This window comes from Rissa tridactyla, chromosome 3 (assembly GCF_028500815.1).
Source record: "Rissa tridactyla isolate bRisTri1 chromosome 3, bRisTri1.patW.cur.20221130, whole genome shotgun sequence".
Classification (NCBI taxonomy): domain Eukaryota; kingdom Metazoa; phylum Chordata; class Aves; order Charadriiformes; family Laridae; genus Rissa; species Rissa tridactyla.
The window spans coordinates 8,689,973-8,759,239 of NC_071468.1; the positions used below are offsets into that span (position 1 = coordinate 8,689,973).

Below are 69,267 nucleotides of genomic sequence, written 5' to 3' on the forward strand. Positions count from 1 at the left end.
GCCCTAGGAGGCTTCCCAGGACAAATGCCTGCTCATGTCCTGTTCCCGTAAGCATCTGAGGAGCCTTTTCTTTTGCGCAGACTTGCGTGTAAACAAATCTGTGCCGATAAGGAGCTCTGCCAGGCTGGGCAGCTTTATTATGGCTTTCAGAGTAGTAGCTTTTTAGTTTTCTTAACGGTCCCGCTGCTGCTCCCAGGTCGTTTCTGAGATCCTAATATTCCGGCTGTGGTCCAGCCCTTCCACTTGCAGAAAACAAGAGCTTGGGAAGAGTGTCCCATATATGACCTAAACCAATGTAAAATCCCTGCACACTCATAAATTATTGGTATTCAGCGCGGTTTGACACGCTCAGCTGACAGCCCTGGAACACCTCCCATAGACCGGCAGACATGGGCAAAGCCTGCGCGGAGCAGAGCTCAGACCCCGAGGGCCGGCAGCCCTGGGTGCATCCCCAGGCTCAGCCTGCTCCCCACGGGATGCCACTGGCTTCCCCAGCTATCGCAGCCGGGCGGCCGGCAGCCCCTCGGGGACAGCAACCAGAGCCCTCTGGTTACTCCGTTCCTTCCTGAGTCTGCAGCACAGGTTGCTTTTGGAGACTGGAAACTCTTTAAGAGTTACCCTTTTTTTTATTTTTTTTCTTAAGCTATTGTTGTCTTTGTAGCAAGATGTGATTTATTAGTCAGCCAAAGATAATCAGTGGGCATATTAAAATGGAACAGGAGAGAGAGAGACAACATTTGAAACGTCTGGGTTTAAACACACAGGGGCCAAGCACAAGGGGTGGAGGTGGACTGTTGCTGCTGGGCCGTGACCATCGCCGCTTTCTCCAGACAGCTTTGTCCCCTCCAGACAGAGGGGACAAAACCCAGAGCAATCCCACTGCAAGCTGGGGGCTGTCCTGCGGGAGAGGGTGGACATCGCTGGGGAGCGTACATCAGCATGCAAGCAGGTGCGTTTTGCAGCCCGGTTGGCCGCAGTGCTGAGCGCATCACTGCACGCAGGGTTAGACAGCCACCCGCTAAGGCACAGCATGAAAACGGCTCAGCAAGCCCAAAGAGCCCAGCACCAGTAACGTAGCTCAGTCTTCCCCTGCAGGGTGTATCCTGTCCCCGAACACCCCAGCTGGAGAGGACTTCAGCCCAAAAGCAGGGACGTGTGTCCTTATTTGACCTCCAGCAGCATATGTTACCCATTATCGTTAGAGCTGCTAATAACACACTGCACCAGCTCCCTCCCACCCAGCAGAGACCTCACATAGCACCTGCAAATGTCCCACCCAAGCCAGGCAGCACAGGGAGGAATGGCCAAGACACAGGGATCCCACCAGAGAAGTCTAGGGACAGCAAAGGAACCTCAGCCAATGCCACCAGCAGCTCACAGCACGGAGCCACTGTGTCAGCACCAATGGCTGTTGCTGTTTTGCCCAGAAATGTCCTGCTAATGGAGGTGGTGCAGACCCTTTTACTTGTCACCATCTCCTGGTCTTCCCCTTGCATGCTGCAAGCTGAGCACCTCATGCTCCCGCAAAACCCGGCAGCCCCCCTGCACCCTCTTGCTGGAGGAGGCTCAAAGGATTTTGGGTGCAGAGGATTTTGGGTGCAGAGGAGCAGGAGCAGGACACAGCCAGGAGAAGCACCCACCTGCACTGCCCAAGCGAGCAAAGGTCCACAAACAAGATAAACGTGAGAGCAGCTTGGGTTTTATCTGCAAGAGATATGAAACTGCTTGATTTGGTAATGAGGTTGTTTTGAACATTGAGTATCTATGCAGCTGAGCAGCTCTGTTTGTAACTGCTGGGAAATAGGTGGAAAAATCTGCTTTTGGCTGTTGATACTGAAAAGCAGGAGGCATTCCAAGTCCACCTGGCTGGGAGCCCATACTGATCACCTCGATGGACCCCCAGGAGAGTGGCAAACCGCACTTCCAGCCAGGGAACAGAGCATCATGTGGGGAATAACCCCCTGCGTGGGCACAACCAGCGGGCAGGGCTGGGCACTGCCTCAAGCTCAGTGTCCTGAATGCATTTACTGTCCGGAAGGTTAAAATCCCACCCAAACACACCCCTCAGGTTTAGCCTGGAAGTTGCTTCAATGCTGTAGAAACGTGACAACAGCAAGAAACTGCAAAAGCTGATAAAGCTGCAGGGAGGATCCTTAAAATACACACTGCCAGGATTTAAAAGAAAAAAAAAAAAAAGCCCATAAATCAGGACTGCCGTACAAATAGCAAATCTCCCCACCTCCTCCAAAAAAAAGAAAGGGAGGAATGAAGAGAGATACACACGCTGTGCTGATGCTCCAAAGGGAGGGGATATTTGGGTGGGAACTGCTTCTTCCTCTCCTCATTCACCGTTTCCTTCCATCCAGGCGGGCATTCGCTTACTTCATCGAAAACATCACCTCCACTGGACAATTGCACTGGGATTTAGCAAGGATTTTCCTAAAACAGGGTAAAAGGGCCAAAGGATAAACCTCTCGGTACAAGCTGGTTTTGAATGGTACGGCAACTGGGGGGCAAAACATGCCTGAAACAGAGACGGGAGCCTCCCTCCTCGATGCTTCGAGTCACCAAGTAACAGTCCTTCCACTCATTAATCACACGGCATCTGTTGGGCCAGTCGTACTTAATTAATGAATAACAAGGTTCTCAAGACCATTAAAGGGCATGACAAGCTTTGGCTGTCATGTTCACAGCTGTGCTTGTTTCACCACAATTAAACAGAAACAGCATATTGAGAAAAAAACCCAGAAGTTAAGCACCACATTGCCACATAGCTACTAGAAGCCTCTGCATCGCATGTGAAGCCTGCCAGTTTGTTCCAGTTTTGCCTTGGTTTATTTTACTTCTGCTGACGGGTTTTGTTAGAAGAAATGTTATTCCAAGTGTGTTTTTTTTTTCTTTAAAATTTATTATTTTTTTATGCTTTCGCAAGATGGCTTTGTTATTTTCTGCAGTAGAAAACCATACAAGTTCCTTGCCATATCCAGAAATCAAATTGAAGAGTCAGGAACCACCATCAAGGTCTTGTGTGCTCTTATTTACCACGCTGTCCTTTCCGCAACGGCATTAATGCTGTTTCTGGGAAGAGGGAGTTGTCCCATCTCTTTACAGTTAAATAAAAGGCAAATGTTGCATGAACATTTTGACCTGCGCTTTGCCAACTCGTTGCATAAACATGCTGAAGCGGGATGCAAACATGACATTGATTTTTGCTGTACAGCTGGGAGCCCATAAAAGTACACGTCTGGGGCCCCGTTTCCCCTGCGCTTTCCCAAACAACGCGTTCTCCAAGAGAACAACCTAAAATACCAACCGCGAGGATTTAACCAGCAATGGGCAACGCTTTTTCCCGCGGCCCCCAATACAGAAACAGCTCTGCCCATCACCCTGGCCAAAGGCAAACACACCAGGGAAAGGGCCAGATCACTTTGTCTCCCTTCTCCTTGGAAGAGGCTGGTGCCATTTGCTGCAGAGGGTGGCTCTGGGTGCGGGCTCTCCCAAGACAAACCCACTGCAGCCCTCAGTAGGTCAACGTGCCCCTTGCCTGTTGCCTTAAGGCAGCAATCAGTCTCATAACCAAGACTAAGAGTCCGGCATCTCAACGCCTCCAACACCACAGTGGCTGGGCACAGCGGTCCAGGCTGCACCATAATTTGGTCCCGCAGCAACCTCCACCAAAGCAGCTTCTTCAGAATTATCAACCAGGGGCTACAGCAGGGACAAAGACACCCCCAAGAAGCTTCACCGGACCATTTAGCAACATGCAGCTCAACCATTTCATCTCCTACCTGCTGTAGCAAAGCCTGCAGGTGCTCACCTGGAGTGTGTAGGACCAACACGTGTTGAATTTGGATCAATATTTGTTGCACAGAGAAGGCCCTTACAGCCCAAGCTCTCAGAAGCAGCGTGCTGGGCGAGCAGCCAGGCGTAATAGCTGCAGCTGGATGAGCCTGGTGCCCATCAAGCCCTAACAAGCACAGCCCCAGGGAGCTGCCTGGTCCCCATCACGTGGGGAAGGGGCCTCCACCTAGGTGCAGCAACCCAAGAAAACGCAAGGAGCTGCTGCCCGTTGCGCCTGTGTTGTGTCAGCGCGATGGGTGGTTTGGGTAGCACAGGTGAGCAGCCCTGGGACACTTCCTCAGGGTTTGAAGTGACCTCTGCCCAAGAGGGGTGACTTGAAGGCTTCCCTGATGATGCCTGGGCTCAGAGATGCTACCAGCAAAGGGCTCCGTGCAAACACAGCCCGTGCAGACGTGTGAGTGCGGGAGGCACCTATCTCAGTCCTTCGCAAACCTTCAGCCAGCAGGGCTGGCTCCTCAGCTGAACCCTGCAAAATCATGCCCTGCAGAGTTTATCCCGGCTTACAGAATTATTTGATCTGTTTGAGCAGATGCAGGTAGGTGTCGCCCAGCCACGCCGGGTGGAAAGGACGCTCCTTTGGCATGAAGACAGTGGGTTGATCCGAAGGGGCAGAGTGCAACAGGCGAGTAGCAAAGCAAGCCTTACTGAACTGTTACAGGCATGCCAAAACCAAAGTAGCAGCCCCCCGAACCTCTAGGGATAGCACCGGGCAGGGTTTGAAGTGCTGTGTTCGTGCTGGTGCTGCCACGTTCTGCTTGCTGACCCCCATCCCATGTGCTTCGCATCTCCACTTCTACCAGCTCGTTAAAGCAGGGGCCATCCCAAAGGCTCAGCCGCAGGCTAATGCTGCGGGTGAGAGGAGGAGGAGGAGGGAGGAGGAGAATGCTCAATAACAGCAATTGTTCTCGGTCCCCTTGGGGAGTTGTGGTGTAGAAGGCAAACAGCGATACGTCAGGGAAGGGGAAGACGGAGATTGTAGGCCACGATAGTTCCGTTCACTAAATGGGAAGTGAAAGAAAATCTTTATCTGTGGAGTGCAGAGCCTGGGGAGATGGAGATAACGCAGCTCCATTGCGCCGCAGCGTGTGACACCAACCGAGCCACTGGGCTTTCATGCCTTGCTTCTAATCGCCCCCTTACTGCTAAATTTAATTGGAAAATAAACAAGTGGGAACATTTAGAAGGCGAATCAGAAGCAGAGGACATCTGCCCAAAGAAATTAATTACATCGACCCGCCCTAACCGTGTCCATTTCTTCCAGGGGGTGATATGGCCCCAGGTTTCACAGGTGACTGTGACCACATCCCTGACATCTCAGTTCCGTCTTTAAATATTGAGTAATAAGCCCTTCAGCTAACGCTCAGGGAACCACACAGAAGAGAAACGCAAGGCTGCGAGGCAAGGTAGAAACTCCTTTACAATAAAAATGGAAAAAGTGCACAATTCCACGGTAAATTATTGCCTACGGTATGCACAACGTAGGATCACACATGTGCGCTTATAGAAATCCTGGCAGGTAACAGAGTGCAGCGAGACCTCAAAACCAATAGTGTGCGCACGGGGAAATATAACTTGACACCACGGATCTTCCAATTTCAGGGCTGTGGTTCAGCGTCAGGTCAGATGGTCCACACTTTTGGACCTATCCCTACTGGATTTTACCCAGCATTTGTCAATCAAACTATCAAATTTTTAATCTTGTTTTCCAGGCTCCGGGGGAGCTACATCAGAGCTGCTGGAATGCAGAAAACATTATTTTTGAAAAGGTTTTCAGAACAGCCCCCAGAAGACAGTTTACATCCAAAAGCAGCTTTTTGCTCCTTTTTAAAAGACAATGCTTTGTGGCCATGACTTTGAGCTGGGGGTTGAACACCCCTTCCCCTCTGCCCGCCAGCCATGAGCACACTGAGCTGCAGCTGAGGCTTAGGATGAAGCTGTCGCTGAGTCTTTTGGAGGGACGCATCCAGGCTCTGGTCCTGCAGATGCTCAGACACGTGGTTGAACTTTGAACGCAGGCGCAAGTCCCAGTGCAGCAGGTCCGCAGAAGTGCACGGAGAGAGGATGCCTGAGGAGGGGCCCAGCAAGACACCTCATCTGCCTCCTGGCCAGGAATGTTTAGTTAAAAAATTCCCCAAATGTTTAACTTAAATCTCCCTTGCTGCAATTTAAATCTTGACCCAGGACAGAAGGAGCGGGTTATCACCCACCCAGGGAAGCGCGAGTGCCGTCGCAAGCAGGACGGGGACCATGGGGCCAGGTCTGCCGCCGAAAAGCGAGTCCTGCAGGGTGGCTTAGGCGGGCAGGGTTTCTCTGCTGTGCTTTCCAAAACCCGCCGTGCTGAGCCCGTGGCACGTGCACGTGCAGGCTGCCATCCCCCAGCTCAGCATCCTTACAGCCCCAGCAGGGAGAGAGCGATGGAGAAGGTGCTGTTGTAGAAACAGCATCCTTATAGCTGGTGTGTGTATATATATACGTGGCTGATATATCTTTATAGTGACAGTGACAGAGCAGATGCTTTCCGTGACCATGCTGAAGGAGGGTTGCATGGCTCCCGCGTGTCCAGGAGGGCACAGGAGCCGAGGAGGGCTCCTCTGGTGGCACAGGGGTGAGGAACTTCACCTCATGTTGCTTCACCTCCTGACTGCAAGTGGGAAGCCTCCCACTGGATTTAACCCTTCCGTTCCGATAGAATTTGTGTAGACCACAAATACTTCCGAGCAAGGGCTTTTTTCATTGCTCTGGGTACGTACAAAACCAGCCACAGCAGAGCTCAAGTCCAGCTCAGGACCGCTTGGTTCAGCTGCGCTTGCGCACAGATAACAGCAGCAAAGCCTTTTATAAACGGAAAAGCAAGTACAGATCCTAAGGCTTGATAGTTAGCATATGATTGATAGCATAAGCAGCTCCCCAGAAAAAATGTAGAGCTCTACCATGGCCTTTGGGATCGCAGGAGAAAGGACAGGGCAATGAGAAACCCAGCCCCGGTGACCATCCGCCCTTTAAACCACCCATTTAATTGGGGAACAAACTTCATAAAAATAATATTTCGGAGCCTTTCCCCAGTCGCTGATAAAGACAGACACACAGTTTACATGGGAAACTCATACCCGGGGAAATAAATGAAAGCCATAAAAACGAGTGGAAAGGCGACAATCTATGAGTTTGGATGCGTGCTGCCTCTCCCTCTCATCTTGTCCTCACCAAATGTGTTTTAATTTTTCTCCCACTCCCACCCTTATTGTACTCCTCTTCCCAGGGAGAAAAACCACGGTGCTCTCCTCACTAAAACTGCCAACAGCAGGAGGAGGACAAATCCATTCGACTCAACCCCGCTTTGGCTTCGGTTGTGTCCCTGGGGTGATCCCTGTGCCCTCCCGTATGCAAGACCTGTGCCCTGCCATGATCCTTGTCCTGGGCAGATGTGCTACCCAGGCTAGGGCTGCTTGCCGAAGGACCCGGCCGCTCTTTGCAGGCATCACCTGTACGAAACAAGCCAAGGGAAAACCAACAAACCCCATTCCTTTGGAAAGGAAAAAATAAAATTAGTCGTTTTAGCTGTAGCTCATGGAACGCACACCTTGCCTAAGCAATCATTCTAATCGATCGATCGATTGATCAGTTCCTAAAAAGCAGGGGAGCCCCGGGAAAAGGAAACCATCAAGAAACACATGAGAGCACCCAGGCAATCGCATTGCAGCAGGGGAGATATAAGGTCTTGGTGTTCTCCCACCCAGCCCACCAGCACACTCCTAGCTAGGACCACACCTCAATAAAATCAGACTATTTATTAGTCTCAGGAGGTCCAAGCGTGGTTTGGGCGTGGGATTTATGTTTCTGTGCAGTTTTCCAGAAGAAGGCAGGACACACAGCAACGTGAGGATGGAGAGCTGGGTGCTGTGCAGGCAGGGATGCCTTTTCTCTTGCGTCTGCGTGGCAATGCTCATTTGTGAAAGAGGCTCCCTGGTGTCGCCTTCATACCCATAAGCAAACGATTACCTCCATTATCATGAACTAGAGCCAGCTTGCCAAATTACAGTAACTTTTCAAGGTAAATGTAATTTTAAGCAATATTTCATTAGCTCTGGAAAAGGTAGCTGCTTTCTGCAGGGATTTTTGCAGAAGGGGATGAAAATCAGAGCATACTTGCTGCTGGCTCTCCGTACACCCTACCTCAGGAGGAGGGGGAAGAGGTGTTTCTGAAGGTGCAAAACCATCTCAGGGAAGCGCAGTTTTTCCCAGAAGAGCAGCACCACAGGCTGGCACATGAGATGCCTTTTCCTTGGCCACAGCCACTGGCCCACAGCCGTCAAATAACCCTTCCCAACTCCAGTTATCACCATGCGTTTGCTCACGAAAGGCTCCATTCAAAACGAGCAGAGCCCGTGAAAAAAATCACCAGCTTTGCAGGACATGAGATCCGGTCCCACGTCCTCCTTCGCTGAGACCCTGCCCAACCGCTTTCTTGCTGAAATGCCCGTTTGGGTTTTCGAGCGTCCTCACCTCCGCACCTCGAACAGGCAGCACCATCCGCAGCACAGAGGCAAAGGCAGGACAAATAAACAGAGGCACACAGCACGATGCTCAGCCCCAGCCTTGGGGGATAAAAGGCACCGTTTCTTCTCCGCTGGGTGGGCGGGCAAAGACGGAGAGACTTGTGGGAGAGGGAAGTGCTCTCTTCGTTGGGCTGCCTTTCATGTGAGCCGCTGATAAGGTCTTATTTTAAAAAACCCTTGCCGTTCAAAAGCATCCAGATCCTGGTGACGGTGGGATTTGCGTAGCCTGATGCAGAAATGGCTTTGTGGACCTGATGCCCAAAACTGATGTTCTTCGGCACTGGGGGTAACCGCCTCTCTGGGGCTCTGCGGTCCGTCTGCTCCAGAATAAACCAGAATAACACTGGCTGTGGTCCCATCCACTGCCTGGTCCTGGCTGGCTCCTCAGCCTCCTCCTTCTGCCGTCGTTTTTGCAGTGCCTCTGCTACCCCAATGGGGAACATAAGCTGTGTTAGCGCTTCGTGAGGCTTCTCAGCTGTTTTAACAACTGACAGCAAGGTGGAAACACATCCTTCCCTTCCACGCCGAGGCCCTTTCTTTGTTACAGCCACTCAGAAAAACTAACAGCACTAAGGGGTCTTACAAAAATGATTCCGAGCGATTACCACTAAAGAATGTGAAATATTTTCATTTGCTTTTCTTATAAAGTTGACTTTGTTGCATTTGTTCACAGGGGGTATTTTTCTTTCTCGATGTAAAGGCCCATGCAAAAACCCTGGGAGGATTTTAGGAGTGTGACATTCCTCAGTCTGACTTAGGACAACTTACTGGAACCCAAAGGGAATTCTAATATACTTGTTGATAAAAATCTGTAGAATAAGGTTTATAAATCTGTATGTAAAGTAAGCATATGGCTGTGTAATATCATAAAGCGTGTGTATATATAAAAATAAGTAACTGAAGAAGGTATGTATTTCCTGCAAATACAAGTATTACGTTAATGAATAAACTGTGGCACCAAGTCCCATTGTGACCGTCCCTCGACACGCGGGCTGCATAAGCTCAGCCCGCGGCTGGGTGACACAGCAAACCAGGCTTCTAACATCACCCGCAGCTTAAGAAGAACAAGACGACGACGAGACAACAACCTGGCACAAAGGGACCCCCTCCAAAGGTGAGGCCCCGTGTGCTCCCCTCCCATGGACGTTTCCTTGTAGCTGCCTTTGGTCCTCGTGGCTGTTTGCAAAGCCTTTCTCCATCTGTCCCATTATGCTCCAGGTTTCGGCAGCGTGGTTTTTTTTTTGTTGGTTTTTTTTTCCCCCCACCTTGTATTCAATGTTGTTTGCTTTTCTACTTCCTTCCAGGCATTTTTAAATAACTCGCAGGCTCTCCAGCAGCTTGGCTAAAGCGTTAAGCAGCCGGCTTTGTGCCTCCTGGTGCCGGTCTCAGACAGCTCCCGGGGCTACCGCTGACTCTGCCGGGAGGGCAAGCCTGGAAGAGCAGGAGCAGGGAAGGAGGAACACCTCCCCATACCCAGCTGCATCCGAAAAGTACATCAGAAATAGTTGCTTCGAGTTGCTGAACGAGCGAGCTCATGACATGCCACAGCTTCATCATTATGAGACCTTTAACAAAAATCGGCATTCTTCTTTACCTGACTGCAAGACGTGCAAATGCATTTACTGTTGCCATAAAGATAGTAACGACGATGGCTGGAAACTAAATAAAGCAACGTCCTGTTCCTGGTACTTTGAATTTTGTTTCCGTTACAGCCCTGCTAATTCCTGCTTCTTAGCAAGGGACTCCAAAACCAGGCACTAAGCATCATCCTTCAAAAACATTTAGCTGGAAAATGTTCCAACCAGCTCTGATAGTATTAAGATTTTCTTGCTTTAAAAGCAGATGATAAAAATCTCAATATCCAATAAGGTGTTGCTGTAAATCATCAAAACTAAAGTGCACTTATGCAAACACGCAGCAGCCTCCCCGGTGCCTGTGTCTGGCATTAGCAGGAGCCAACCCAGTTCCACGTTGCCCAAATTCCCCACAATTTCACGTGCGAAAAACAGGACCCCATCCCAAGAGCCTGCCCACCGTGTGGGGGATGCCAGACCCTGCTCCTCGCCCAGGGAGCGAGTGGCTTCGTGCGCACCACTGACCCGATGCAACGTCCTTGAGGACGTCCCCAGAGGAAGCCTGGCTGCTGCTGGCACAGGTGTCCCCCCCGCCCCCCTCCCCGGCCCCATTGTCCCTTGTCTCAGCCTTGGGGGTTTGCAAAAACAGCCATTGCTGATGTCAAGCAGACGGTACGTGTTTCCTTCTTTGGCCTCGGAGAAACATTTGTAAACCAGTTCCTTCAGCAAGCTCATTTTTAAATTTCTTTTTTTAATTTAATTTTATATTTTTTATAAGTGCGGCGTGCCATTTGGCAGGATTTCTGGACTCCAGAAGATAATTTGGTCTTGATTATTATCTGAAACAGGGGTTTATTAGATGTGTTCAGCTGTGGGGGTTGAGAAACAAAACCCCTTTTAACTTAGGAACCAGGACTTTGATTGATTTTCAAATGGGAACATCAGCCCAACTGAGAAGAGAATGTAAAAAGCATGGTGTATTTAATAAAAAACAATAGAAACACGATGTGTTTTTAAGTTACCAAAAACTACTCTCTTGCCAAAACTGTGGGTAAAAATATTAGCATAAGCTTCGCAGATGAAGATCTTACTAAAAAAGTGGTGGTGGGGGGAGTTTTCCTGGCCATAAAATTGTAACCAGCCTGTAAACAGCTCTAGCAGGAACATTCAAACATTTATTGGGGAAAAAAAAAAACAAAACGCCAGCCCACTGGAAAAAGTTACTAGCTATATTCTTGCAAATTCAAGGAAAAGATCTGACACCGCGGTTTTGAAAAAGAAGTTTTCTTCGCTGGGACAGGAGCCCTGACCTCTACCTGATTAGACCTCGTACACATCCTAATGAAGAACATCACCAGCAATTCATTAATTATTTTGCTGGAATGACCTCTTAAAAATAATTGCATATCAAAGTATTTTTAGTTTTGTCCATAACCCCAGCTTGGAAATGTCTGGAGGGGCTATAGTTAGAACTGGCCATTTTTTGTCCATGGAGGTTATTTGGACAAAAAAAATGCTTGTTTGGGTTGCTGAAATAAATTGTCGGTTGAGCACGCAGCTTGTCTGACCACTTCAGCTGGAAAGAGAAAACGCTAGCAGTGTTTTTATAAAAGAAAAGACATGTACTGGTTTAGCAGAAAGGAAATGCTTTTGTGTTGAGCTCTCTCATTTTGTGTAAGTTGAAAGAAAATTCCCCCCATTTCTTCCAGTAGGGAATTCTGAGTAAAACTAATCTGAGATGGCATCAAAGTGTTTTTTACCTCCCAGCACAGTTTTTCGGTGTGGCTGCTGACCCAAAACACTCCAGTTTCGGAGCGTTAGCTCCAGATCCCTGCATCTTATTCTCAGATCTGGTAAGAGTGCCACCTCCACATCACCCAAACGATGCTTCTCTCTTTTTTTTTAATGAAGCCAGTATCATCCAGGAGCTTGCCAAACTGTACGGTGTAGGAGAGGTTGGTGAAGGGGCTCCAGCTCCTGCCCCCTCCTCCTTTGCATCAAAGGTCTTTGCAACCTTCATATGTGCCAAGACCCAAAACCTAGCCCCAGTCCCTGCTGCTGGCCAGAGGACATCCCAGCACCCAGGGGCTCTTCCAGGAATGCTGTACAGAAACAGGTCTGGGGAAGAGCAATAGAAAACTGTAGTCTTCAGTACCGGGATTTTTTGGAAACTTTTCGATTTAGGGTATAAAGGAGGGAAGCGAACAAGGCGGTTTCTTGTTTCGGTTCCTCGGTTGGATTGCTGTCACTCACTACTGCGTTACGGAGCTGATCAGCATACAAAAACCAGATAAATCAACAAATAGGAAGATTACTGGAATGAACATTGAATTAATGGTTATGATGGATGCCTGCTAAGCAGGAAAAGATAATACAGACTTGCGGGTCAAGGGGTTAAAGTCTGAATTGGTTGCTGCAAGAGGGAAGCTCCAGGAGAAGAACCTGGGGATGCAGAAGGGAGGGTGGACCGTCAGCAAGGATGAGCTTTTTTTGAACTCATGAGCTTTTTGGTCATTTGCTATCCCACCGCCTCGCGCTACCACGTATTCTGATGACTGTGCAGATAAACGGCCCCATGTTACTTGACATGTGTAAAACGTGTGTAATCAAACCACTCTACCTGCTCATCTTCATCCAAGGGTCTCCAAAGAGCAAGAGTAAAGTGCAAGGAGCACCATGTCTGGAGACACCACCCTGCAGTCCTCCCTTCTTCGGGGCAGTCCATTAATCTTCACCCTCTCTAACACTGTCACCATCCTGACCTCTCTGCAGACACTGCTCCTGTGGGCAGGAATCTGCTTGAAAAGGACGGCTCTACAGTAAAACAAAAAATGATGGGTCCAAACCAGGACATGCCTGGGGATGCTCAGATGTGCGAAATATTGCTTTGCATACGTGCGCAGCCGGTTTTGTGCGTGGCAGCGGCACCTAAAGGTGAGCACACCCGCTGTAGTGCTTTGGCAGAAAAGAAGTCACTGCATTGCTTGGCATCTACAGTCTGAACAAGGATAAGCACAGCAAATTCTGCACCAGTAAATATTTAAAATTATTTAAATTTCAATCACAGTGCTAAAACGCTTTTGGATCCTAACATGCTGTTGCAGACAAGTAGCTTCGAGCCCTTTTAGGGGCTTTTGCAACATTAATGTTTGTTTAAACATTACAGTGTGCTACGTTAATGCCTTTGCCCTTTAATGGCCTTCTGCACAGCCACTGACATCAGCCAAGCCCAGCTGGTTCTCTGCACTACACCAGATCAGGGTCAAGTGATTAGCAACTAATTAACATGGAGCGTCGCAGCTTCAACCCTCACCTGCGTTACGCTGGGGCAGCATCTGGCTGGTGCATCCCCCGGCAAGGAGGGTTTACTCTGGATGGCATTGGGGACCAGCTGAGCTTGGCTCCATCCTGGTGGCCTGGACCTTCCCACGACCTAGCTCCTATTTCAGGGCTTGTCCATCTATTTAAAGCGCACGAAGAAGGGGAAAAATGCACTGGAAATGTAGCGTGTACATGAGACACCGCGCCAAATATTCAGTTTCTTTTAGAGGCTGATAGCAAGGGATCCCACGGCTTTTTATTTTTGTTCTGTTTTGGTTTGGGTTTTTTCTCTCCTTTTAGCAATACATGCTTGAAAACTATCAGGCCCTATTAGGCATTAGAAAAATCATCTGCTGGGTGAGTGAGCAGATCAAGCCCTTGAAAACAACAAAAAAAAAAAGCAGGAACCCGGCTAGTTTCTCCCGCAGAAAAGCATCGCCAAAGCTTGAGGATGGGAGCGAGGAGCCGGCTGCGCCAGGGGGAAAGGGAAGCCAGCAAGGCGAGCACTGGGGCCGTCAACAACAAGCGTCCAGCCAGACCACGCTACAGGAAGCCGTAGCCTCCGGTGATAAATAGGAGACCCAGGAGCACAGGATGCGCGCAGGGCCAGCTCAGCGGGACGAGGGGATGTGAGCCGGCAGCTGACGAGTCCCTCCGTCCGTCCATCCAGCCGGCGGGATGGACATCGCTCGGCTGCTGCTGCTGCTGCTGCTGCTGGTGCGGGGGTCCAGCGGGGAGGAGGACGAGGTGGTCTGCGCCGGCACCGCCTGCTACACCCTGCACCGGGCCCATCTGGACTGGAGCAGCGCCCAGAAACGCTGCCACCACAACGGCGGCAAGTTGGCTCCGGCCCGCAGCCCCGCCGAGGCCCAGCAGCTGCAGGAGCTGCTGGCGGCGGCCGGCTGGCCTGGCCCGGCCTGGATCGGGCTGTCACTGCCGCGGGGACACTGCGTTCAGCCCCAGGAGCCGCTGCGGGGCTTCACCTGGGCGGCCGGCGAGGAGGCCGGCAACTACTCAGCCTGGCTGTCTGAGCCCACCGTCACCTGCCTCAGCAGCCGCTGCGTCAGCCTGCAGCTGGCCGGACCCTCCGGCAACCCCGGCTGGGCTGCCCGCCCCTGCCGGGCCCCGCTGCCCGCCTTCCTCTGCAAGTTCATCTTCCAGGGGATGTGCGGGCCCCTGCCGCTGGCCGGGCCTGGCCGGGTCACCTACGACACCCCCTTTGGGGTGCGCAGCCCCCGGCTGGCGGCAGCCCCCTTTGGCACGCTGGCGGAGGCCGACTGCGAGGGGGGCGAGCACCCAGCCTTTGCCGTCTGCAAGGGGCCATTGGAGGGGGGTGGCTTTGCCTGGCACCCCCCCGGGCCCCTCTGCCCCACCACCTGCGCCCACCGCAATGGAGGCTGCCAGCACCGCTGCCTGGAGGCACCCGGGGAGCCCCCGCACTGCGCCTGCCATCCTGGCTACGCCTTGGCCCCTGACATGGCCTCCTGCCTGCCCGAGGACGCCTGCCACCCCAACCCCTGCCAGGGGACCTGCTGGACCCGGCCTGAAGGCTTCGAGTGTGGCTGCAAGGCCGGCTACACCCTGGCGCCCGATGGCCGCCATTGCCTGGACGTGGACGAGTGCCTGGCTGGGCCCTGCCAGCACGAGTGCCGCAACACAGCCGGCAGCTTCGTCTGCCTCTGCCGGCCCGGCTACCAGCCAACAGGGCCTGGTGGCCACTACTGCCGTGATGAGGATGAGTGTGCCCAGCCTGGTGTCTGTCCCCAGCTCTGCCTCAACGTCCCTGGATCCTTCCACTGCGCCTGCCGGCCTGGCTACCAGCGCCAGCCCGGCAGCGATGCCTGCCTGGACGTGGACGAGTGCCTGCGGGACCCCTGCCCTGGGCCCTGCCACAACCTGCCTGGTGGCTTTGAGTGCGTCTGCCCGCCCGGCTTCCTCCTCGAGGAGGATGGACATGGCTGCCGTGCTGCACCCACCGCCGGAGAGGAGCCTGCAGTGGTCCCTAACAGCACCCCGCAGACCACAGCCACCCCACGGACCGCAGGCGCCCTGCAGACCACGGACATCCTCCAGACCACGGACATCCTCCAGACCACGGGTGCCCCACGGACTGCAGGCACCCCCCAGACCTTGGGCATCCCCATCGGGGCAACACCTCTGGCACCCACAGCAGTAGGGCTGGTGCCCAGCCCTGAGCATAGTGCCGATGGCCCCAGGCTGCTCCTCTACTACATCTTGGGTAGCCTGGTAGCCATCTTGCTGCTGCTGGCCTTCGCCCTGGCTCTGCTGGCCTACAGGAAGAGGGCAGCCAAGCAGGAGAAGCGGCCGGCCAAAAGCGCGGCGGACAACTACTGCTGGGTGCCCGAGCAGCCAGAGAGCCGTGGGGTGGGCGGCGAGCGCAGGTAACGGCACCGGGGGCAGCGTGAGGGGACACGGAGCCACGAGTGACAGAGAGCATTTTTGCAAATTAAAAAGAAAAAATAAAAGGCGAGGAGGGGACGCTATTTGTTTTAAAATGGTTCTACATGTCTGAGAGTCTGTCCTGGGGTTCCTTGTGAAGCGGGAGATGATGTCTCCCCGCCACCCCACCCCCCCAAAAAAAAAAGGTAGGTCTCAGCGCTGGGTGGGAAGGCAGCCCAAATCACTCCTGAGGTTTATAAACCAGCCGCCGCTCCTCCGAGGGAAGGGTTAAACTCCACCTTAGTTGGGAGTTGGGACTGAATGGGGTTGAAGTTGCCTGCCGGGGCTGCTCCTCAGCTCTGCAGAACCTCACTGTGCTTAAAAATAGCGAATTATAAATATTGATTTGTCTTCCTAAAGGGAAACAGTTAATTTCATTTTTCGTTTCCTCTCCCCTACCTAAATTTGAAATGCTGACAGGCAAAAGCAGCAGCTTCCATGTCCTGTCCCCGCAGCTCCCCCAATCCTTTGCCATCCCCAAAGAAAAGCTAGTCTCCCCCTCGCCTGCCTGGCAGCAGACAGCCTGCATTCAACCTTTGTTTTCGTCTTGGTCTCATTAAAATGGGTTCGAAATTCTTTGTTTCACCGGGGCAAGAACTAGCCTCTGCAGCCACAAGCAGGGTTTTTTTAAGTTTGTTTTTTCGTTTGTTTTGTTTTTTTAAAAAAATGATGTTACATCAGAGGTAACTGGATAAACCTTTTTAAAATTGCAGCCGCAGAGATTGTCTCCAGGGGAGGAGACACCGTACGGTTAGCGGATCATCCCTGCAGCTCCCCGGACGGACCCGTGCGGGGAGCCTGCGGGATGGCACTGGGTTTGGAGCAATGCTTCCCCCAGGGCGTAAGGGCAAGACCTTAATCTGCCCCCTGAGCGCAGGGGGTGCACAGCACAGGGAAAGCTGTTCCACTCGTAGACAAGGGGCCAAGGCAGAGAATATATGGTAAAAAGGTATGAAAAACTATGTTTAGAAGAACCACCTACCTGTTCCCAGTGTGTTCCGTTTAAAACCACTTGTAAAATACAGAAAACAATGCTGTCCTTCAAATGCAGCCAGATGAGAGACCAGACTTTTCCTGTTGGATTGTATTTTTTGGGTAGGACCCCTTCCTGATTGTCTGGGGCCCAGGCTGAGTGCATTTTCTATTCCTCCCCTTGTGAAGAATACACTGGATGTTGTATATTTGCGAATTATTATGCATAAAACTTTTAACCCCGCTTCAAAGCAAATGCTTTCTCAGGGCAAAGATGTTCCCCAGTCTTCCTCAGGTATCTAACTTCAGAGAGCTGTTTATACTCAGGCACTCCTGACAATGCAACGTCTTGGAGCTGTTTTCAGCGTGAATCCTCCCCAGAAAACTAAGGGGCACCGGGGCCATCCCTGCTTCCCATCAAGCAGTGCTAGCTTCGTTATTTACCCATGCTCTACAAGGCAAAAAAGCGCTAGAAAAGAAGAGGCATGTGATTTGAAGGGTACATGAGTTTCCTGAAGTTTCTGCTGGTTTTATTGTATACTTGAGGATTAATTGCTACAGAAATGGGAACTGAACACAAAGGTGTTTACTGTAGGCAGCGACCTGCATCCTGTTCTTCCATGTGTGGAGGAAAACCCTTTCCTGCTGGTTTTTTTTTTTTTTGGTCTTCATTTCTCCATTGTAAACTTAAAAAAAAACCAAGACAGGAAAATGTAGCTGATAGAAATGTTTTTTAATGTTCTGTCCATGCTTCCTTTTCTCCGCACAGCGGCGGGGAGAAGCAGTGAATGCAGCAGCGGCATTCTTGGAAGTCCCACAGAAAATTCATACCCTGTCTGTGTTATGACAAGCCAGCAAAGCATTTTGAATACATGAATAAATTAAGCAAACGAATAATCCTACCGAAATCAGTGGGACAACATACATACATAAAATTATGCCTGCGCTGTCTGGCTATGCCGACTCAGGGTCTGCATGGGGAAAAGGCAGTCACAGTGACGTGCCTCACATTGCAGGGACTACTCGGTTTGCTTCATGGAAAGCTGAGGCATTTTCCAGATCTTAACAGTCTCAGGAGCATTTCTGCCTTATTTTTCAGTTAAGGTATCAATTAATTGTTGTATACAACACTTATTCCACTATGAAAAAGGGAAAAGGAAGCATGAGTATGGGCTCAGAGCCGATGCAAATCTGAGAGGTGTTATTTATTCCAGAAATTCCTCAGTAAAACCTATAATCGTGATTTCTGTTACGACCTTTGTGTATTCTGGCATGCGTACTGTATTACCAATGGAGCATGGCAGTGGGTCCAGCCTAGGGAAGACACTAATTTGTGCTCAGGTTTAGTTTGGGTATTTTTGAGTATTTCCTGATGTAGCATCCTTCACCCCGGTACAATTACACCTGGATAATCTCATGTCTCCCTTTCATCCTGCCATGAACACAGCAGGAATGTTTTGATCCGTGTCCTTGTTAGGGAGTTATCTAGGGCCCGGTGAATCCCGTGGACTAAAGAAAATAGGAACGGGACCAGATAGTTTGGTACCCCGTCTTACAGTCAGAGGAGACGGGATGTTCATCCTGGCCCGAGGGGGTTTTGCCCCTGTGCCTGGGGCAGCTACCTCTGCTCCCCGTTCCTTCTGTACAAAAGAGGTGCAATTCGAAGCAAGACCTATAACTGTCCTGCTGTCACCATGGCAGGACAGGCTAGCCAACATGTCTGAAATCCTTTGTACGTATCAAACTGGTTTGTAACGAAGTAAGCGTTATATTTTTACAGTCCGGAATTAAGACACGCCTCGGCCTTTGTAGAAATGGGATGCCAGGACTGAATTTTACTTTGTCACCTGCGTGGCAATGGCACAGTACCACGTCCTTGCAGTTGCCTTTGACTAAAGAAATAAGGCTATCCCACATGTTGAATAACACTGTATGTTGCTTTTCTGATGAAACACTAATAAAATCTAAACAGAATGTGTTTTCAGTGTTTTTTAATAAATATATACGATATCAAACCCTGTTGATTTGGTCCACATAATCCTTGCATTTTTTACAGTGGTGAACGGTGCTAACAAATCCTCTATCAGTGCTCATCCCACATGTAGTGAAGTCAGTGAGGTCTCAGGCTTTCGTGCGCTCTGCTGTCCTGAGTGAGAGCCATTCACTCCCGTGTCTACCAAGGCCATGAGGTGGGGCGCTGGGATGATCTCAGTTGGATCCTAAGGCCACAGGCAAGGTCCTAAACCCACAAGCAATCCTGCTGATTTCAGCATAGCTCTGTGTGGGGGCAGAGATGTGTTTTTCTGGCTCTGGTCAGCAACTGGGCACAGAAGTCACTCGATGAATTCAAACTGCAAGACTGTTGGTAGCTAGAGCTGCCTCCACCACATGCATGACCAAAAAAGGGTTGTCCTTAAGTCACAAAGATGGGGGGAAAACCTCAATGACACAAAAACTCACTCACAGGATCACAGAATCACAGAATTGTAGGGGTTGGAAGGGACCTCTGGAGATCATCTAGTCCAACCCCACCGCCAGAGCAGGGTCACCCAGAGCAGGTTGCACAGGAACACGTCCAGGTGGGTTTTGAATGTCTCCAGAGACGGAGACTCCACCACCTCTCTGGGCAGCCTTTGCCAGTGCTCTGCCACCCTCAGAGTAAAGAAGTTCCTCCCCATGTTTAGGTGGAACTTCCTATGCTCAAGTTTGTGCCCTTTACCTCTTGTCCTGTCGCTGGGCACCACTGAAAAGAGCATGGCCCCATCCTCCTGACACACACCCTTGAAATATTTACAAGTGTTGATAAGGTACCCCCTCAGCCATCTTTTTTCCAGACTGAAGAGACCCAAATCCCTCAGCCTTTCTTCATAAGAGAGGTGTTCCCAGTCCCCTCATCATCTTGGTAGCCCTTTGCTGCACCCTCTCCAGCAGTTCCCTGTCCTTCTTGAACCGGGGAGCCCAGAACACTCGTATCACCCGTGTCTGCAGCAGCATTCAAGTGGTGTTTTATCAGCCGTTTACATTCGCCTTAAGTAGCGTTTAAAAACAAGAAAACCCTAAAAAAAATAGGACATCGCATCTCATGATGGGTGTTTGGTGCCTTCACGCATCAAATTACAAAGAGCATTCCCAGCGTTGTTCTGCCTGCCCTGGGAAGCGCCGATGGGGATAAGGCACCAGCCACACAAAATTTGACAGCAGAATCCATGCAGGGAGCGAGGGGGGGGGGTGTGTCCCTGCCGAGGAACTGCCCAAGGGTGGGACGATGGCTATATTTGAGCAGGAATATTGCTCCCAGGCGGCATACGGCGAGAGACCACCAGCCTGCTGTTACCTCTAATCTTATTTATTTTGCCCTGCTGAGGTGGCGCGTTGGATGGAGTTCCCCCTGCAAGAGCCTCACATCTAACCTGATAAACCAAAGCGAAGGAGCACAGAGATAGTAATTCAGACACTGTCCAGAATATAACTTTTCCCCATTTCTGGGAAAGGTGCTGTAAGGAAACAGCCTCCACAGAAGAATTTAGGGAAAAGGTACTGACTAATGCTAAAATATAAGCTACAAAATACCATGCTCCTTCCTTCAAATCCCACAAAGAGTCAGCGACTGCAAAAACAAATGCTTTAAATGTCTGCTCATTTCCTCTTTTTATTATTTTTATCTTTTAAATATTTCTTGGCATTTGGCTCTCCCGAGCCCTTTCAAGGCTGCTAAGAGAATCTCCCAGCTTGCCGGGAACATTTGAGCAGTGCCAGTGACAACATGATGGAGGGAAAGAGCCGGCCTGCGGCAGGGGGAAGATCCTTCAGCTTTCCTAAAGGAAAAGCCAGCCTCAGGTGTCTCAAGCTGCTAGGCATGTGCATGTCTTGGAGATGTTGCAAGGCTCAATAAGCCAAACTTCAAAAATTTTCCCTGCCAGGGTCCTGAGAAGGTTTGTCTAGCTGGGCACGGAGGAATTCAAAAGCCTCTCCAGCCCCTGAAAATTGGGCTACACAGGAGCCATCGCTTACAGAAGATGCCGATTTATTCATCTCTGCTGGCTTGGGACAGGGGCACAGGGGTAGGACAGGGTGTAAAGGCACGTCACCAGGTGAAGGTGATGGTAGGAGGAGAAGTCACACGCTTGCCACGCCAGATATGGCAAACACCCAGCCTCGGGAGGCTTTAATCCCTGTGGGAAACGGCACCGGCTGCTTTCCCTGGTTGTAGTCCAAGAATTAACACGGAATTACGAGCCAGAGGAACAACCAGTATCAGGCATGCTTGCAGGACCTAACTCAACACTCCTGCTACTCTCGAATTTTATTTTCTGCACGCAGACTGAAAATTGTGGCTGTAACAGACCATGGAGAGGTGAGGGCATGGAGAAAACTTATTTTCCTAGTTTTAACAAGAATGAAGGCTCGCTCACCGCCTGGTGTGACCTCCCCAGCCCTGCCTGCTCCAAAGCCATTGCAAACAAAACTCCTTACAGGCAAAACCGCCCTAAGTAGTGCTTTTAATTAACATGCAGCCAACAAAGCGTCCTCAGAGTGGCTGTGCACCGCCACCCCCTTATAGGTCCCTATCTTGCCTGGGTACCTGGATGGGCAGTAGGTCTGATTTTTGGGGGTATTTATGTCTAGCACTTCCTTGAGATATTTTTCTCCTTGCATCTGATCCAGCGCAGGGAAATTTGTCTTTTCTGCAAGGGATTCCTGTCCCAGACCTGCAGGAACACGGCTCATATGCAGCCACTGGACGCCAAAACCCCGAGCAGATCACCCAAATCTAGGAGAAGGGAACCCTGTGCAGTTTTACTCATCCCAAGTGGGAGTCGCACACGGACCATGCCTAGGTGGGAGAACACCTATATACCACTTAATGGCCTGCTTTTAATTTTTATTTTAATCTTGACATAACAACTTAACATTATATTGTTCTGTCCTGTCCTGTCCTATCCTATCCTATCCTATCCTATCCTATCCATTACATTATATTATATTATATCACATTACTTTATTATATTATATTAAAGTGTGTATAACTGTCAGCATCCTGACATTAGGAACCTCATTTCCAAAATCCATCAAACAAGCAAAAAAAGCCGTGACACATACCCCCATAACCGCAGGTCAAAAGAACTATTCAAAATACCCGCTATCAGCATTGCTCTGGCCGCGGGGTGACAACGACATTTCAGATGAGTCAGACTCAAGTAAAGGGAAAGGTCTCCCTCCTGTTATCGCTGCGGACAGCTGGTAATGTCTTGCAATAATTTTGCATTGCAGAGGAGCACGATTCATCAACTTTGATAAAGGAAAAGCAGTATGTCAGCAGGAAGGGCATTTCTGTATCCGTGAGTCAGCCCGTCAGGGCCACGTCAGCCAACGCCTGTCATGCTTTGAGGCAGCAGAGGGAAAAAATCATTGGAATAAAGAAGAGTTATTAAAACATGATTAATCTTGTTTCTACTGCCCTGATTATCTTTCCCTTCTACTGGCAACAGCAACCCTGCAAGCTGCTGTTGGCGGGGCAAGGACATCAGCGCGTTGATCTGGGAAATCGTTGTTTTGGGAGTACTATATTTTTTCCTGGAAATTTTCAAAATATTTCTCATCCTGCAGCCTTGAAAAGGAAATTTTTGTCTGTTTTTATAACTACCTAAAAAAAAAAAAAAAGAACAGAAATCTATTGATGTTTTCCTTCTTTTTCACCCATTGCAGTGTCTTCTTTCTTTTTCCTTTTGTTTGCCCTGATCGTTCCCCCCTTATTTTGCTGTTTTGCTTCTGAAAACAGAGAAAAAAGAAAAAGAAAAAGAAAAAGAAAAAGAAAAAAGGAAAAGAAAAAGAAAAAGAAAAAAGAAAAAGAAAAAGAAAAAAAAGGAAAAGGAAAAGAAAAAGAAAAAGAAAAAGAAAAAGAAAAAAGGAAAAGGAAAAGAAAAAGAAAGAAAAAGAAAGGGAAAAAGGAAAAGGAAAAGGAAAAGGAAAAGGGAAAGAAAAAGGAAAAGGAAAAGAAAAAGCAAAAGCAAAAGCAAAAGGAAAAGGAAAAGGAAAAGGAAAAGGAAAAGGAAAAGGAAAAGGAAAAGGAAAAGGGAAAGAAAAAGAAAAAGGAAAAGAAAAAGAAAAAGCAAAAGCAAAAGGAAAAGGAAAAGGAAAAGGAAAAGGAAAAGAAACCACCAGAGAAAACAATGACATGAAAACTGGGGAAACAACAGGTTTTACTAAAGCAAAGAAAGGTCGGTGTTACCAAGCCCTCCAGGAAACTTCTGGGAATTGTCCTATTTACACGTTTTGTGGCGATGAAGAGCAACTAAGCTCTTCTTGGGTGAATATTTATCCAGGCAGTGACTGGCACTGGCCAGCACGCCATTGCAATCTCGCCCATATATCCACTGATTTGTCCCTCCTTTCCAGAGGTCAGAGGAACAGTGGATCAGCCCTGTAGGACATGTGTCACCTAGGAGGAGAAGGTAGCTTTGGGTTGAGGTTAGGGAACCCTAGCCTGAGCCCAGTCCTTGCCCTGGGCCTCATTAGTGGAGAAAACAAATGTGCCCTGCGCTGTACCCCTTTCTTCTTGGGGTACGTCCCTGCTGAGGAAATTGAAACCCACGGACATTTCTTTCCCATGCAGGCGAAATGAGGTGAAATTTTCAAGGAGGTGAAACGACGGATTTGGATGCTCTGTAGACCAAGATCTGAGCTCTCCGTCGCTCCTCCTGCAGCCTGAGCAGAAAACGCCATTTCCTTGCTATTCATCTTCCCAGAGATGTGGATGAAGGTGAGAAAGGGGCCAAAGTCAGGCAGGAGGAAAGGCATATGATAAAGAGCATGAGCTCTTCTGCTCCTGTTTACATCAGGCTCCCTTTGCAGCTACAAAACAGCACAGCTTGTTTGGTGGTGGTGGTTGTTGTTGTTATTATTATTATTGATTATTATTACTCTTTTCCCCATCTTCCCGTTTCTCTGCAACCAGAATCAATGCCCACAGCCTTGCGTGAGCTACGTGAACCGCACGGGGCTGGAAGAGGGCAAGACAAAGCATGAGAGTTTAATAAAGTAACCTCCTTGCAATGAGGGAAGCAAGGAAATACGGATTTGCTTCTCCGCAGGGGATCCCGAGGGCTAATTGCAGCGACTGAGTCTTCTGGTAAAAACACCACTCTCAAAATTGAAAAAAAAAAAGAGGGTCAAATACCCTTTCCTTTGAGTGTCGAAGCTTTGGATGTTTGCTTTTCATTTTTATTTTCCTCTTGGCTATGTTCTGACAGCTGAGGCGGATCCTGCAAAGATAAAACCATGGAAAGGGTACAGCTGTTCCGAAAACAGCAGCAGAGGCGCCTGTGAGGAAGGCGAGCCGGTGCCCTGGGGGCAAGACCCCTCCCCCCCTCCCCAGGCTGGGCAGGAGCACTGGGGATGGGGCCCCTCTCCCCGGGGCTCAGCCCCAGCTCTCCCTGTGCCACTCCGGCAGCGTAGGAGCCAGGATGCTGTCCCAAAGCGGGGCACAGCACGCTGCCAGCCTCTGCATGCCAATTTTCTCTAATTTCAAGAGCAAGGCCACGCCAGCCCTGTTTATACACATAACTGGGGGCCGATTTGCAAAGCCTGGGGGAAATCCCACCTTTTTCTGGCGTCCCATCTTACCTCAGATCCTCTGGGACTGCTTGGCTGGGATGTAAGTTGTAAGGCACAGAGAGATGGTTGTTCACGCGGTTAACACCGCATCCTTCAAGCACAGGGAAGGGCTCTCCCAAGTCCCTCGCTGCTACAGCAAAAGTCAGTAAATCCCTGGGGACATCTCAGAATTCCTTTCCTCTTTGAAAAACCATGGGTTTGGTTTTTTTTTTTAAAGCCTGACTTTGTCCTGGAAGGGCTGGCAGGCTGACCCCTGCCTTCACTCTAGCGCATCTTTAATGTGCTAGATGAGTACTGGGACCTGCCGTCGATACAGGTCTGCGGTCCAGGGTGGCAGAGATGCCTGAGCAATGGACACTTCTTCCCAGCAGTGTGGATGCCCACTGAAGCCTCCCAGCACCTACTGCCAGTGGCAGACATCACCCTGTGCTGTGCCACCATCCCTCGGGGACCCTGCCTCCCTCCTGGAGAAGAGCAAAGTGATGGGAAGAGGCCAAGGTGCAGGCAGGCACAGCCACTGGCCCTGTGGCCCCTGATCAAGGCCTTGAAGGTACAAAGGTATCTGGTGGTCCTGCATGGTCTGCTGCTGAGCAGCAGCCTCCCTCAGAGGCGACAGAAATGATTGACAACATAATTTTCAAGTCCAGAGGAGGGCCAGGAAGATGAACAGATGGCTGAAGCACCTCTACTGTGTAGACAAGCTGAGAGAGTTGGGGTTGTTCAGCCTGGAGAAGGCTCCAGGGAGACCTTATAGCAGCCTTCCAGTACCTAAAGGGGGCCTACAGGAAAGATGGGGAGGGACTCTTCATCAGTGAGTGTAGTGATTAGAACGAGGGGTAATGGTTTTAAACTGAAACAGGGTAGGTTTAGATTAGGTATTAGGAAGAAATTCTTCGCTATGAGGGTGGTGAGACACTGGCACCAGTTACCCAGAGAAGCTGTGGCTGCCCCATCCCTGGAAGTGTTCAAGGCCAGGCTGGATGGGGCTTTGAGCAGCCTGGTCTAGTGGGAGGTGTCCCTGCCCAGGGCAGGGGGGTTGGAACTAGACGATCTTTAAGGTCCCTTCCAACCCGAACCATTCCATGATTCTGTGACATGAATTTGGGACACTGTAGCTCAGAGAGGCAGTGGATGAGCAGCGGTCGTTAGGCTGGAAGGGACCAGCAGGCCACCAGTCAGGTCCTGATGGGGCATCCCAAGCGGCGACGGCTTGCGGAGCTGTCATCACTGTCTTGTGTCAGCTTCTGGGGCTATGTAGGATTTGGGCCGGTGCTGAGTGCTGTCAAGCTGATGCTGTACCAAGACGGGCAGCCTTACAACCGGGTTGAGGAACCCACCGGGGCTCTGATGTCTGACTGCCCTCTTGGGGTGCCCTTCAGCAAGTCACCGTCCAGTGCTTGCTCTCCCTTTTGCACAAGGAGAAAACATATTTTTCCCGTCTCTGCTCAGCCCCTAAGCCCACGTCCCCAGGCAGAGCCGTCCGTGGGGCATCCCGCGGGGTACTGGGGGCCGCTTTCAGCCCCGCCCCGCTTTCCTCCCGTCCCTTCCAGCCCCGCACCTCCCAACCCGGAGCATCCCCAGGCGGGACCGGCCCCAGCTCGGCGGGGAGGAGCCGGCAGAAGGAGGCGGGAGGGGGGGGAAACGGGTGGGCGGCCGGCGGCGGTGGTGTGTGGAGGGGTGGGGGGGGGCGGGGAGCGGCTGGACGGCTGTCCCCGGAGGGGCTCCCTCGCCCCGCCGCCGGGATTTACCCGCCGCAATCACTCCTCGCAGCGGCGGCGGCGGCGGCCCGTCCCCGGAGGCGCTTCCTTCCTGCGGGGAGGGCCGGACCGTTTATAAACGGGGCGGGCGGGCGGCGGCATGCCAGAGATTTGCCGAGCCGGCCGGCCCCTCCGCCGCCCGCCATGCGGCGGCTCCCGTTCCCGTTCCCGCTGCTGCTCGCCGGGCTGGGGCTCGGGCTCGGGGGGGAACCGGAGCCGGCCGCCCCTTCGGGCGCGCAGTGCCTGGAGCACGACTGCTTCGGCATCTTCTGGTCGGCGCGGCCCTTCGCGGAGGCCAGCGAGGCCTGCGAACGGGGCGGCGGGCACCTGATGACCGTCCGCTCCACCGTGGCGGAGGACGCCATCGCCCTGCTGCTGCAGAACCGCAGCGGGCTGCTGTGGCTGGGGCTGCGCTTGCCCCTGCCCTGCACCGACCCGGCCCAGCGCCTCCGCGGCTTCCAGTGGGTGACGGGCGATCGCCGCACCGACTATTCCAACTGGGCGCCGTCGGGGCGGCGGTGCGGGGAGCGCTGCGTGACCGTGTCGCGGGAGCTGCGCTGGGAGGAACGGCGCTGCGAGGCGCCGGCCGACGGCTTCCTCTGCGAGTACAACTTCGGGGGCAGCTGCCCGCGCCTGCCTGCCGCCGAGGGGCTGCCCGTCACCTATGCCACCCCCTTCGGCGCCCGCGGAGGGGACTTTCTGGTCCTGCCTCCCCGCAGCACCGCCGTCATCCCGGCCATGGAGCTGGAGCTGCGCTGCGAGGAGGACGACGGCGGCGGGCTGCGCTGGGGCCGCGCCGCCGCGGGAGCCTGGCCCTGCCACCTGGCTAACGGGGGCTGCGAGGGGGCGTGCGGCGAGGAGGGCGGCCAGCCGGGCTGCTCCTGCCCCGACGGCAAGGTGCTGGGCCCGGACGGCCGCAGCTGCAGCTCTCCTTGCGCCGGAGCGCCGTGCCAGCATCACTGCGTCATCGCCGGTAGCACCTTCCTCTGCATGTGTGATTCGGGCTACCGGCTGGCAGACGACGGCAGCAGCTGCGAGGACGACGACGACTGCGCCGTGGAGCCGAGGCTGTGCGAACAGGTCTGCATCAACACCGAGGGTGGCTTTGACTGCCGCTGCCACCACGGCTATGAGATGGTGGACGGACGTTGCCAGCCCATCTCCCACTGTTACAAGGCGCCCTGTGAGCAGCAATGCGAGGACGTGCCTGATGGGTACCGCTGCGGATGCTTCCCCGGTTATGCTGTCCACCCGGAGGCACCTGCCCGCTGCGTGCTGCACTGCAACCGCAGCCAGTGCCCGGCCGTGTGTGACATGCACAAACAGTCCTGTGAGTGCCCCGATGGCTTCTTGCTGGACGATGATGACAGCACGCAGATCTGCGTGGATGTCGACGAGTGCGACATGAATTTCTGCGAACACAACTGCACCAACCTCCCTGGCAGCTACAAGTGCCACTGCCACGCCGGCTACCAGCTCTTCGACAAGAACAACTGTGTCAAAATCCTAGAAGAGGATGGGGAGGAAACGTCCTCAGGGGATTTCGTGCCAGGACCCCAGACTCCCGTCCCCAGCCGGACCCCGCCGAAGGTAGAGCACCTCCACCCTGGCGCACTGGTGGGCATTGCCGTGGGTGTCCTCTCTGCAGCCCTGGCCCTCCTGGCCCTGGGCTACCACCTGGTGAAGAAGCGCTGCGGGCCCCCTGCCACCATGGATTACAAGTGCAGTGGTCCCCATGAAAAGGAGATGGGACTTCAGCCAGTTGCCTCGGGGTGTGCCACCTCCGGCCAGAAATTGTAGGGAGACTGGGATGGATGGAGAGAGGGAAGTGGACGGAACTGGGTAACATTTACTTTCCCCCCCACCGCCAATTTTTTAATGATAAAGAGAATTTGGGAAAAGCTGTGATCACCCCCACCAAAACCACTCGCTGCTTTCCAGCCAGCTCTTGCAATACTCACGCCAGAGAGCGGGGAAGGTGGAAGGCACGGAGCGCTTCTCCCTTTCTGCTCCCTTCACAGGCAGGGGAGGGCATTCGGCTTTCCTTTTCCCAAGCCAGTGGCTGGGGGGGCTTCAAGGAAAAATCGTGCGTGTGTTACAGGAGGGATGTCTCCATCTGGAACTGACTGTTTAAATCCGCATGGATGTGGCGTGAAGGCACGCATGCCACTGCCAGCCGAGTTATCGGGGTCCATGGAAGGTCACTTGGCCCCAGTTTCCCCTCTCCTCATCTGGGAAGCATGCCGCCGGCCTGGAGATGATGGTTGCCCCGGGGTGGCGAGGAGCTGGGATGCTCCTGCCTTTGTCTGAGCTCTGTTTTGTTTTTCTAAGACTGATGGGTGATGGAAGAAAGAGCAAAGATCTTCTGGTCAGCACTTTGCCTTGCTCCTCTGTCCCTGTTTGCCTCATCGGCAGAAATCTCAGTTTTTGTTTCCCCCCATCTTTTGCCTCTCACCTCTGGCAGCTGAGCACTCTTCACCTTAAATCACTTGTGACAGTGAGGACCCTGCTGAGTGTCACCCCATGAGGGCTAAAATGCCTGATTTCTCTTCCCTCTTACCCTTTTGGGACTTTTTTCGGGGGTGTGGAGGTTAAATGGGGATACCAAGACTGCCAGGGTAATTTTTTCCGTGGGAGGAAAGGTCATTTGCAGTGCTGGGGAGCCTCGCCTTCCCCATGCAGTTTCTTCCACATTTTTCTGCCATTGTTGGATTAAACTGGGTTGTTTGGGGTTTTTTTATATACCCACTTAACTGACCCCTCCTGTCAAGAGGGTTTTTTCCTTTTTTTTTCCTTTCATCTTATCCAGGGCTGAGTCTAATCCGTGTTGAAGCTCGCAGCAAAACTTTCCGGGGGGGGGGGGGGGGGGGCGGGGCAGGATCTGGCCCACTGCTTGCTTCTCAGCCACGGGCTGGGGGGGGAAATCTGGGGAACTTTTATGCGTTTTTCCAGCTCCATTGTTCGGCGGGGAGACATGGGGCAGCTCTGCAAAGCCAGCATGCTGGCGGGGCTTGGAGGGGGGGTGGGGGTGGGGGGACCGGTCCCGCTCCGGCACCCATGGTGGGGTGAAGCCGGTGGCTGTTGGTGCGGGCACAGGGCGAGCGGCGGAGCGGGTGCTGACAGCTTTATGCCCGTGAAATATCAGCCTGCGGCAGCGCTCGGCTTTCCCGCAGGAAGTTTTGCAAGCCCCGGCGTCAGAGCTCGGGAGGGCTGGGCACCGCAGAGGGGCTGCAGAACTCGGGGTGGTCGTGTCCCCCCCACATCTCCCCTCGCACGCTACGTGAGCTTGCTATCGTGCAGCGTTTGCCCCTCCCAGTATGATAGAGCTACGTTGCAGCCTCCAAGGAAAATAAAAAGATAATGTGTGTATGAACTGTAGCTTTCCTAATGTAAATGGTTCAATCCGCTGTTTTATACACCCGGCACACTTGTAAATACTTATTTATTTATTGGAAATATACCCTACGCAGTGCACAATCACATGGTGATTTTGTGTGTAGACCAATAAAGCTTTTACAGTCTGGTTTATAGAAAGCTGCTAATGAATTATTCTTTCTCCCCCACCCTAAAATGACTGGTTTTCCTCACCGAGCACCAGCCCCGTCTTGCAGCCGGAGCTCCAGAAGTCACAAACCACGGTGGAGCCAAAATAAAAAAAAAAAAAATAATAAAAGGAGCTATGGGCTCTTAGCGGAGCGTCAGGCTGAAAACATTGCCCTGCTGGTTACTTCACCAGTGTGATTAAAATAGAAGGAATGAGCCATAAATAATGGAGAACAAGAATAACATTAAAAGGACAAAGTTAAAACGAAATAAGCTGGAAATGGTTAATTTAATGCTACCTCAGTGCGGCCAAGCCGGTATAGCCCCAGTGCTGTCCTTCAGCTCGAAGTTTCTATGGATCCATTGGTGTTTACCTGTGGCAAAGACAGCGAGATTTGGTTCTCCTGGGTTTTCTTGTGGAAAGTATAGTTTTGGTCTTGTGCGTGCTAAAATCCCTTTGCCCGGGAATTTGGGAGGGTTGGGGGAGGTTTATTGGTGGGACCTAAGTTTTTTTCCTTTCCCCATTAGCTGAAGTGAGGTTTGGGACTCCCTAGCACCAGCCACGTCTTAGTTTGTGTAGGCTCAAGCTCTGATCTCAGCTGCTCGGAACCCCTCCCCCCCCTTTTTTTTTTTAACATAAGAGGAACCCAAAGGGGTCAGATTGATCCTGTGCTCTCCACGTCCTGCAGAGCTCCTGTAGAAGTCCAGTCTGGTCCTACCTCCTCAGCCTGGTAGAGATGTAGCGGGGCTGATGGGCTTTAGGGCTGTTCTCCATCTTTCAGAGCGCGTCTTGGGAAGGAATGGGAAGTTTGTGTTTTATTATTCCGGAGGGGCACCCGCCCCATGGCTAGTCACTGTTCGCTAATGCACTTGGAAATCCTCACCGTCCCCGATCCCAACGAAGGTAACGGCAAAAATTACTTGGTCGACGTAATTAACTGTATCATGGGGCCAGACTTATGGCTTTTTATTTTGTCGAACTGCACAGCACAAATGAGGGCCGGCGGCACGGGGCATGGCAGTTTGCCCTCTCTCCGGCCGGGGTCCCCTTTGCCCGTGCCTGGTGGAGACGCCTGCCCGGGGGCTGGCGAGGCGTGGGGCACCCTAGAAGGTGGTGGTCTTTGTGAGGAGGGGTCCAGGCTTACAGCAGGGCTCGGGGTGCACAGGCTCCTGCTGGCAGGGCAGGGATGGGCACATGCAGCCCTTGCCCTTGTCGTCCCCCCGGGGAGCGGCGCAGTAGTCGAGGGGCTCTTCCTCCTCCTCCTCCTCCTCGGCGGCCCCCTCACCGGTGTGGCAGCAGCAGAGGCTGGCGTCGAGGCAGCGGCGCAGCACGCCGTGGAAGGAGTGCCGGAAATTTTCAGAGAGGAAGCCGTAGAGGATGGGGTTGGCGCAGCTGTTGGAGTAGCTGAGGATGAGGGAGGCGTTGTTGACGGTGGCATCCAGGTGGCCAGGCAGCAGGAGGTTGACCAGCTGCACCACGTAGAAGGGCATCCAGCAGACCACGAACATGGCAACCACCATCAGCACTAGGCGCGTCAGCTTGCCCTCAGAGCGCCGGCGCTGCTGCCAGCCCACCCGCTGCGCCACTGCCCGCATCTTGCCCACGATCAGCAGGTAGCACAGCCCCATGGCCAGCACCGGCAGCAGGAAGCCCAGCAAGGTGGTGTAGACCACAAAAGCAGCTGACCAGGTTGGGCTTGGCCACAGGAGGTTGCAGGCCACTGCCTGGCCATCGCGGGTGGTTGCTGTACCGGCAAAGATGGGGATGGGTGAAGCCACCAACAAGGAGAGGAGCCACACGCCCCCGTTGACCATCTTGGCCACCCGAGGACGGCGGTAGGTGGCTGCCCGCAACGGGTGCACCACTGCGATGTAGCGGTCCAGGCTGAGGACGGTCAAGCAGAAGACGCTGGTGAACATGTTGAGCCCATCAACACCCAGCACAGTGCGGCACAGAGCCCGTCCAAAGGGCCAGTGGTGCAGGGCTGCCGATGTGGCCACAAAGGGGATGCTGAGCATGAAGAGTTCGTCGGCAATGGCCAGGTTGAGCAGGTAGATGTTGGTGGCCGTCTTCATCTTGGCGTAGCGCAGGATGACGAAAATCACCAGGGAGTTGCCCAGCAGCCCCAGCAGGCACACCAGGGCGTAGATACACTGAATCACCACCATGCCCACAATCTCGCCTGTCTTGCTGCCCCACTCCGCCTGTCCCTGCTGCCGGCCGGCCCCCCCTGCAGCCGTGCTGGTGTTGGGGGGCACCTCAGAGGCGGCCCAGCTGGATACAGTCCAGAGGGGCACGCCGGCTGCCTGGGCCCCCGCTGGGAGCTGCTCGCTGTCGGCGCTCATGCTGGGTGGTGGTCCATGGACTGCTGCGGATGGGGGCCAGCCTGCAGGCAGGGCACGGGCAGAGAGAGAGGGGGATGAGAGCTGCAGCGCACAGCAGATACAAAGCATGGTCCCCTGCTTTCCCCCTTGGGTCACGCACACATGCTTTGGGCAGCTCCGGCTGTGGCCCCCCTGTTCCCTCCATCCCGCCACGGCACCTTCATGTCAGTCCTCAGGGCAGGAGCATCGTTCTCCAGGCCAGAGCATCCTGGCCATTTGGGGTTTTAGGGGCTGCAGGGGTGGGGTGTGCATTAACTGTGCATGGGGGCACAGCGGCAAACCGGTGGCGTGGCCTGCGAATCAATACCGCCATCCGCCTTAATGAACCTCTACAAATCTCAACGGTTTCATTAACCCCTGCAGGAAAAGCAAACCGAAGGAGAAACCGAGCTGGAGATATTTTACCTCTCAATCCTCCAGGGATTGAAAGATCCTCCCTCCTCCCTCCCGTGGGGCAGCAGCAGGCACTGGGAGATGCTCCGGTGGGTTCCGCGGGCTGTTGGCAATGCGAAGTCCTTCTTGACCTGAGTCAGATGACCAGAAGGATCCAGACCTTTTAAAGTGAAAGACAGACCGCGCTTGCCGGATGGGAATACAGGCTATTCTCTCCCCCCTCCCGCCATCACCTATGCCACGAAAATCCGCTTTCCCATTAAAAACAAATAACTAAAAATAATCCAGGTTTCTGATTTATGCCCGCCACGTTCCGGTTGAAAACAAAGCAGCGGACGTACCCTTCCCCCTTGTCTCTCAGGCGTGCGGCATTCCGCTGGCGGTGGCCGCGGCGAGGGGACCCCCCATCCTCCGGGGCTGTGCCGGCGCGGACCCCCCCCCGCCTCCCCGGCCGGTGGCGCGGCCCGGCCCCGGCGCTGCGGGTACTGCGGCGGGCGGGATGCTGCAGTCCGGGCACCGAGGCGGGGCGGGAGGGACGGCGCCCCCCGCGTCCCCCGCCTTCGCATTCCCCTCGTCCCGCCGGGTAGCTCCGGGGTGTCCCCGCCCGGGCGAGGCAGGAGATGGAGGCAGGTTGCCCAGGCGACTGCCGGCAGCCCGCCCCCCGCGCTCTCTCCCGCATCCCTTCCGCGCATCCCCGTTTCCCCGCCACCCCCCCCCCCCCCACCACCACCCGCTGCAAGGCGGGGGGATGCAGGCAGGGACCCCCGGCCCCCACTTTGTTGGCAGGAAAGGAGCATCCTGCAGCGGCGGGCCCCCAGAACCCGGGGACGGGGAGGCGGCGGGGTGAGGGCCACCTCAAGCCTGGCCCCAAAACCGGTTACGCACCAAAAATCTCACCCCAAATCGAAGCCTGCGTTGAATTTTGTGGTGCAATGAGTAAAAAGGGACAGAGCTTGCATATTTCGTTGGGGGTTTTTTGTTTGTTTGTTTGCTTGCTTGTTTATTAAGCGACTCTTGCGTTTGTTTTGGCTTGGTTTTTTTTTCTGGTGAGAGGGATCACCGACGTCTTTGTGCCAAACAATCACCATCAGCAGCTCAGCTCAGTGATAGCCCAGGTTTGGGGGCAGGGAGGACCACTTCTAGTTGTTTGTGGGGCTGGGGGGGCTTTCCGATGGTGCAGCCCTAACTCTACGCTGCATCGCTCCCTCCCCAGTCAGGACATCAAGTGGTGGAGCAGAGGACCTTTTTCTCCGTTGTCCACATCTCACGCTCCCAAGTCACGGCGCTGGGCGAGCGCCTGTTGGGTCATGGAGGTTTTGGGAAGTCAGGGTGGAGCTGTGAGCTGACAGCGAGCTGGCCGAATGAGCTCATTTGCGCGAGGAGCGGGTTCTGACCACACCACTGGGAATATAGATAAATGCATGTATTATATTACTGAGAACAGGCTCAACGTGCATGGGAAAGCAGGTGCATTTTTCCTCTTGGTGCTTAAATGTATGACCGTAGTTAATCGCGCAGCTGGCAAAGATGTTTTGGCTATGACATCCCAGCTTAAATATCGTGGGTGTGGAGAAGCGCAGAAAGTGCTGGTACCCGGAGCCGCAGGGACCGTGGCACCCAGGAGCGGAGCACCCCGTCTCCACAGGCTGCTCCCACCCCGTCTCCGTGAGGTGTTTTACCAGGGGGAAAATGACACCTGGACCTGCTGCGATGACACAAATGTTCCCAATGTCGGTGGCTGCCGGCCTAGGCGCAGGGGCCCAGGAGAGGCATCGTGCTCCAGGGGTTCCTGTTGCAGCCGGCGACCGGAAAATGTGTAATAAAACAATGAAACCGCCTGCAGATTACATCGACCCCCCTCCACCTCCCAGGAGGGACAGGAAACTTTTAAATGCTCTTTTACTGTAAAGAAGGAAACTCCTTCGCAGTGAGCAGGACTTTTGCCCACATTGTACTGCTGGTACTAGTCCTTCCATGGAAAACCTTTGGGTGGGGAGAATCAGGGATGAATAGCAACTGCGTTGGCTGCAGGGGAACATTTTGTGGTGGCTGGTACCACAAAGGCTCCATGTAGGCAGCTGAGGGTGCCCTGGGAAGGACCACTCCAGCAGCTTGGGAGCAACCCTCCTGTTTGGGGTGATTTCCTAGGGGATCCTGCCCCTAGTGCCTGTAAAAGATGAGTTTTTCTAAGACAAAGTACTCCCTGTGGCTGGAAGGATGACCAGCAGTAATGGCTTTAAACCCCCTCCTGGTCCCGAGCTAATGAGCCTTTACCCTCCCTCCTTCCTTCCAAGACTCACAAAGCCGAGAGATTTGAGATGAGACTCTTCACCAAGAGTGAATTATTTTAACTGGATTGCCTAAGAAGCAAAATCAACTTGCCTTCCTTCAAGACGGTTAATTTAAAAAAAAAAAAAAAATGCAGGTCAGTCCCCCTGAGATAGCATCAAGTGGTATTTAAATAGGTTAAAAAAAAACCCCTCACCTCAATGCCCGCCGCCTGCAATAAATAAAATTGGCTTTGCCAGGTGAAATCTGAAGCCTGCCCTTAGCGGTTTATTGGAAACACATGACAAGCTGGCACCTAGACATGTTGTTTTGGATGCCAAGTGTCCAGCCACCTGCGTCTGTGCCCTCTCGCCTTACAGCCGGCTGTGCAAGCCTTCCCTTTTCCCGGCCTGCCTGGCGCGACCGGCGTGTGACGGGGGGCTGCGTGCGCGCAAGTGCTCGCCTGGGCAGCCTTCCCTCTAACAGCAATCTGCAATCGCCGCCAGCTCAATATCTGTAAACCCAAACCTCCTCACCTTGCCCGGCCAGGTCTTCCAGCAAAAGGCAGTCGGTGTTGGCTTTTTTGGGGTTTTTTTTTGCGTTTGTTTTTTTTTTTTCCCCTGGCCGCAACAAAAAAAATGCACCTCGAAATACGGCCAATAGAGTGAAAAACGGCCCAACAAAAATGCCTTGCTCTTCTCTGGTCAAAATGAAAATCCAAAGCACCGGGCAGAACAGACCGTGGGCCTTATTTTTTTTTTTTTTCCTCCTTTTAGGCTGTTTTCTTTTTTAAATCTTTTAAAATCTTTTCCTAAGAAAAGAAACGTAGCTTCAAAATGGAACAGGTGAAATATTCCAATTCAAAAATGCCTGAAAAATATGCTTTAAAATGGCACCCGGCTATTACCCCACGGTGTAAAGGGGGTTTCCAGCCCATGCTGGGCTCCACGGCCTGGGAGGGGGTGAAGCTTGTGCCAGGTCTGGATGAGCTGCCTACAGATGTACCCAGCAGGAACACATACATGGGGCAATAACATGAGGCTGTGTCGAATTAGCCCCGTTTCCATACCTCGACGTTGATGTAAGCGCTCCTCATGACGAGGAACGTATCATTTCCTCCAGTTAAACGGTCCCCATGGGTGATTAAGCTCATTATTACCAATTTACATCTGGTTTCTAATCTGATTAGATGCAGAGACACGCCGAGGGTTTTGCAGGGCCAAACCCACCCCAGGACGGCTCCGTTCTGCCGGGCTGGACCCTGGGGGCTGCCGGGGCTGAAGGCGCATGCTTGAGATCTGGGGGTTGCTTTGCCATTACAAAGCGCGACCACTTTGTCAGCGTCCAGGAGCTGCTTTCTCAGCTGAAAATAGGCTAATCCCTGCAGTAAGAGCTGAATGAATATAAAAATGACACTGCCAAATGCGCATTTTCTCCATTCTTAGCCTTCCAAGCTTGAATATAAGACCTGAACGTCTTCGCTTTGCAGCCTTTAGATACCTTCCCCTTTGGTTTTAGTTACGCAGAAGCCAAAACCCTTTGCGTAGCGAAACCTCCGCCGGAATATTGGGCAGTTGGGAAGGGGGAGCAGGAAATCAGCCTGAAAAAGCCTGACCCCGCTTGTCCAGCTTTAATTCAGGCATTGTGAAATTACACGGTTGCGTGGGTTCGCGAAATAAAGCAGGTTCTCCAAAGAGGACCTCCTCAGCAGAGGAGCCCATGTCACCTCGGAGGGTGGCAGCTGCCTCCGAGGGCCTGTTGCACCCAAGCGCGGTAACGGCCTCGCGGCAGGTAGCAGGCATTGCCGGCGGGGCCGGTGGGTAACAGTCGTCCAACTTGGGGTTCTTGCATCTTTCCAGTCAGGAGGAAAAACTTTTCTAAAATACCCTACTGTTTAAGGCATTTCGATTGAAAACATCTTGATTCATTTTGCGATTTCAATTTATCAAAAAAAACCCCCGAAAAATAATAAAAGAAATAAATCACAAAGTGAGACAGTATCGTTGCCACTGGAGCAGAATAGTCAAGCACAGAAGGGCGAGAGATTTAAAACGTGTTGAATCGTATTATGGGTTGGCTGGGGTTTTGCTGCTTCCCGTTTTGCGCAGGAGCAGCCATCTCACGGCGTATCCCACCCTTCCCCCGGGGCAAATACGTGTCTTCTTCAATTGCTGCTTTCAAAAAGAGTTGGCAGGAAATGAGTTGAAACCAAGGACATTCAAACACAGGTTCTGGGGGCTCCTGGTTGTGCAGCGGTACAGAGCAAGGCAGGGTTTCTCCCCAAAATCTCTGGCTCTTACAGAGGTGTGAGATTCTTCACGGCCGTGCCGTGAGAACCAGCGGCTCAAGGCAAAGAGCAGCATCGGAAAAACCCGAGTTTTTCCCCCCCATTTGGAAGCGCCCACGGTAGGAGCATCACCGCTGCCCTTTGAAGCCAGGGGAGAGGCTTCATCCCCACCCAGGCATTTGAAAACTGGCATTTTAAGTGATATTGCTGTTACGTTTTTCCCAGAAAGCTTTCTCCTACGATTAGCTAAATGAAAAGCAAGTGTTCATCCCGGAGAGGAGGACTCCAAAAACCGACCTGACGTCTGGACACCCCCTTTGCCAATGCTGTCCGTGACCGGGGGACACCCCGACACCTGTAATGCCTCGGGGAACCGGAGAGCAAGGAGGGGAGAATGCGCCTGGCATCAGGCTGGATTCGGAGACGTCCTGACAATCCTGAGGGATTCATCCCTGTGTGGCGCGTGTGGCAAGGGGGAGCCTTCCTTGAGGGGTTTAACGGCAACAGGTGAATGAAATCATCCCGCAACTTTGCGGTTGCTGTCTGTGTTTGAATTTTTTTTTTTTTTTCTCCGTGCTTTCCTCTAACAACGTAAAAGCAATGAAAAAAATTAGGGATTTGTACCAGGCGGTGCCCTGAAGGCTGTTACGGCTGTTTGTCTCACACTCCAAATATGTTTGCTGAAAAATTCAGCCCAGCTCTGTTGCCAGAGGACAGGATGTTACACAACGTGTTTAGGGGTATTTTGCTCTCCTGCGGCACACGGCCATTCCTACAAATTGTCTTTGTGAAGAAAAAAAAACCAAAAAACCAACAACAAAAAAAAAAAGGCAAAAAACCGCCACGCTTCACACAAAATGACAATAGAGTTTGTGGAGATGAGGCCAGTTTCTGCAGGGCTGGGGCTTTCCTGGCAGAGCACGCGTATCCTTTGCTCCGGAAAGCAGGGATCAGCGGGGATGCCACACCTTTGGGGACGCCCAGAGAGCTGTACCGACACCAGGAACATCCCGGTCCCTTTGGGAGCCCCATCCTCGCCCGGGGCAGAGCCGAGCTGTGGCTGATGGAGGCGGGGGGTTGGGGGGGGGGGGGGCGCGCTGCCTCTCTCCTGCCTTCTCTTTAATAACGCAGACAAAAGCAAACATCTTGCACGGCCGGTGGACGATTCTTGCGTTTTCATTAAAAAAAAAAAAATAAAATTCCTCCCTTTGTTTCCAGTGATTGCATCGCAAAACCGGAGCTTTTTCAAAGTACGCGAAACCTCCCCTGTGCATGAAAAAGTCCTGCTCCATGAGATCCCCCCCTCTCCAACCCTCGCTGGGCTATTTGCTGTGAGTGTTCTGATAGTGTTCTTTTCTGGCCTTGGGGGCCAAGTTACACCCCCAGGCAGGGACCCACTCGGTTGCGAAGCCAGATCCGAGTCCCCCAAAGGGATGCTGTGCAGAGTAACGTGTCTTATGCAAAGCCAGGGAAAGAAGGTCCCCAAAATCCTGCTTAATTTCCCAGGTACAGTGAATAAAACTGATTCTTGACCCATACTCCCCAGGGACGGGACGATTTCCCCGCCACACTTTCCAACACGTCCCGAGATGCCTGCAGCGCTCGATCCTTCGAGCGGGGAAAGGTCAAACCCCAAGAGTGTAGGGGGTGTTGCAATAGCTTTTCGGATGCGTTTGTTCACAGAAGTGATAGATCAGCAGGACGTGAGTTACGTCTGTCCCCCTCCCGAGAGGATGTCACCCCCACCCTTCCCTTCGGGTGCCGGGCTGAGTCTCCGGATGGGATGCTCCTCCCGGCTGCTTCGCTGCCAGCACCCGGCTCCTTCCCTCCCGGCCCCTTCCCGCCCCTGCCCCGCGGGGACCTGCGAGCCCTTGACGTGCCGCAGCACCCCAGGAACAACTCAGGATCTTAAATAAGGCTGGGGCCTTTACGGATGGAGCCCACGGGTCTGCAGCCTGGCTGGGGAGTGGACACGAGGGGCAGATGCAGGCAGCGGGCAGAGCTTTAGCTGTGGCTTTCCCAGAAAGCTGGCTGGCTCCAAGCTGTCTGCCAGAACAACCAAGAGGGGAAGGATGGGAGAAGCAGCCACTGGAGCGACGCTGAGCTCCCCGGGGACTTCTCTTTGAGTCCCACCACCGTTAGGAGGTGGGGGATGCGTTTTCAGGGGGGGCTGGGAAAGCCAGCCCAGGCCCTGCCTATATAGTTTGGGCAGCACCAAAGGCAGCTTTGGTGCCTGCAGCCTTTCCCCTCCCTTGCAGCCCCTCGCAGGAGGCAGACAGCCGAGCGGGCGATGCTACGGGAGCGGCCAGGCAGGGAGATGCGTGGTGGGCGGCTGCTGGTGTGTACACACTCACAGAGCGCCCGGGGAAGGGTCGTCCCCCCGCCATCCCAAAAGCAGCCAGATGACAGACGCCGCATCCTGCCTTTGTTGGCTGGGGGTGGAAGAGTCGGGAGGCACCGATAGCATCGTCCCCGGCTCCCCTGGCCCTGGGAGAGATGGTGTCTGCAGCGAGAAAAGGATCCTCTGGGTTATCTCAAGAAATTGGGCTCGAGACAAGCATCGGAGGTTTATCCCAAACACACACGCGTGAAAGGGAGGTTTTGCCTCGTCCCTGCGGGCAGCGCAGGCTGGGAGGTGGGTGCTGGGGGGCTCCTGCCCGAGGGCAGCACGTTGCGTGGGCATCTGCTTTCCCACCCCAGCGTCTGCGCTGAAAACGTCGTCAAGACATTACCCAATTGTGGAGGGGGTTGTGGTGGTGGGGAACCCCAAGTCTTGTTGCACTGCTGCTCCTTATCTGAGTAACTGCTTGAGTGAGGTACAGAAAGGAAATCCGGCACTTTCTAATGATACTCAACCACGCAGGGCGAAAATGTAGAGGAGAAGTCCCTTTTTCAGATAAAACCCCACCTTTTTCTCTGAAAAAGCCTTCACTTTCATGCAAGGTGGGGCCTCTGAAAAGAAAAGCCACTGAAAGTACCTTTGCCTATTGATGCCCCCAAGTTTCAGGTGCTTTAGTCTGGCTGCAAGTTAAAGTCATTCTCAGATCTAAATTGAGCATCAGAGGGCTTAATGTATTGCTTCAAATGCTTCCCATTTATAAAATTTATAAATCTCAGAGGGGCCTGGAAGCAGGGGGCTCTGAGCATCTTTGCTTGCTGGAGGCACCCGAACCACCACAGTACAGATAGAGGGGGAACGGAGTAGGAAAAGTGGGGAGACAGGGTGATGGGAGCCTGGAAGGAGTCCTTCAAACACGGAAATTAATCCCTGGGCCAATAGTAGGTGCTAAACATCCCTCCTGGTTTCTGTGGGTTATGTTTGGTCATGTCTGTGAGCAAAAGCGTAATGGATGGAGATCAGCTGGAAATCAGGTACCGCTCGGGACCACGGTCTCAGCAACAGCTCATCTTTCTCCCCGGGAGGGGCAGTCCCGGCTTCAATCTGGAGACGGTTTGAGACGCAAAACACCTGCGTTGGTGTCGCGCGGCGGGTTGCAGGTGGCTCAGCAAAGCCTCGTGCTCCCAAAGAGAGCTGGTGGTTGGGACGGGCCCCTCCACACGGCCCAGGGTCGCGCAAGGAGAGGAGAAGGAAGCGGCTCAAAACCCCGCCTGCGAGGTGGCCGAGCTGCCCAGGGTGCGACGCGGTTAGGGGGGTTGAACGCTTGGCACGGGGAGCGGGGAGGAAACCAGCGTCACTCTGGCCACGAGAAATCCGAGGGTCTGCCGGGGGCGAGCGCCGGGGCGGGGGGACGACAGGGAGCCTGGATCGCAGAGGATGTTATTCCACGTAGTGTAGCGGGGCCCTCCATCGGCTTTTTGGGGGGGGGGGGGGGGGAAAGGAAAAAAGAAAAACTGATTTTCCTGATATTGTTCTGCACCTCTAAAGGAAATTCCAGGAGTGGGAACCTTCGGGGAAACAATGAGCAGGGCCGGGAGCAAAGGTGGGGTGCCCCAGGTTGGCGCGGTCCTCCTGCAGCCAGGGCAGGTCCCCGCGCCCCCACCTCAGCCCTTTCGGACGCAGCCAGGGGTCCCCACCACACCATTGCGGGTGGAGAAGGAGTGGCTGCGTGAGACGCCGCACTGCCGGCACCCCACTGCCCGCACCCCACGCTGGATACAGGGCTCGTAGTTGGCTTCGCAATTTCCTGCAACCTTGCTTTTTCAGAAAAACACCCAAATTCCAGAGCAAGTACGACACGTTGGGATGCTCCCTGGTGTTTCACGCACAGCAGAAGTCTCTTTTTTCTTTTTTCGGAGGGTCCAATATTAAGCAAGGACAACCATATCACTGCGCTTTTTACTTAGACACGAGTTTTAGGAGAAAATTGTTATTTCTCTCTGCCCTTTCCTTGAAATAACAAAGGTGATTGTGTTTTCAACGCCACGAGTTTCCTGGGGAGCGCAGTTCTCCCCTCTCTTAGCATCAGCCATGCTCTGCATCCCTGGGGATGGGGCCCTGCTTGCTTAGTGATGCTTCAGCCCAGACAACTGTTGGTATCGCTGGAGAAAAGCAAGAGCGTGCTGAGCCTGGGCGATCTGTGCAAGGCAGAGCTCCTTTTGGATCCTGCAGCTCCCCTTTGCCGTGGGATGTGAACGGTGTCCCGCCACGCAAATGGGGGGGGCTGCTGCGTTTCGCCGGGGGGGTCGAGCGCTCTAGTTGCTGCAGCCGTGGTCATTCAGCATCGTGGAGGCGTCTGCTGGCATGCAGAGGTCTCCCCCGTCGCGGTGGCCGCGGGCGATGCACTGGGGTGTAATTGTTAATGGCGTTGTGTCAATCAGCGCTGAGGTCCATGGGCTGGTTGTAGACACGCACGACTGTTCCCCAATCCTTAACAGGTTTGTTAATACGTGTTGGAAAGACGTTTTTCCCTTCCTCTGGTCTCCCCACTGCATTTCCCTTCCCTCCACTGAGACGCGAGTGTTAAATTCCCAGCTTAGCAAAACAGGGTTTGGTGTCAAATGCTTCATTTCAGGTTTTTGTGAGGAGGCAGCTCATTTACAAATCACCAGCTGGAAGTTATTAGGCCCTTAAAACAAAATAAATTACTACAAAATTGTGCCTCCCTGCAGTTGGTCTGCTCTTAATTTTAGGGCTGAGTGCTGGAGCCAGCTAAACCCCGGCCCGCTGGCTTCCTCCTTCCCCTCTGGCATCTTTCTGCGCAAGGGAGAGGGCTGCAAGACGGAGGGTGCGGGGAAGCGCTGGGATTTCAGGTGCCTGGTTCTCCACCGACGCCGGGTCCATCCAGCGGTAGCTGCTTTATTCCCTGCTTTGGGCTGAAAAGCAGGGAGTTTTAGGAAGCAGAGAGGACTCGCCGGTAGGAAAAACGAGTGCAATTCGTGTGGAAAATTGGGCTAAATACATAGGTGAAATATTCAGTTATTTTTTATCTGTCGTGTTTAAAGAGGCCCAGGCCGATTTCTTCTGCTCCAAGCAGCAGGGCATCACCTTCGTGCACAGCCATGCTCGCGCATCCCAGGGGCTGTGTAGGAGGCTGGCCGAGTCCTCCACCTCCGCCCAGTGTGGCCCCAGCTCTTATCTGAACCACCGGAATATTGCGATAGCAGCATAAGCACCAGCACGCCTCATTTCTTCCAGCTAACAGCGGAGAAAGGGCGTTTTAGGTCAGAAACATGCTGCGTGGTCCCTCCTTTTGCCTTTCTCGGGGTCAGGCAAGTTTTAGCAGGCTGGGACGAACACCTCCCGTGCTAGAACATCTTCCCCAAGGCTCATCCTGGCCCAGTGATGAGGATTTCTCCCGAGCAATAATGTTGTGGGTTTGGTCCCTTCTGCAACCTGCAGAGCTAGAATGAGCCCTTGCTTTTCCGTACAAATTCCGGATTGCTTTTCGTTGTCTTTTCCACTGCAGGCCACCTCTATCGTGATCAGGGAGCGTCCTCCGCCAGTCCAGGACCACAAATCCATGGCGGTGTGGGGAGCGGTGGTGCCTTGCGTGAACATCTTGGTACCACCTTGAAACCGTTCCTTGAAGCAGTGCTCGGCATCTGAGTGGTGTGTTAAAGGGAATCATGGAATCACTGGGATTTCTTGCTGTGAAGTGGCGTTGGAGCATCAAAACCAGCACAGCTGGAGCCACGGCCTCTGTCCCCGTTGGGAGCATTGCTGCCTGTGGGGAACCTGGAGCTGTGCGTTAATTCATCCTTTTCTGATAGAGCCGAGGGACCGTTTGTCTTTTCCCCCATCCGGTTGGGAATGAGTTTGTCTCGGCAGCCCTGAAGATGTTTTCTAGCTTTGGGGAAAATTCCCTGAAATAAGTAGCCAGGGAATGACCCCAGAACAACCGCTTTGCACCAGCCTCCGCTGCGGGCGCCTTTCAGCAGGTTCCCAAGCCCGGGCGGCCTCTGCTCCAGCCCACGGAGCGGCAGTCCTCGACGTGGGGCTTGTGACCAAGGGCAGAAGCCAGGAGCTGCTCCTCTCCTTCCAGGCGCACCCCAAGCCTTGCTGTGATAGAGAGGGAATAAAACGTGAGGCTTTTGCTTTCATGGCTGCAAAGAAAACCCAGGGAGGGTCTGCCGAACCAGGCGGTGCCCCGGCTAATGATGGGCCCTGTCAAAAGCCTCAAAGTCTAGGTTGTTAACTGCTCCTTGGCACCTAAGTACCACCACCAGGATCCAAATTTCGTTAATTGTTTACTGTTGGCCGGCACACATGTTTTTAAGGGAATAAACTCTTTGCAAAAGTATTTCCTAGAGCTGTCCCTGTTGTGCCCGTGTCCTTGCCCTTCCCTTTCCTCAGCAGCGGATCCAATTTCTTTCTTTTCACGCTGAGTTTGCTCAGAATTACAGAGAAATAAATAAGCCCTAGTGATTTGTATGACCTCACCCTGAAACGCTAATTCGGAGAGAGGGTTCGAGTTCATTTTAATATCCCTCCAGCTTGGAAGAATGAAGCGAACGTGTCTTTGCCCTGCCTGTCCGTCTCCATCCGAACTGGAGGGACCACAGATGACCACAACCCTCCTTTCAGGTGGGGATCGTAGCAACGCCCCAAGCTGCCACCCCACGGGGGGCTCTCCGGGGGGGACCCTGCGGGGGCTGCGAGCCCTCTTCTCCCTCCCAGAGCAAACCCCAGATCATCCCCACAGATCGAATCCCGGTTCAATCCCTTCGTGGGAGGAGAGTTCAAATCTAAGGGTAGCGGAAAAGCAGCACGAGTTATTTTGTGTCAAAAAAAAAAAAAAAAAAAAGGGAAGAAAAAAAAAACCCCTTCTGCTTGTATTTCAGATTACTGACAGCATTTACGCCTTCCCGGCCAAACTGGAAAGAAAACTAACCCAGGGTTCAATGACTGAAAAAATGCTTGATTTGCTAAACGGGGCAAAGTACCTTCCTCTCGCTGGAGGGAGAGGGGGGAGGACTGGACAGGACCCAGGGCAGCCCTCCCTCCGAAATAGTTGGAGTTATCAAAAAGCCTGAAAAAATTCAGCTGAATCAGAACAGTTCCTGGCAGTCAGTGAGATGTGTCTCATAAGTAAAACATCCTGGTGCAAACACGTCGCATCGACTCCGCTGCCAGCGCAGTTCGGGGGCCTGTGACATGACCACACACCCCCCGCCGTTGCGTCCCCTCCTCCTTTCTGTCCCCTCTGGGGAAGCGGCTGCTGGGGGACAGGGATGCTGAGCCCCTTGCTGGGGCTGGTCCCCGTCACCGACACCCTTCCTGATCTTGTGTAGGGTCTCCCTCTATACCGTACCGCTGCCTTTAGCAACACTGAGAAGTTGCCTCTGTTCTTCCTAACGCACAGGACTTAAGGGTTGGCTTTTCAGTTGTTGGGTTGGGTTTTGTTTTTCGGGGTTTGTTTGGGGTTTTTTTTTTGCGCTATTACAGCATAATAACAATATTATTAGAATCAGGATTCGGCAGGGAGGAAAAAAAATAAAAAATCTGTCCCCATGTTGTGGGTGCTCTGGAAACTTCTGCTTTCCACCTGCTTCGTAGAAACAACCTCGAACTTAATCTTTCAGTTCCCCCCGAGCTCCATCCTTGGGGAGCTGCCCCGCTGCACGCGGACCACCCCAACCAGCTGTCTGAGCCCGCTTCAGTGCCAGGGAAAATGATGGATTCGCTCGCGGGGGCTGCGTGCGTCCCTGTGGGCATGGGGATGCTGTAAGTCCTGGGCAAGCCACGGACCTTGGGATCACCGGGTTTTGGGTTTTTAAGACTCGCAGCATCTGGTGTTTGTAGGAAACCTCCAAGTCAACACACTGCAAGGAAATAGTCTTGAGAGAGCTGCAAAGGGAGTCCCTGTTTTTAAGCAATATACGGTTTTCCCCCTGCCCCAGCGTTATGAAACCAGCGGGTTTAGCATCCCTTCACAAGTTTTTTCACAGCCAAGGGATAGATTCCAGCAGGAAAAGAGCAGGGGAGCCTGCGGATGCTGAGAGCATGGCAGAGGGCACAGCTGGGGCATTAATTAACGGCTAAAGGAGGGCTCAGGTTGTTTTTGTGAGGGTGAACTTCCACTTGAAGGGCGCCAAGAGCCCCTCGCTGCGGGATGAGTGCTCTTGGTGGAGGTGAGTGGGTCTCTGGGTGTGATTGCTTGGTGGGGCTGAGAGGAGCAGAAAGCTGGTTGTACCCTTCTGCCGTTATAAATCTCAGCTGACAGAACCCTCAGCGCATCCAGGAAGCACCTCCAACAGATAAGGGTCAGTGCATTACGCCTGGACTGGAAACCCTGGCTGGTTTGAATAGCCCTGTGGGAGCGGGGACGGGGCACTGGGAGCGTGGTGGGTGCTGTGAGGAAAAGCTGCTGGGTGCTTCTGCCTTCAGCTTGCTGAAGCGCATTTGTGGCGCTGGCTTGCTTTGTTCTGTGTCTGTTGTCCCGGTGGTTTCTGCTGAAGAGCTCTGGAAAGCTGTGTTGCCTGTGCTATAACACTGGCCTGGCCTTTGGGTGCTCTGCTCTGTTGCTGAGAAATCCTGTGTGACTTTGGAGAAATCCCTTCTCTGTTTGCCTTCAGGCTAGGGACTTGCTTCCTAAGAGGAGAGAGGATTTGGCCTTTGCTTCGCGTATCTAGACATCCTGCTGATGAGCCCGTAGGGAACTGGTGCAATGCTGCCGGTGCAATGTTGCCATTGCAATGAAGCCCCTTTGCTTTCTGCCAGCTGCCAGCTCTGGTTTTTGTTTCATACCTGTCCTTGGCGGAGCTGTGAGTCCCCCAAAGCTGCTTTTCTACCCCCTGCCTGATAAACACTGAGGATGGGAGTGTGCCCTGCCTTCCTGCGTGGCAGCTGGGGAGTGCAGGGCACACGTGAGTCTGGCTTCACCTCGCCGTGGTACTTCTCTTTTTTGCTGACATGGTATTTCGTGGGCAGAGAAAAGAGAAAAATGCTTTTGGGATTAGTATGGAACTGCAGGTCTCTTACAGACAACCGCTGCCTGCTCTTATTAGCTGCCACACTATGATTCTGTGTTTTCTCTCCAAAAGCTGCTGTGACTGTGCCAAATTAAGAGGGTGCGGAGTGGAGCCACATGGCTGATGAAGTGAGGGGAGAGATGCAGCAACCGCTGCTCATGCTTCTTATCGCATTTAACAGCTGGCAGGGGAAGCTGCTGCCTCTGCCTGCTGTGCATGGACTGACGCTGCAAAACCCTGCCCCGCTTCTGCTGGCAGGCTCTGCTGAGCCAGGCTTTGCAGTGCAGCTAACTAACCCTCGCTACCCGCTTGCATGGTCCCGAGGGCTGGCGACCAGCAGCTGGAGGAGGTGACACTTCAGTTGCCACCAACTGTTTGCAAAATGAGCGTGGGGCTGCTCCCCTCTTCCAGCGAACCCTCCGTGCAAGGCAGCTGCAAGCGTTTCAGATGGGGCTCTTTTGACAGCTCGGGACTTTCCTGGGGACAGCCTGAATCGGGGAAAGCTTTGAGGTCGCCCTGTGACTAAGTGGTTCTTCTTGCAAAGAGCAGCCACAAGCATTCAACACACACACACACACACAGGCCTTTGGTAGCCGTGCCCGGTTTTGAGGGGTAGTTTTGAGGGGCAGCTGCCGGGGTCGGTGCCCCGGGACAGATCTCGGGGAGGGGGGGGCTGGCTCTCCGGCCGTGTCCCCAGGCTTGCGGAACAGCCTGCCTGCGAAGGGGGGGCGGCTCTGGGTGATGGAGCCGCCTTTCTCCGTGCGTTCCCGGCACTTGGCGAAGTCCATCCCCCCCCGACCCCGTTACCCCCGCCTTGCGCCGGGCCGGCGGCACCGGCTGCGCCGCCTCGGCTCGCTGCCTGCGGAGCCCGAAACGTGAATCTCTGCCGCCCTCTCCTGTCAGCTCCGCCTGGAAACCAGCCGTCACGGCTGGCCGCACCGGCACCTGAGGTGGTTATAGGTGCGTCTCCAGCCCTGGCTGGCAAACCAAAGCAAGGGAAGCTGGCAGGGAAGCGTATCGATATATATATATATATTTTATTTTTTTTTCAAAGGGATTTTTCCATGTGCGTCGTCATTAAAGGCCGCCGGGCGTTTGTAAACGCCGGCAGCGCGCTTTGCCGGCGGGTTGGCCTGTCTGCGGGGCGGAAACCCCGCAGCACCTGCGAGCTGCGTGGCTGCAAAGAAAAAGCAGCCATGCGTTTGGTTTGGCGCTCTCTGGTTGTTTCATTTTGATGCTTTAGGAGCTTTTAACATCGCTTGCGATCTCAAAGCAGAAAGTCATTTCCAGTAAAGAAAGCCGATTTAAGAAGCGTCAGAATAGGATCCTTCCAAAACGCCAAACAAGCAGGCACTGACCGATTTGAAAACTTCTTTTCCCGTCCTGAAATACTGTGTTATTGGGAGATGTAGTAAAGCTGCACCTTTGGTTTGGGACAGTTTTCTGGCCGAAAATGTAACTGGCTAGAGGTTTTTCGCCAGTACCCCGCGGATGTCTTCAGCACAGCTGCTGCCCTTTTGTTTTCCAGAGAATAGTATCTTTAAACTCTCTGAACTTTTGCCCCTCTCAACTTTGGGGTTTCTGCTACCTCATGGGGGAAAAAAACCCCCAGTTTTTAAAAACAGTTTTCGGGAAAGCAACTGATTTTTGGCAAATGAAGATGTTAACAAAAAAACTTCACGTAGTTTAAAAGTCACCTTACTACTAGAGAAGTGTTTTGGGAGAGCCGTCAACAAGTGCATCCCCCCACAAATGATGGGGGGGGAAGGCTTTTATCGCAGTTTGTGCATTTATAAAGTGAATATCTCAAAAAATGAGGGGGAGCAGAGGTGAAGCTTGGAGGGCTGGTGGTGTTTATGTTCATGTGTGGCACACCAAGACCCCCCGCCATCAGCATGAGGTGTACGGGTCCTGCTTGGGCCATGTGAGGGATGCGTGGAGCTGCCTGCACCTCGGCCCTGCTTGGAGCCAGGTTGCTGATGCCTTCCCGGGTGTTTTGCTGCTGTTTTATCCCCGTAATACCTTCATTATATACAAATACCTGAATACCTTTCTCCTCCTCGGGGGTTGGGGAGGTGGCGTTATCTCCGCTCGTAGGGAGAGACGGAGGTTGGGGCTCTGCGTGTCCCCCCTCGATGCCAGCCAGCCGAGCTCGGGTGGGGAGCTGGGTTGAGCAGGTATTTGTTTACATGGTCTGGGGAACCACAGTGGTGTTACTTATTCCTGCCCTGGCTGGTGTCCCGGCAGCTCCTGAACGCTGGCAGCCCGGTGGTGCCGGCCGGGAGCGCGGTAGACACTGCTGTGTTTCACAGCCCCGCTCAATGCCCCTGTGTCTGCTCCTCCAAATATTCACACCTCTACGGGAGCCTGGGGATGGGGGAGCCGTTGCCGTGGGGTGCATGGGATGAGGGACAACCCCAGGGCCGCAAGGGATGTCCCCAAACCTTGATCATCCTGCCCTCCCCACACCCCTGCCCCTACACGCTGTTGCGGAGAGGGGACACAACGTGGGTCCAGCTGCCAATTTGGGCTGGGGCCGTGGCCAAGGTACACAGGACACGTCTCGGAGTGAGCACTGGCCAGGGTCGGCTCACTGCACCCTGTCTGACCCAGCTTTTCAGCCCGCCGCTCCATCTGTATGCCTCTCACGTCCTCCCCGCGGGCTGGGAGACGTGGCATGGGCTGCGGGAGGCACAGCGCCTGGCTCTGGGGCACAGCTGCCGGCTGGGATGCCCCATCTGCATCCCCTCTTCCCTTTGCTCACTCGGGGCTGTCGAGTTCGACCCTCGCTCTTATCTGCTGACGAGCTGGGTTTTCACTGGCATGCATCAAAGCGCAGGGTTTTGCGCACGACTGCCCTCGGTGTGCCCGCACCTTGGCTTTATTGGCATAAATATTCAGCTGCTGATGGAAAAACTACCCGGACAAAGCAGGGAAGGGGCAGAGGCATGGCCTTGAGCGGGAGGGGACTCTTCCGGCGCATGCTGCATTTGCACCTTATTACACCTTATGCCTGCAGGTGTATTTAACGAACTCAAGGCAGGGTGGGTGAGTGGGTACGTGCGCTCGGCCGCGCAAGACAGCAGAGCAGCAGAAGCGAAAGAACGGAATTCGCCTCAGCTCCAGCACTCGGAAGGAACCCTTTAATCCCAGGTCACCCGAGACTGGACCAACCTTTTAACCTAGGGAGCTGAGGATGGAGAGGGGTAGTAATTCGGCTAGTTACCCATTGCCCTGCTCTGGTCTCAGCCCTGCGGGGAGGGCTTCGCCAGGCTCCCGGGTTCTCGAGGGGCCTGGGGGATGGCAAGGCAGCCAGGCTGCTTCTCATCCCCTGGCGCCTGCCAGCCCCTGCCTGTTTGCCATGAACCGTCTCGAAAAATGTCTTCCCAGATTTGGAGGGATGAAAGCTGTTTGAAAGGATATGCAGGATGCGCCGGGTGAGAAATCTTAATTAATATTTAAATAGCGCGGTGGAATTTGTCTAAATCCTGCTAGATTAAATGCAGGCATGGTAATGGATGAGCTTGAATTTCTGATGGAAATTGCAGCGAGCCATGCTATACGGAAATACAGTGGCCAAATGAGGGCTTAGGAGCTACAGTGCCTTCAGTATCTGGTCCAAATGCCGATGTATGAGGGACACGGTGCTTTTCTTCTTGATGGGAGTTATATTTGTAGTTTAGCCCTTCAGCGATGGACAAAACCAGTAGAAGGGGGAAAGCACTGAAAACAGGTGAAACCCGAAAGGTGCCTGTGGTCACCAAATTTCACAATTCTCTTAAGCACCTCCTTGGAAATGACGGGGATGTTCCTTAGAGCTCCTGGTTGTAGTGTGAGGGTTTCTTTTCAGTACTAAAAAAAAAAAAAACAAAAAAAGAGAGAGAGAGAAGGAGGGTTCCCCTTCCTCCCATGAAAGGTAATGATGGCTTTGTGTTAAATCCCTTAATATTTCCCAGTTTTTCCCTGGGTGCGCGTGTTCTGTCTCGGGCTGCATCTTTTCATTAGCGCCTTTCCTCCAGCCCAAGCAGGGCGTTTCTGGGAAGAGTGAGATGAAGCCAGGACAGAGGGATGCATTTATCCCCCCGCCCCCCCCCCCACCGCTTGCTGTAAGGTCGAGGTGACATCACTTCGCCACTCACTCACACCATATTAATTTAGCTGCACCTTATTTTGGAGAGCCGGAGCCTGAGGCTTTGCCATTTCCTATGGTCTCCTCAAGTCGGTTGAGGTTTCCTGGCTGCCAAGACAGAGAAGCAGGCAACTTTTATGGCGGGACACTGCCGAAACCCGGCCGGGGATGAATAGAGCCCATAAATAGAAAACCTGGAGCAGCTCCCCTTGCAGGGCGGCTCTGCCTAGGCACGCTCCGGCTGGAGGAAACGGGAGAGCCGGGAAGCAGCTGGCCCTGCCCATGGTCCCCCCCCTGTCAGGGCGGGCCAGCTCAGTGGGGACGGTGGCTGCTGACCATGGGCATGGGCTCTGACGCCCAGAAATATCCCCGGCTGTGGAGATGCGCCTTCGCTGGGAAGCTGGGGATGAAGGGTCCTGCAGAGCTCCGCACCCACCAGCCCCTGGACCCCTCCATGCGTTGGGGTACTGCTTTTGCTTTTTTCCATTTTTTTTTTTTTTTTTTTTTTTTTTGCATGGTCAGATTGAATGGATCTCCCCTCTTCCATCCCTCCCCACGGGCCCGGATCACCTGCCGAGGGGAGGAGAGGTTGCTGCGCTCTTGCCGGGGTGCCCGGAGCACGGGCCGGCTGCGCTTCTCCCTGTTTGCACTGGGTGAGGAAACACCCCCTGCGCTTTCTCAAGTCTCTGGCACTTGCAGAGGAAGGCCACTACCACCTCAAAACCATTTGCAAATAGCTTCTGTTTGCTCAGACAAACACTGGAAAAAATATATAATTTTTTTTTTTTTTTTTCCCCTCGCAGCAGCGTGTTTCTTGCCCGCTGCTCTTGGGCGCGGGCTTAGCCCCGAGTGCTGCTGAGCGCCGTTTCTAATTGTCTGCTTTGAAGCTGGCCACAGTTTCATCAGTTTTCCGCAAGTGATTCTCTCCAAGCAGTGTAAATACTGTCCTTAAACCTGACTTTTCTGCGTTCGGCTCTGCCCCCCACCCGCCGGCAGCGGTGAGGAGAGCGGGTTGGAGAAGAGACATGGGTATCGTTTAAGACGACGCAAACTGGACTAGAGAGGGCATCCCCCTTGATTTCCTGGGAGCAGGGCTGGTATGCTGGTGCATCTGCAAGCCCCCTGATCGGGTCTGGTTGCGTGCTCGGTGGCGAGCCTGGGAACACACTTAAATCCGCCGTGGCGCAGGCTTAGCGTTGAAGTGTGAGCTTAGCGCCCATTGACTCACGGGCTTTACTTACTGTATGCACAGCTGGAGGGAAAAAAAAAAAAACAACTCCTTAGTTCAATCGCGTAGTTAATGCCCTACCTGAGGAAATGTTTTTTCCTGCCTGAAGTTGGAGCGAGGTCTGACAGCTGGGCGAGCAGAAAAGAGGCCCTAAGACTTGGCTGCTGTTTGCTCAAGCAAACAGCTGTGGCAGTGTTGGATGTTACCAGCTCTCCCAGTCGCTTCTCAGCATCCCTGCGCCGGGTCAGGAAGGCAGGGAAGGTGCCCTCTCCTCCCTATTTGATCTCCAGCTTTTTACATGGCATTCGGCCTCTCTGAAACGGGGCTGCTGTGGTCCAGGAGCGCCTTCCCTCCCGCTGTCCCTGTGCAGCATCCCCTGCCAGGGGGTCAGGAGGGCGAGCGACTCTCAAAATAGCTTTTTTTCACCTAGTCAAGCCCCGCAGTGTGGTACTTCCAAGCCACAAGCCCTTCTGAGCCCAGTGGCTTAGCCACCTGTGCTGCAGAAGGTGAATATACGCAACCAAGCTCTGCTTGGGATAAGGTCCCCCTCTTACTGCTGCTCCCGCTCCAATGCTCCTCCATGAGCTGGTTCAACTCACGGAAATCCGTCAGAAAACAAACCCCACCAGGATAAAGGTAGTTCTTCTGGTTTAGGGAGTTAGAGCAGCTGGGCTGGTGACTGAGGAGAGGGGTAAAACCCCGTGGCCAAAAGCAGAGCCAGGAGCATCCCCCTCTGCCCTGCTGCCAGCTGCCGTGGAGCTTGATGCCCATGAGCCAAAGGAAAGGTGATTTTTTTTTATTATTATTTTTTATTTTTTTTCTTTCTTTTAACCAAATGGCTTCAGCTGGATCACAGCGCTCCTGTGCCTTGACCCATCACAGGACTTCCTTCACGCTGTGGTGCGTTAATAATAAATATTCTGCAAATCGCAACGTATTTTATAGCCCCAGGGGAAAGGAGCTCCCATCTGCAATTGGAGCGATAACAGGTGTGTATTTTTTGCTGGCCACCTCCAGGAGCAGCATAGCCCAGTGGCAAGAGCAGAATTTTGAGCATCGGCTTGTCCTGGCTGTGCTATCGGACCTGACTTCTCAGGACCTCGGTTCCTTCACCTGCCAACCAACACGATGTGCCTTGTAACGCGCAGCTGGGAATGTGCCAGGTACTACTAATACAGATTATTATAACAGCACGTGGTCGGGTGTGTAAATTTGGAATGCTTCCCTGAAGAAAACCCACCCCGATACTAAAAGAAAACACGGGGTTTTACTGCGTTAGGTCAGAGATTTCAAGGGAGTTTGAATGTGCCCAAATCCTGGGAAGTTTCGGTGGGATTTGGGAAACAAATCTCTTAAATCCCGGTGAAAGGGTTTTCCTCCACAACAGCGGTGGCTTTTTTTTTTCCTTCTCCTCCTCACTTTTATCTGGTGCATGGACAAATAAAAACAACCCCGAAAGTAACGGGAAGGATGATGCAAGGGGCAGGAGCCTGGTAGCTAAGCTGTGTTATTACAGAGAAAATGACCTGGCACTGAAAGAATTAAAATAATGTCATTCCTGTTTGCTCTGGCTCATTTTTAATACGCCAGTCACCTTGACATTTCTAAAAGAATTTTTCAAGTATGTAAGTTCAAAAAAATTATGCAACTTGACAAAAGCGAAGGGGGTATCTGAGGCTGGTGGAATGAATCGGGAATTGGAGGCGGTACGGGTGGGGAGTGATGCTGGTGCGAGCTGGGCTGGATGGGGACTGTTCCTGCACCCGCATCCGGGGGGACAGGGAGGTGTGAAGGGATGAGGTGAAGGGACGGCTTGGGGCTATCCCTGTATGACGGTGTCAGGCAAACTGGGGCTGTTTGCTGGTGCCGCTGCAGGGGACGCAGTCCCAGACCAGCTTTTCTAGGGACGCTTTGGGTCTTTTAACGTGTCACGGTTAAAAAATGGTGTGTGGAAGCAAAACCAGCCGGCTGGTGGCCTTCCTCCAGCGTGCCGCTGGAGACCCTCTTCCTTGGGGAACATCTGTTGGGGAAGGGGGCCGGGCTGCCGCACTGTACCGGAGTAGGGAGGAGGCGGGGGTAGACCTGCACCCCCACGGCCCAAGCTGAAGCTGGGCGATTGCTCACGCGGGAGCCACAGAGGAGATCATTTGCCTGTGTAATTGTATGCTTTGCTGTTAAGCGTATTGATTCTGAAAAGTTAATCAGACAATTTGGAGGTGCTATATCTAAAAACATAAAATCCCATTAAACTGATTAAATTAAAACTGAATCCATCTTAAATAACCCCATGCAACTTAAAATTGTTGAAATAGCGTATTGTATTCAAATAAAATTATTTCAGTCAAACAAGGCTGCAAGGAGCTCTCGCTCGCTGATGCCTTGTGCATCTCGGTGAGTGCCTGTGCTGGGATCCCCCTGTTGTACAACATGACACGGCTGCTGGGATTTAGTGCCACGGTGATGGCGGTGAGGGGGTCCGGGGGGGACCAAGCCCTGGGTGGTGATGCTGGGGCCGGGGGTGTGACTGATGAACGTATGGCCACGGCTGTGTGAGGGATGCGACGCAGACTCGCTAGCCTTTTTCTTTGCAGCTTGGAGAAAACGCAGAGCTTAGCAGCAGTCTGTTCCCAGGAACATCGGTTTATGCGACTGCATCTGAGCTGTGGTGTATTTTCAGGTGCTTTTGCACATCAGGCTAAAACCTGAACCACTTCTTAAAAAATGACGCTTTGCTGTCTGCTTTTTCAAGTGACTGGTAGTCCTAGGTGCCCGGCTTGAGATGGTGTTTGGGATCCGCTCGTCGGTTCGGGAGTCGAAAGGACTTTAGTGTGGATGTACCATGTATTTCACAACCCTGCGGGCAGAGCAGCGCAGGGCCCAGCTCCTGCGACAGTGGAAGTGCTCCAGAAGTGGCAGGGGATCGGATGGGAGCACACCTGCCGTGCATGGCACGTCGCCCCAAATACGCTGCGGGTAGCCGAGGTCCCTCGTGGAGCGGCAGCAGAACGGGCCACCCATGGGCTCTACAGACACAGCCTGCGAGGGATTTGCCCTTAGGGCATGCCTTGCCCCGGATCTCGCAAGCCAGCAGGGCAGAGGCCCTCTGACAAGGTCAGCGCCTTGATTTAGGCAACACCTAAAGGAGGAGGGATGAGATAATAGTGCAGGGTGGCCGTGAGCTTGGAGCAACCACTGATCCCTGCGGGGCTCCCATCCTGGCTGTCCCACAGCCTGCAGCCTCTCGCTCCAGCACGCGACCTCCCCAAATCAGCTCTTCTCCAAACGGGTGCCCGCTTCCAACACAAGGCACCTGGCTTCGGAAACAGACACACGCCCCCCCCACCCCGGCTCTGTTGAAAAGCCAGCGTGGAGTATTGGGCAGATGCAGCAGCAGGAGCTGATTTCAGCCGTCTGAGGGACAAGAAAAGGTTTTATCTGCCTAGAGCCGAGTTTGGGATTGCTTCTGATTGCATCACTGAGCTAAAGCGCTGCGGAGAGCTGTGTGCCTTGTATTGCCTTAGTGATGTTATCGGCTGGCACCCGGCAAAGCAGGACTTGTGACTCGGAGATAAGTGGAGGATTGCTCAGTTAGTTTGCTTCCAAATTTATTTATTTTCCCCTTTCTGAGTCTACCATCTCTCCTTCTTGATAAGTTCAGATTGTGAGCCAGCCTTTATTTATTTGTCAAGAAAGCACTCCTTTTCACCTTTACAAGGGAGCAATAGTAATAATCATCGCATCCTTGTTGGGGGGATGAACACTGGCTCCCATCTGTCCTAGCGAGGAGGTTTGTGCAGGGACCCGTTTGTACCGGAGGGCTTCCCGAGCATGCTGCTCCAGCTGGCCTGCAGTTTGCTTTGGAAGGTGCTCTCCTGCCAACGTACAGGGCTGCTTTTCCAAATAGGATAGGCACCGGCACATCGAGCTCCCTGCTATTGGAACGGAGCAAACACACAGGGAAATTTTCTCCCTGAGTGTGGTGGGAGCCTGGCGAGCGGTGATACCAGAGCCCCATGCATTGGGTGCGCTATGCGTACTGCTGCCTCCCTGCCCGTGGGCACACTCTTAACACGTGCCTTTCTTTACACACAGAGGCACGAAGCGCTGGGAGAAAGGCTTTCTGTAGGCTTTTCCGTAGGCAAACTGTGTCACGTCACTGGTATAACCTCCAAAGTGTCTGACCCAAGAGGTGACTTGGGACCAAGTCAGAGGGGTTTGAAAGAACCAGAGGGCTTCCATCCTCGTGAGGATTAAACCAGCAGAACGAGGTGCAGCAGGGAGTGCTACGGGTGTGTTTCTCTTTTCTCTGGGCCCTGGCTGATGTTTCTGCCTGAGCAGAACGCATGCAATTCCTGAACCTTCCCCTGCTCCCTCTGAGAGCATCTGTTTACCTTTGCTGGCCCTGCGAAGCGGGCAGGGGAGGTATCAGCATGCTAAATTTCCAGCCCTGACCTCTGCAGCACTGACATGCTGCTTTATCTCCTCTGCAACCGTGGGGCTGCTTTTTGCGGCATCCGGAACAAAGGATGTGCCAGTGGCTGCTGTTTTTCACAGCATCGTTCATGGCTGCGGGCTGCCACCGGAGAATAAATTCTGTCGTTCCCCCCCCCCATCCCCTTCACCAGCAGCGGGGAACCTTCCTCCCAAGGCTGGCGGGTGCATGCCAGCGGCGAAGCCCCCTGCGCTGGGCCTAATCCCATGGCCCGGCAAGAGGAGGGGGAGCGTCCCCTTCTGCAGCGGGGAGATGGGGAGCCCATTAGCATCTGTATGTGCGGGGGCTCGGGGAGCAGCGGGGCGCAGGGGCGCTTCCTGAATCCACATCCTGGCATCCCTGCCCTCCCAGGTGCTGTTTGCCCACCCGAGCTGCTGGGGCTGGAGGCAGCTGTGCCCCCGGGGCCAGGAAGCATCGTCCTCCTCATCCTCCTTCCGCCCCGGGGGCTCTGCATGACAAGGCCGGGGGTATTTCCTCGGCCGGGCGGGCTGTGTTTGCCGCGATCCCCGGGGAGCTGATGAGGTGCTAATGGGATGACTTGCCGGCGGCTTTTCAGCCGGCCGTGCCGGGAGGGGGGTCCGCGGGGAGTGTGTGTGTGTGGGGGGGGGGGGGACACGACACTGGAGTGCAGCGAGGGGCTCCCCCCACCCCCAACCCCATTGCGAACATCCCCCAGGAGAGTGCAGCTGGACAGGGGTGGCGGGGGGGGGGGGGGGGCGGCCGGCAGGGAAAAAGGCTCATTTTGCGGTGGGAAAATCCCCAGGAGCCCGGGGGTCAGGCACAGAGCGGGGCCGGGGTCCGCGGCCGGGAGGGAGGGCAGGAATGCTGCGGGCTCGGCCGGGGAGCGGGGAGAGCAGGGACGATGCGGGAATGGCCTTTGTGGATTGGGAAAGCTCTCCCGCCAGTGGGTCTTTTGTGATGGAAGTGGAGGGGGCAAAAGGGAAGGGTTAGTGAAAGTTGCGCGCTGCGGTGAAAGTTGTGATGCTCGGGTACCCTCCCGCTGCCTTCTGCAGCACGGGCACAGAGGTAACGGGGGCAAAACCCTCCCCGAAGAGCAGGGGACGCTCCGGTGGATGGAGCAGCCGCAGGTAGGAGCTGCCAACGGGCTTGGGCTGGCTGCCCGTGCTGGGCATGGCTCAAACCCATCCGTGTTTGCGGTGGAATAAGGCCTGGGTGGGCAACGTAGGGTGATTTGGTTGCTGTTGGCAGCGGTGTCGGTGAAAACCACCTTGCCATGCACGTGGGCAGAGCTTTGGTGACGGAGCTTGGGAAGGGGACACTGCTGTAGGCCAGGTCCCCTCCGATGCAGCATGCAGAGCCCATCGGTGAGGGCAGGCTGAGGCGGGGATGGGGAATGGAGTGCAGGCGCCTGCAGGGACCCACTGGGACCAGCAAAACCGTTCCTCAGCAGTTCCAAGTACTGGTGGAAAGAGGTCTGGCCCAGGAGGGTCCAGGGGCACTCTCCTTTCCCTTCCCCATGTAGGCACAAGCGCAAGAGAGATCCCAGTTGCAGGAGCTAAAGAAAAATCATGCCTCTTTCTTTCCTTTTTTTTTTTTATTTTTCAGCTTTTTGCAGTATGGACTTTTCTTATAGTTTTGTTGTTCGCTCATCATTGCCCTTTCTGACCTTTTTTCCTGATTAAAGAACAAATGTGTTCTCTGGGGCATCTTTTGGTATGAAAATAAATGTGTGACACATCCAGACACCTGTTCCTATTGTTTTGGAGTTTAAAAACATACCCAAAGTATAAAGCTTGATATATAAACCGTAATCCATTTAGTAAATGCTGGTGGATAAGGATGTACACGAAGCACATCTACAGATGGGTATCTGCAGAGATAAGGGCAAGCCTTGCTGTCTGCATACGGAGCCGAGACTGATGAGGTGTGTAGTGGTCCCATGTCCCCGCAAGAGTGGATTTAACTCCTGGCGGGAGACCTCGGGGAGCCCTGTCTCCTGCGCAGATTGAATTAGCTGGGCGATGGGGCTGGCTGCTGCAGCCACAGGAAAGGGCCGGGGTACAGAGACTGGGAGACTGCTGCCGGAGATAAGCAGTGCCCTCGCTTACCGGCCGAGATGAGGACTGGGTGGGACCGGGTCACTGTCGTGGTCCCCAGGGAACAGGTCTCCCTAGCTTGGTGAAGAGAAAGGGAAACCAGCAGTCCCTCTGCTCGCTCCCTCCTGCTGCGTGCGAGCACGTCCAGCCCATCGGACCGTCACCAGCACGGCTCGTCGAGGCTGTCTCTCTCCCAAACGGACGAGGTGATTCCCTAGTTTGCGCTCATTCCTGCAGCTTTGCGTCTGCAAATATTTGGAGGAAAATAGCCACAAATGCCTCAGACGTCACCTTATATATATATATATATTTTTATATATATATATATATGTATCTTTCCAAGCTATAATCATTTGGTTATTCATGAAAAAAAGAAAAATTAAGAAGAACTCGGGTACCTTTAGGACCAGCCCCTGAGGTCCTGACCCGTGGCTTTACCTGCCTAGGACTGATATTGCCCGCAGAGGCTCCCAGATGCTACCAGACCCTGTGAGGAGCTGCCTGCTTGCCGGGCCACGTGCGTGGCACGTGTTGCCAGCCTGGTGGCTGCCCAAATCCTCCGGCGCGCACCTGGGGCCGGGGGGGCTGCCGCCCCTGCCCCTCTCCCAAACAGGCACTGCTAGCAGCAGATGGAAATAGCAGCAGCTCTGTTGATTTACAACCGCAGCCCTGACTTCAATGGGCTGTTTTTGCTCCCCGACAGCTACGGATTTGGTCTTTTTTTTTTTTTTTTTTTTTTTAACAAGCCTCTCTTTTTCCCTGCGCGCAACCCCTTGGCTCCTCAAAACAAGGGAGGCGAGGGTCTGCCCCGCGTGCTGGGGGTACAGGCGAGCTGCTCCCGTCTCCCCTTTGGGAAAAACAAACTCGAATCCTAGAAGCATAAAAAGGCCTTTGTCTGCAGTGGTCCCTGCACCCCTGGGAGAGGCAGCCGGCGATTGCGAGCCGGCGGGTGCTGCTGCACCCCGGTGAAGGGCCGGCGGGCGGTGGCAGTCCCGGAGCCGGCCCTGGGCGCCCCAGCCGCGCCACAGGGTGATGCCTCCCCACGCCAGCCCCGGCAGGAATGTTTGCTGTCACCGCAGCCTGCGGCGAGGAAATATTTTCCAAGCAAAAAAAAGGCCTCCCAGTGTATTTCGCGCTGACGGCTTCCAGCAGCCCTCTGTAGCCGTCTTGTTCTGCCGCCGCCGGGACACCTACCCGGAGGAAGAGAGGAGGCGAAGGTGGGAGAGCTTTAAAAAGCTCTGGTTAAGTTTGTTCCACCCTGGCCGTCCCCCTCTAGAGCGGGGCTTTAGAGGCTACAAAACACCCGGCGGCTGCTTGGGCGGAGGCAGATGGTTTCCCGTCTGCCTGGGATGCTCAAATCCCCCTGCCCAGCATCGTCTCCCAGGGGAGGAGAAGAGAAGCAGAGTCCCGTGCATCTCACAAAGCGGGATGTTAAGGGATGCCCCGGTTCCTCCCCAGGCTGGGCTGTGAATGTAGGTCAAAGCCCTCTCCTCATTGAAATCCAATGACGATGATGGTGTTACAGGTTGGGCTGAAATATGTACCTCCGGGTCTTTACTCTGGCACCGAAACAAAATGTACTCAGAAAACTGAAAAATAAACCCAGCTTGTGAATGCAGCTGATTGGAAGTTTTTCCAGCAGAAAGTGCTGTCCGACCCATGTAAAATCATTCCACGGGCATGTGTTGATTTGGGCAATGTTTCCTCTGAAAAAAAAAAAAAAGATCAGAGCGAGGGGGGAGAAATATTTGGAGAGAGCCGGAGCCGCCGCCTTCAGCGGAGCTTTTCCATCCCCGCTGCACAACGGTTCTCCCTTGGAAATGCACTTTATTTAGCAGCCTAAATGCACTTTATTTAGCAGCCCCGCTGCCTGGTACGTGCTGCCGTTGTGGGGGGTGAAACAAGATCGTCTGCTGCAGACTTGGCTAAAATGCTGGTCCGTGGTGGGGGATGCTTCTGCTGCCTCCACGCTTTTCCTCCCAAACACGCAGGAAAGTGAATTTTACCATGAAGGAAACGCTGGCTTAGTTTTAGAGGGGGGAAGAGGGTCTCGGCGGTACACAGGAGCCAGCCCCTGGGAGAAAGCCTGGCTGGGATGAGCCATGCCAGCGGGCATCGCAGCTCGGTCAGTATGTCCCGCCTGGGACAGGCAAGCCTCAGCTCTCAGGCTGCTTTTTCCTAAAACGCTTTCTTTCCCTTGATCCTTGTTGCAGCCGGTTTTGGGGCCGAGAGCAGGTGCCGAACGCTTGTCGTCGAGTCGATGCGGGTTTTTTTTTTCATCGGCAAGATTTTTTTTTTTTGAGTAGAAAGAAAGGATTACTGAGCCAGATGAACGCTTGTTTGGCAAAAGGTAAGCCAATCAGGCAGTCAAAGGGTTCCCATGTCCTAACAGCACAGGGCAAGATTCAGTTTTGTGCCTGGAAATGAGTGGGGTGGAATGAAAATATCATTGCAGGTGGCAGCAAACTGTAGCTCTAGTGATGGGTGTCGCTGGCCCAAGGCGGACATGGGTGCCCCTAGGATGGGGTGCCCATCCTGGACGTAAAGTACCACCGTAACCTGGCTGCGCCAAGCTCCAGGTGGCAGGGGTACGGCTGTCCTGGCAGCCCTGGGATTGCCCCACCGGGGTGGCACCAACCCCTCGCCCCGGGGCAGGCTCTGTGTCATCACACAGGAATGGGCTTGTGCGCCCGTGGCCGACCCCGAGCAGATTTATTGGGTGATCCTGGGCTGCTATTAGTGGTCAAGGAACCGCAGACTCACAGACAGGGTTTGAGTCCCAGGCAAGCTCCTGTGTTTTTTCGGAGCAGAAATCTCCACTCCGGCTGTTTTGCCGGCAGCTCTGCCAGGGACACCTCGTTCCCGCGAGCCGCCAGCTCCGGATGGGGCACCCGGGGAGACCTGGTCCCCTGGGAGAAGCAGGCTTCCCCGGCCCCCGGCCACCCTCCCCAGAGGCTGGGGGGGGTGACAGAGAGGGGGGTGACATGGGGGCTGTGAACAAAGCATGCCGCCTCCCTCCCCAAGCTCGGAGGAACCGTTGCGCTCGCCGAGCGGTTCGCCCTGCTATTTATACCCGCCGCACGCGAGAGGAGCCTTTCAGTATAAATGAAGCTATTTTAAAGGTCTTGGCCAGGTATAACTGGTTTAAACAAGGCCGGTAATGACTCAGAGGGCTATAAATGTCCGTCAGAGTTCTCAGCGAAGCTGTCGGGGATTGATCTCCTGGGCAAGCAGCCTCCTGTTGCGATGTGAAAGCCCGGGCAGCCTGCGGCACGCTCCTGTCCCCATGCTCGGACACCAGCCCCACCACCAGCAGCCTTTCAAGCTCCCTCCGTCCATGGCCTGGGGGCTCATAAATGTGGTTCCTCCACAGTTATCTTGGGCTCTGTGTGGGTATGGGCCCTGGGGTCCCCATAACTCCATTCTCCAGCCGGAGGCTGTGCAGCCGCGTCCCTGCTGCAGGCTGAGCATCAGCAGCTCAGGCACAGCGGCATGCCCCAGAGACTGGTTTGGCCGAGCACATCTCTTTGGTTTTATGGGACGTTTCAAGTCTTTTGTAACTGGGTCCCCATTTAAGTTGGTGGGGTGAGGCGCTGGACCACCTTGGGCTGCAGTGGGGTTGCTTTGTCCCGCTTCAGTAACGAAAGTCACTGTGTTCCTCCTCCCTCAATTCTCTATGGGGACTGAAGCACCTTCAGACTACGCCAGGTGGGAAGGTCTCCAGCAGAAGGGGGTTTTGTTAGGAAATAACAGGGAGTTTTTAAAGCAGAGGGTTTTGGGAGTAGTCTCTATATTCCATTTTTTCTGTTTGTTTTCTCATTGTAAAACCAAAGACATTTCAGTTTTCAGAAACTGATAATTAAACATAAAAAATATTTCCCCGGAATGAAACCAAAACCTGAATACTTTGGTCAGCCAGGTAAAACTTCTGCTGCCTGCCAGGGCCTTTGGGGATGAAGCTAATGAAAACGTCCATGGCAGGACTTCCCTGGGAGGTGAGGAAGACTTTCCTTCCTTCCTTCCTTCCTTCCTTCCTTCCTTCCTTCCTTCCTTCCTTCCTTCCTTCCTTCCTTCCTTCCTTCCTTCCTTCCTTCCTTCCTTCCTTCCTTCCTTCCTTCCTTCCTTCCTTCCTTCCTTCCTTCCTTCCTTCCTTTTTTGATCTGGAAAGTCAGCATTGCTGGGCATCCCCCTCAGCACATCCTCCTCCCCCTGCCGTGTGAAAGCAGGGGACCTGGAGCGGCCCCGCGCGCCCCAAGCACCGAGCTGAATCTGTTAGCTCCAGGTTTTTCACACCAAAAGCCTTCTCCCACGGACATCATTCCAGATGCCTGCACATCTTGTTTACCCAGCAAAATGTGCTCATGGAGGAAACCAGCGCCGGGGCATCACGTGGGCCATGGTAAACAGCCAGCAGATGCACTCTGTTTATTTTGCTTCAGAGCCTTTCCAGAAGGCACCATTTTGCCGGTGGGCTCCTCGGAGGGACCTTTTTCCCATCCCCGCATCCTACAGGGCGGCAGTTGCCCGCTGCTGGCAGCCCTGCCGGGGCTCCGCAGCAGCCGTGGTCCCACCAGCACCCATCACACCGCCCCTGGGTGCTGTGGACCAGCAAAACCCCTACCTTGGACTGTCGTTGGACTCCGGAGCCATTAGCAAATGCTCTCAGGTTCCCCAGTTGCCTTTCGGGAGCTCATTGTCCCCATCGGTACCGGTGCTGGCACTCACTGAGCATCCCGCTGACGACGGTAAGCTGTGGGGACCTCCTCCATCCCCGAGGGGGACAATAACGGGACTTTATTTCCCCCCGTCACATTCTTCAGGCACTTCCAGAGTTTTATTTTACCTTGTGGTGCCAACCGCTGATTCCAGCGACTCGTTACCTTCGCTGGCATGTTGAATAATTACAGAGTGGGGAGGAATGTTAAAATAGCACCTGGGGGACTGAATATGCCAAAAATAGCCATGCTGGCCATGTCCCGACTGGTCGGATCCTTGGGTACGCTTGCGGATGAATTGGATTTGTCTGCGATGGAGTCCCTGAGAACCTGGAACTGGGGGATATCATCCCATTATGAAAAAGACAGATATCCCTGGGCTCTTGATCAGATATTAAAATTACAAAAATTTTGCATACTCCTGACTCTTCCATTGTTAGACTTGTTAAAGCCTTGGAAAATATTTTCATGAATTAAGAAGCCCCATTAAATGTTGAATCTAATTAGGAGAGACTTGGCTGTGGAGTTCTTCAAATAGTTAAGTCAATATTATACGGTGTAATTGTGGTAATTCCCCGGCGGTACCGTAGCTGACGACAGCCTGTTTTAGCGCGTAGGCAACTCCGAGGATGGGGAAAAACTCTCCCCACCCTGGGATGTCACTTTTTGCAGTGGTTCCCATCTGAATCCTTGAACGAGCAAGCGATATTGTTCCCTGACGTGCCCCGTAGAAACTACGGAGGCATCCCCAGGAGCAGGACCCTGGTGCACCTGACTGAGCCGATACTGAATGTGACCTTGGGATCAGGCCGTGCTGGAGAGCCGGGCTCTTTCTGTCTCTGCCATGGGACTCTCCAGAGGGCTTTGGTGAGGATGCTCAACCTCTCTCCAGCGTATTTCCCCAGTTCGGAAATGCGAATCACCATTATCATCGTCGTCATCCTCCCGTTGCCTGTTCCGCTTGTTTGAGTGGAAGCTCCTGGGGATGCTCCCAGTCCAGCAGAGCCCCTCGACCTTACAGAGCTCCTTCCAGGGATCCTAACTGAACAAACTGGGAATAAAGGCAGTGAGAGGGAGTGCTGCAGGCAGCCCATGGCCCAGGGGTGATGGCAGCTCCCCTGCCCCAGCTCCGCCTTCACCCTTCCCTCTCTCCAGCTCAGACCCACCTGCTCCCTCCTCTTCCTGGACTACCTCCGTGCGTTGATTCCGCCATAATTTTGATGTCTTATCAGGGGAAGGCCTCAATAAATCCTGACAGTAATTGCGGTGGCACTGTACAAGAACGCCGGGCCATCTTCCTTCCTGGCAGGCCGGTTGCTTTTGTCTCTAACAAGATCTGCAGCCGCCCGGTCTCCTTTTGCTTCTTGTTATTGAAATGCCTCTCTTCTTGGGGGCAATGACTGCTTCTATCTCACAGGAGAGCCCCTTCCTCAATTAAAGGGAAAAAAAACCAAACCAAAACAAAACAAAAGCCAGTGCATTTATTTTGAAACAGCAGTGCAATTGGGAGAGTTCATTATATAATTATCATAATTATCAGTAGAAGGGAGATAATTACCCTCCTTGTTGTCAAGAACAAGGTAAGGGGTTCTTTTTTTTCTTTTTTTTTTTTTTTAAATTATTATTTCCTTCTGCACAGGCTAGCCTGGCTATGCGGTATGGAGGGCACAGGGGAGGCGAATGCCAGCACCGGGGCTTCACCCTCTCCCACCTCAGGGCGCGCGGATCATCGCTGCTCGGCCGCCGGCTGCGGTTACGTGCTCACGCGTCCGTTTGCCGCCAAAGCTGGCGGTGGGTCTCGGTTCAGAAGCCTCCTCCCCCTCCCAGCAACGCCCTGCACCGCCGTGGTCCTCACCCGAAATTGCCGTTGAAACCCAGTCAGCTACACAAGGGCGAATGTCTGTCCCTGGGAGTGCCGGGGAAGAGGGAGCGGGATGCGCTTGCTGGCGGCGGCGTTGCTGCAAGTGATGGAGATAGCCAAAAAGCGCCCCAACTCCTGGCAGAGCTTCGCACCGGTCACTGGCCTCCTACCCCTGGGGAGGGAGAGGTGGCTCCTCAAGTCATGGCTTCTAACGCAAATAAGAAGGTAATTTAAGAATTAAATTTAAAATAAATATTAGTTATATATTAAAGAGAAGAAATCATTTTTTAAATGGCCGGTGTGTTTCTCAGTAACCCAACCAAGTGTGTTTAAATAAGGCACCGCTGAAAATTTTCAATTTTTATCATCCTAGGTATTTTTTAAAATGTTTCTTATAAGGCAAACGTATATTTTTGTGCTCTCTTAAGAGATATTAATTTTAGCAGGTTTCCTCAGGCTAGTGGCATGGACGGCTGCCCTTGTGAAAGAAAGGAGAAGGAGACCAAGAGGGACATCACCGTTCCTTGTCACACAAGGGATATGTTGGATGAAGAAAGCTTCTTCTCGTCCAATACACGCTGCATGGAAGGTCCTTCACGTCCCGGGCAGGGCATGGATCATGGGACAGACAGTGAAGGCTGCAACAGCAGACCAAGAAGGCAAAACTGGATTTAAGCGTTGGGACTGGAGCAACAAGAGCAGGAACGTCCTCTGTAGCTGAGGGGTGGCCTCAAGCGAACATTTTGAGTCAAAAGCCAAGAGAATGGGACTCTCATGAAAGCAACTCTCCTTTGCCACTCTGCAGCTTCCAGCTCCCACACACAGTGGGGTGATGAGAGGTAGAAAAATCTCATCTTTGGTGGCAACAAAATTCAAAGTCCTGCTGACCTGAGGGGAAAACGGCACTTCGTAAAGAGCGGTGCGAGACTGCGACCCACAGAGAGCTCTGGGTGTGCGCGAGCCTCCAGCCACCCCTCGCGCGGAGGTGCCAGACATGCTGGGAGCACGCTAAACGCCTGTGTCGCTGCAGGACAAAGGCCTGAAGGTGGGTGAGTTTATTGCACGGGGAAATGCTCGTTATGCCCTCTCTCTTCCTCGGGTGGGCCTCGCCAGGAGCTTCCGTACCAAATGCAGCCACGCTGAAAACACGCGCTCGCCCCCCGCCCTCCCCCCGCGGCACGTCGTGTGCCGAGGGAAAAAATGATGCTGATGCTAACCACACCTCACCCTAAATGGCTGAAGTCAGCTGCGAGCCGGGAGCGGAGCAGACAGGATCTTTGAACTGATGAAGTTCGTTGTGTCCAGTAGCCCCATCGCTAATTTTACTGAGTTCTTCGTGAATCCTCCTATCCAGAGTCTTTTGACTGTTGCTCCAAAGGAGGAAAAAGATCTGTGGAGATGCATTAGGTCAGAGAGTCCTGCCTCGGGCTGTGCTGTCACATCTGGGGTGCACCTAGTCCAGAAGCCCCTTTTAGGGATGGGTGATTTTGGGGTGAATATAAAGCATCCGGGGCGGGCAGGGTGCTCCCCCTGGGGAAAAAGCCTCTTTCCCCTCTTGCAGAGACGAGCGCGCTTGAGCCATTGGGAGTGAGACCCCCCGCCCCGGGGGGGGCAGCACCAGGACGGTGGTCCCCGGAGGTCCCCCGGGGGTGTCCCCCTCCGGCCCCCCCCCCGGCTCTGCAGACCCACAGTAGGCGACAGGGGGCGCCCCGCCACCGCTTTTAGCCGGCGGGACCGCGGGACGTGACCCTCCCGGCGTGGGGGCCACCCCCGCTCCCCTCACTTTTGAGAGGACCCCCCCCCCCCCCCATCCCGGCGGAGGAAGCCCCTCTGGGGTCACAGCCCAACCAACCCCTCCATCCCCTAAACAGGGGCAGAAAAGGGCTGGGGTGAGAGGGAGGGGGGGCTGCCACTGTCGCCGCAGCTGTCGCGATAGGAGCGTGCCCTCCTGGAGGCGGGGGCGTTGTTTGTCGTTCGTCGGTGACTCCGGAGGGTGCTGGAACCCGGGACCAGAGTCCTGCGGGAGGTTTAGGATTCCTCCCAGAGCGGGAGCCCCGCGGGGAGGTGAAATCATGCTCTCTGCTGGGTTTGTGTTAATATTTAAAAACGATCGTCAGCCATCGCCGATCGATGGGTTGGGGTTCTCCCCCCCCCCCCCTCCCCTCTCGGGAGCGATACATAAATGAATAAACAAACAAACAAGCACACACGGCGGTTTCTGGGGTTTTTTTGAAGGTGGGTAGATATAGGTGGGGATCTATGAAACAGGCAAAAACAACTCCCCGGGCGCGGCGGAGGCGGCCGGGGCCGTGCGCCGCGGGGGCAGGCGGGGATGCTGGAGGGGGAGGCATGGCCCCAACCCGGGGCGGGGGGGTGTGTGGAGGTGGAGGGAAGCCCTCCGCTCCCTCCTGCCGGGAAAGGAGCCGCGCTCGGTCCCGCTCCGCAGGCTGGACCCCGCCGGGAGCCGACGTGCCCGCAGCGCCGATGGGGCGGGCGGCGGAGCTGGGTGGGTTTTGGAGCCTGGTGATTTTTGTCGTCCGTCTGTCCGTCCTTCCTTCCTTCCTTCTTTTCCCCCCTTTCGGAAGCTGCCGGCGCGTTTCGGCAGCGGGAGCGGCGGCGCTGCCCCGACGGCGCCCACGGGGACCCCCACACCGCCCGGCCCGGCGCCGGGGGAGCCCCCGGGCCCCCGACGGCGCTTCTCCTGCGCCGCTCCCCCCTCCTTCCCTGCCTTCCCTGTTTGTTTTAGTTACGAATTTGTTGTAGGTACCTGAGCCGGAGGCCGGGGAAGTGTCAGAGCGGCGGCTGCCGGGCCCGCCGATGGGGCAGAGCCCGGGCACGGCCAGGCGGGCGGCGGCCTGATCCCCGCAGCCGGGGGCTCCGCCGAGCAGCCGCGGGGAAAAAAGGTGCGTGGGGCTGGGCTGGGAGCTGCCTCCCGTTGGGGCTGCGGGGGATGGAACAGCTTCCGACGGGGTTGCGGGGGAGCTACAAGGCAGCTCCTTTCGGGGGTGGTGAGGTGGGGGGGGAGTCGGCTCCCGTCGGGGCTGCCCAGGGTGCGTGTGGGGGGGTGTGTGTGTGTGTTTGTGTGTGTGTGTGTGATGGGAATGGGCTCCCACAGGATCCCCCTGCAAAGTCGGGGGGAACCTGGGTACGGGGTGCTCGTCCCGGCGCCCCGGCGTGCTGCCGGGCCCCCCATGCTCGGCGGTGGGGTGCGGATAGGTGCGCGGGGGGCCGCGGAGGAGCCTCTCCCGCCTAGGTGTGAGCTGATTATTCAAATGGGCAGCCGAGGACCTGGGGATTGGAGGCTCGCCCGGCCGCTCCGTGCTATATCACTCGAGCACCCACGTCACTGCAGCACTTGTCCTCCTCTTCCTCCTCCTCCTCTTCTTCCTCCCTCCTCCCTCCTCCTCCTCCGGCTCCTCCATCGCCTCCGGGCGACTCTTCGCCGCGAAACACTGCGAAAACCCACCCAAGGAGCAGCAGGGAAAAAAAACACCCCAGCCCCAGCGCCGCTCGATTTCCCCCCCCCCCCTTCCTCCCTCCCTCCTCTTCCTCCTCCTCCAGAGGCTCCGACGGAGGGGAGGGAGGGCTGGGGACTTTTTTTTTTTTTTTTTTTTTTTTTTTTTGGGTTGCTCTCTGTCGTCGTTTGTTGTGGCTGTTAAATTTTAAACTGCCATGCACTCCACTTCCAGTATGCTGGGAGCGGTGAAAATGGAAGGCCATGAGCACACGGACTGGAGCAACTACTACGGGGAGCCCGAGGTAAGGAGGGGAGCCGGGGCTCCGCCGCCCCCCGCCCCGGCCCGCCCCGGCCCCGGCCGGGGTCCTCCCGCCCTGCCAGCCCCGGGACAAGATTAACTTTGCCATCAAATACCGAGCCGGGGCTCCTCGCTGCCTGCCTGCTGCGGGTAGGGCTGCGCCGGGCGCGGGCAGGGGCGCGGAGGCAGCGCGGGTGGGGGGGGGGGGTCCCGGGGGGCGCGGGGAAACGGGGTGCTGCCGGGCGGCGGGTCGCTATTTTTTCCTCACCACCCCCCCACCCCCTCACCCACCCCCCACCCCCCCGCCCCAGGTATTTTTCTCGCTCCGGGCAGGGATGTCCCTTCCCCTTCCTCCAGCTCCCTTTTCCAGGACGGATCCGCCGATCCTGATGCCATCCCGTCTCTTTTTTATACATACATATATATTTTTTTTTTTTCTTTTCTTTCTTTTTCATTAACGAGAAAAACAACCCCCCGCCACGGGATTTAACCCTTCCCGCCCCGCGGGGCACGGAGCCCCGGGGCTGCAGAGGCTCTCGCCAGTGACGATCGGGGCTGGGAAGGGGTGTCCCCCCACTGCTCCCCGAGCTGCTCTTGTCCCCGACGGGGCTACCAACCTGCCTCCTTCCCGTCCCCCCCCGCCAATCTCCCTCCTCTTTCTCGCTTGCCC

General features: G+C 54.1%; 4 protein-coding genes across 4 annotated transcripts in view; 3 read left to right on the forward strand and 1 right to left on the reverse strand.

Annotated features, from left to right (window-relative positions):
• The first annotated feature begins 13,732 nt into the window (after positions 1-13,732).
• On the forward strand, positions 13,733-18,756 carry CD93 (CD93 molecule). The gene has a single exon (XM_054196807.1). It carries the CDS (start codon positions 13,988-13,990, stop codon positions 15,713-15,715), a length of 1,728 nt encoding a protein of 575 aa, XP_054052782.1. The 5' UTR covers positions 13,733-13,987; the 3' UTR covers positions 15,716-18,756.
• Positions 18,757-26,063: 7,307 nt separating this feature from the next.
• THBD (thrombomodulin) lies at positions 26,064-28,969 on the forward strand. Its single transcript, XM_054197215.1, has one exon. It carries the CDS (start codon positions 26,257-26,259, stop codon positions 27,910-27,912), a length of 1,656 nt encoding a protein of 551 aa, XP_054053190.1. The 5' UTR covers positions 26,064-26,256; the 3' UTR covers positions 27,913-28,969.
• Positions 28,970-30,514: 1,545 nt separating this feature from the next.
• On the reverse strand, positions 30,515-32,547 carry SSTR4 (somatostatin receptor 4). The gene is made up of 2 exons (XM_054197335.1): positions 32,446-32,547; positions 30,515-32,042 (listed from the first exon to the last, which is right to left on the reverse strand). The coding sequence occupies exon 2, from the start codon at positions 31,999-32,001 to the stop codon at positions 30,760-30,762; it is 1,242 nt and encodes a 413-aa protein (XP_054053310.1). The 5' UTR covers positions 32,002-32,042; positions 32,446-32,547; the 3' UTR covers positions 30,515-30,759.
• Positions 32,548-68,514: 35,967 nt separating this feature from the next.
• FOXA2 (forkhead box A2) overlaps positions 68,515-69,267 on the forward strand; it is a 2,324-nt gene continuing 1,571 nt past the window's right edge. Inside the window, 1 exon segment of the mRNA XM_054197342.1 lies at positions 68,515-68,601. Within this exon segment, the coding sequence (XP_054053317.1) occupies positions 68,515-68,601 (87 nt within the window).

What these genes read in the sequence shown, in the direction of transcription:
- THBD (XM_054197215.1), top strand. Translation starts at nt 26,257, where the DNA reads ATGCGGCGGCTCCCGTTCCCGTTCCCGCTGCTGCTCGCCGGGCTGGGG.
- CD93 (XM_054196807.1), top strand. Translation starts at nt 13,988, where the DNA reads ATGGACATCGCTCGGCTGCTGCTGCTGCTGCTGCTGCTGGTGCGGGGG.
- SSTR4 (XM_054197335.1), bottom strand. Translation starts at nt 32,001, where the DNA reads ATGAGCGCCGACAGCGAGCAGCTCCCAGCGGGGGCCCAGGCAGCCGGC.